Here is a 72089-nt window from a genome sequence, read left to right on the forward strand (position 1 = left end):
ATGTGTGTTTAACTTGTGTGTTTAACTTTTTCAGGAAGTGTCAAGCTGTTTTCCAAAGTGGTTGTACCATTTTATATTCTGATCAAGAATGTATGTGTGTTTCAGTTGCTCTACATCCTTCCCAACACTTGGTGAATTGCTGGGTTGTATTTGCTAAAATTTATTTAGAATATTTGTATCCACGCTTAAAGGAGGCTGGGCTTTAATTTCCTGTACTTGTATCGTTGTCTGCTTTTTGTATAAGGATAATTTTTGCTTCATAGAATCAGTAGAGATATATTACATCCCTTTTAGTTTTCTAAGGGCTTGTATAGAATCGATAATTCTTCCTTAAATGTTTGGTAGAATCAGCAGTAAAGCCACATGGGCCTGGAATTCTCTGTGTGAAGTTTTTAAAATACAAATTCATTTTTTTTAATAGACATATAGATATTCAGATAATTTCTTCTTGCATGAACATTGGTAGTTTTAGTCTTTCAAGGAATTTGTCCATTTCATCTATGTCTTGGAAATTATGGCATGGAGTTGTTTAAATTATTTTCGTTTAACGTGTGTAGTTATCTCCAATGGTGTCACCTCTTTCATCACCAATATTGGTGATTCATGTCTTCTCTTTTTATTTCTTGATTAGTTTGGCTAGAGGCTTTTTGACTTGTTGATAACTCTCAAACAGCCAGTGATTGAGTTCATTTATTTCTTTAGTTGTTTTTCTGTTATCTACTTCATTGATTTTTCATTTGTATGTTTAGTATTGCCTCCTTTTGGTTACTTTGGATTTAATTTTCTCTTCTTTTTGAAGATTCTTATCTTGTAAGTTGTGGTAATTGATTTCAGACCTTTATTCTTTTCTAATGTAAGCACTTATTACTACATATTTTGATGTAAGGATTTCTTTAGCTGAATCCCATAGATTTTGATATGTTGTGTTTCAATTTTATTTTCATAAAGTTAACAATACTTTTAAATTTCCCTTTTTATTTTTTCTTTGACCAAGAGGTTATTTTAAATTGTGCTATTTAGTTGCCAAATATTTTGGGTATTTCTAGAGATTTTTCTATTACTGATTTCTAGTTTAACTTCTTGTATAATTTTATGATCCATAATATGATCAATCTTGGAAAATGTTCTGTATGAACTTGAAAAGAATGTGCATTCTCTTGTTGGGTGGGATGCTGACTGTAACAGAAGATTCAATTGATTTGATTAAAAATGTTGCTTGAGTCTTCTATATAATAACTGATATTCTTTGTATGTGTAGACTCAGTTATTGAAAAGGAGATGTTGAGATCTTAAACTATAATTGTTTATTTCTCTATTTTCCCTTGTAGTTCTACCAGATTTGCTTAATGTATTTTTTTTTATTTTTAATGCAATTTTATTGAGATATATTCACATACCATATAACCCATCTGCAGTGTACAATCACTGGCTCACCATATCATCACGTGTGCATACAATAATTGATTTTTATATATGGCATGAAGTCAGAGTCAAATTACATATTTTTTCCATTTGGGATATCCAGTTGACCCAGATGATTTATTGAAAAGATCATTGTTTCCCCACCATACTGAAGTGTCTGTCACATTTATAATAAATCATGTGACCATTTATTTGTGAGTCTATTTCTAGACTCTCTATTCTGTTCCATTGATCAGTTTGTCTGTCCTTGCCCAGATGCCATACTGCTTTTTTTGTCATTGTTAACATTATGTAATTTATTCTAAGATTTTGTCATTTGTATCATCTTTTAAAATGCCAAAAGTAGAACAAAATTTTTCCAAATTTTTAACTGAAGTTTTAACAGCAGCTTGAAAAGAAAAAAAAAAAAAAAATAGAACATACACAGGATATAGTAAAAAATGCTGTGTAAAGCAACTCAAAATCTGTCACTTTTCAACTCATTAAAGCCCAAATCTCTTAGAACACACTTTTAATTCACGTGAATTTTAAATCTTTCATAGAGTATATTTAAAAATTACTGGGCTGGGAATAGAAAGTAGGAACATTACTGTTAACAAGCAGATAAGAAAGGCAGGAAGAAAGCTATTTACCCCAATATTTGAAATACTACAGCAATCTGTCTAATAGAAATATTTTATGAGCCACGATGCAATTTTAAATTTTCTAGTAGCCATAAAAAATAAAAAGTAAAACAAAACAGGTGAAATGATTTTTTTTGTCATTTTGTTATTTTATTTATATGTCATAAATTTTCATCCATTATCTCCATTTCTCCATCCTTTGTATTTAATTCAGTTTACTTTTTTTAAATTTAATTTTATTGAGATATATTCACACACCATACAATCCATCCAAAGTATACAATCATTGTTTCACAGTATCATCATGTGCTTGTGCATTGATCACCGTGATCATTTTTAGAACATTTGCATTACTCCAAAAAAAAAGAAACAAAAAGAAATCAGAAAACCATAGACATCCCATACCCCTTATTGCACCCCCCTTATTGACCACTAGTGGTAGGTTAACTAAGACAATGTAGTCTTGTCAGAGACAGATATATAGATCAGTGGAACAGAACAAAACATTCAGAAGTAGATCCATACAAACACAGGCAATTGAATTTTTCATTTTTTAATGCTATATAGGTATACAATCATTATCAAAGATCAGGGCTATTGGATTATAGTTAAACAACTTCAGGTATTTCCTTCTGGCTATTCTAGAACACTACACACTTAAAAAAGAAATATATAATTCGTTAGTAGTCACAGTCATTTGTCAAATCCTGATTTCTGAGTTACACCTCCTTCCTCTCATTTGATCATTCTCTAAATCTTTGGGGATATCTGGGCAGTGGCTGTTTTAACTTCTTCATCATGGAAAGGAGTGTTGACCTTGTGGGGTAGAGGAGTGAAACTGGGTGATGTTCTTGGATTGACTGGTACCTTTGTGTTTCAGAGCTTGTCTGGCATGTGATCAATCTGGAGGCCTTAAGTTTCTGAAAAAAATTAAACTTACTCAGTAAAACTTTTATAGAGACTTAGATAGAGCCCAGGGTACTGTCTAGGGTTTTCAGGAATACTGTTGGTCTGGGCTTGGCATACTGTGGTAGTTTGCAATATCTGGCTAAAACTTGCATGAGAGTAACCTCCAAAATGACCACTCTATTTCAAATCTCTTAGCACTGAAACTTTATTTTGTTCCATTTTTTACCCCTTTTGGTCAAGACGGCATTCTCAATCCCATGATGTTGAGGCCAGGTTCATTCCTGGGAATCATGTCCCACCTTTCCAGGGAGACTTACTTTCTTGGGAGTCATGTCCCATGTAGGGGGGAGGCTAGTGAGTTTATTTGCAGAGTTGGTTTAAAGAGAGAGGCCACATTTGGGCAACAAAAAAGGCTCTCTGGGGTGATTCTTAGGCATGATTAAGCAAGCCTAGCTTCACTGCAGAAATGTTTCATAGGGCAAGCCTTAAGATTGAGGGCTTGGCCCATCAAACGGGGAGTCCCTAATGCTTAGGAGAATATCAGGAATATCAGGAATTCCCCAGGTAGGGAAGTTCAATAGTTTCACTATTTTTCCCCAGTCCACCAAGAGGACTTTGCAAATACGTTTTTATTTTCTGCCAAAATACTCTGAAATGTGTCTGGATATTACATCAACCTGTACAGAATAATAAAATCTAATTCCCTGTTTTAGGTTCTGTGTAAATAGATTGTTTCAATAAACTGACCAGACAGGTTAAATTAGATAGTGTGCTACAGAAAATTTAAATTTTGGGCCAAATACACAGCTCTTCCTTTGGTCTCACACAGAAGTTGAAGTTTGAAAATACACATCCTTTACCCAGTATTCTGATTTGCCTTAGTCCTAATGAGGTCCATTTCATTCATCTATCTATGAAGTCTGATTTCTTTTTCAGCTTCTTTAACAGTTGCTATACAGAAGAATGCTTTAAGAGCTGCAGAAATCTAATTCTGAGTCTCAGGTGTCACACAGATACCCAAAGTTCTGGGGAACTACTAGGTTATATACAAAGAGCACAGCGTCTCAGAATTTAGAAATAAGAGTTAAAAACTCAGGAATAGATATGACTGCTGTAAGAGCTTACTGTCTAGGAACCTTTACAATGAGCCTTATTTGAACATTCTGTACTCTTTAATCATTGATTGCCCAATCTCTACACACTTTCTATCCCCTGGTAACTTATGCCCTCAAATTGAGTTCTCAGAGTTTGCTCATTATAGTTCATTTATATTAGTGAGACCATACATTAATTATCCTTTTGTTTCTGGCTTATATCACTCAACATAATGTCCTCAAGGTTCATTCACCTAGTTGCAAGACAGAAAATTTCATTCTTCCCTACAGCCACTCAGTATTCCATCATATGTTCGCCCTTCTGTTCATCAGTCAGTGTACTCTTAGGCCCCTTCCATCCATTGCAAATTGTGAATAATGGTGCCATAAGCACCAGTGTGCAAATGCCTATTCGAGTCCCCACTTTCAGTTCTTCCAAGTCTGTGTTTAATAATGCAGTTGAAGGATAATGTGGCAACCCTTATCTTAGCCTCCTGTAGAACCACCACACTGCCTTCCAGAGGGGCTGTACTGTTCTACTTCTCTACCAACAGTTAATAGGTGTATCTCTCTCCACTTCTTCTCCAACACTTGTATCCTTCTGTTTATTTTTTAAGCAGTTTTATTCATACACCATACAGTCGAACCTAAATGTCCAATCAGTGATTCCCAGTGTAGTCGCATAGATGTGCATTTACCACCACAATCTACATGAGAACATTTCCATTTCTTCCACAAGGAAACAAAAAGAGGAGAAAAAGAAAAAACAACAAAAAGAATTCCATATGCCTTACCTGTATACCCCTCTTCTTGGCATTTAACTTTGGTATATTGTCTTCATTACAATTAATGAAAGAACACTGCAATATCACTGTTAACCATAGATCCTAGTTAGCATTAACTGTATTATTTCCATATACCATCCCATTTTTAACACCTTGCAATGGTGACACACAATTGTTCTCCCTCAAGTAAAAACTTATTTTATATTTTTACATTTAATCACCATCATTATCCACTGTAGGTTTCACTGTGTTATGCAGTGCCAGTTTTTGTCCTCTCTTTCCTTCTGTTGTCATACATGCCCCTAGTCTTCCTCTTTCAACCATACTCACACTAAGCTTTGTACGTTATGCTTACAATATTGTGCTACCACCACATAGTCTTGTACTATCCATTTCTGGATCTTTATAGTCATTCCTGTTGAATGTTCTATACTCCTTCAGCATTGAGTTCCCAATCTCTACTGTCTTTCTAGCTCCTGATAACATATGTTCTCAACTTTAGCTCTCAGAGTTTGCTCATTATGGTTGGTTCATATTAGTGGTATCATACACTATTTGTCCTTTTCTTTCTGGCTTACTTGACTCAACATAATGTCCTCAAGTTTCATCCATGTTGTTGTATGCTTCATGACCTCATTTTGTCTTTCAGCTGCATAATATTCCATTGTATGTTTATCCCACAGTTTGTTTATCCACTCCTCCATTGATGGGCATTTGGGCTGTTCACATCTCTTGGCAATTGTGAATAATGCCGCTATTAACATTGGTGTGCAAATGTCCATTTGTATCCCTGCTTTCAGTTCTTCTGAGTATCTACCTAGCAATGAGATTGCTGGATCATACAGCAATTCTATATTTAGCTTCCTGAGGAACTGCCAAACTGCCTTCCAGAGCGGCTGTACCATTCTACATTCCCACCAACAGTGCACAAGTGTATCTATTTCTCCACATCCTCCCCAGCACTTGTAATTTTTTTTTTTTTTTAAATAGTAGCCATTCTGGTAGGTGTGAGATGATATCCCATTGTGGTTTTAATTTTCATTTCCCTAAGAGCTAGTGAAGTTGAGCATCTTTTCATATGTTTTTGGGCCATTTGTATTTCCTCTTTGGAAAAGTGTCTGTCAGTATCTTTTGCCTACTTTTTAATTGTGTTGTTTGTCTTTTTGTTGTTGAGTTGTAGGATCTCTTTATACATTCTGGATGTTAAACCCTTAACTGGTATGTAGTTTCCAAATATTTTCTCCCATTGTGTAGGCTGTATTTTTACTTTCCTGACAAAGTCCCTTGGTGCACAAAAGTATTCAGTTTTGAGGAGATCCCATTTATCTCTTTCTTCTTTCATGGCTCTTGCTTTAAGTGTATGGTCTAGGAAACCACCTCCTATCACAAGATCTTTAAGATATTTACCTACATTTTCTTTTAAAAATGTTATGGTCTTAGCTTTAAAAATTTTGCTTCAGTGTTTTCTGGCTTGCATTATATCCAAGAAGTATGTTGTCATATTTACCTTTGTACTTCTCTATGTAATGTCTTTTTTAATCTGGTAGCTTTTAAGCTTTTTTTGTTTTGTTTTGTTTTGTTTTTCAGTGATGATTATTGCTTAGTGTGGATCTTGGTGTCATTATTTTTCATGTATTTTGTGCTTGGGGTTTGTTGAAATTCTTGAATCTGAGGGTTTTGTTTTCACCAGATTTGGTAAATATTCAGCCATTATTTCTTCAAATATTGATTTCTCTTCTATGCTCTCTCTCCTTTCCTTCAAGGCTCAATTATATGTCTCTTAGACCACTTGAATTTGTCCCACAGTTCACTGTTGCTCTATTCATTTCATTTTAATTCTTTTTCCTCCCTTCATTTCATTTTGAATAGTTTCTTTGCGATATATTGAAGTTTATTGATATATTCTTCAGCAATGCCTAATCTGCTATTAATTCCATCCAGTGCAATTTTCATCTCATGCATTGTTGCTTTCATCTTGACAAGTTTCATAGCAGTCATTTTAAAAATAAATTCTATTAATATACATTGCATGCTCAGTCTTTCCTCTAGCTTCTTTGATGTGGAATTATTAGAATAACACTTTTAATGTTCTTGTCTGCTAATGCTATCATCTATGCAATTTCTGATTGATTTTTTTCCTGTTTCTGGGACATATTGTTCTGCTTCTTTACATAGATGGTAATTTTCAATCAGATTCCAGGCAATGTAAATTTTTATCTTTCTGTGGTCCTGAATATTTGTGTAATCCTTTAAATATTCCAGAGCCATTTTTTAGGATACAATTAATTTGCTTGGAAACAGTTTGATCTTTTTAAGTTTCTTATGGTGGACCAGAGCACTGTTTATTCTAGGGCTTCTTTCAGTTCTTCACTACTGCAAGAAAACCCTTTTGAGTACTCTACCAATTGACCAGTGGATTTTAAAGCTTTCTTCTCTGGCTTAAGGAAAAGGAAATTATCCCTTGTCCTCAGTGAGCTCTGGATGCATTTCTCTGATATGTTTTGGTATTTCTTTCCTTGCTTTTGCTAGTTTTCTAGCATATATATTCTGATTAGAATTCAATGGATGATTCAATGGGATTCTCTACAGATATTTGGAGCACTCCCCCCTCCCCCAGTGCAGATTTGTTCTCTCTGATGCTGCCCTGCAAACTCTAGCCTGACCTCCTCAGACTCCCATATATAACATGTCAACTCAGGGAGACCATCAGGCAGCATCTGGGTTTCCTTCTCAGCACCAAAGCCTAGCAACTCGCTCTAGGCACTAAGCAGAAATAATCCTAGGGTTTACTTAATTTGTATCCTATTCTCTTAGGAATCACTGTCATTTGTTTCCTGATGTCCAATGTCTTGAAAATATTTTTTTTCATATATTTTGTTCAGTTTTTAGTTTCATTTGGGAACACCTATCTGGTCTTTGTTACTTCATCTTGGTCAGAAGTAGAAGTCACCTGATCTAAAATTTTTAAACAAATATTTTATTCTAAAAAATAAAGTTTACTTGGTTTAATACTACACAATCTATTTAGAAAATATTTGAACTATTTCAATTTGAGTCCACAAGGAATTTCCAGTAAATTAAAGAGATACAGTGTTTTTAGAACTAATTTGATTGTATTATTTTTATTGGCTTTATTAAGATATAATTCACATAATATAGAGTTCATATATTTAAAATGTATAATTCAGTGGTATCTTTCACTTGGCCTAATGAATTCAAGCTTTGTTCATGTTATAACATATGTAGGTATTTCATTCCCACTGTATGGATATGATGCATTTTATTTATCTGTTCATTAGGTGGACATTTGGGTTGTTTCCACTTTTTAGCTATTATAAAAAAAGCGGTTGCAAATACTCAAGTACAGGTTTCTGTATGTACATATGTTGTTCTCATTCCTCTTGAGTATATACCTGGAAGTGCAAGTGCTGGTTTATATTGTAACTCTATTTTTAACCTTTTGAGGAACTTCCATATTATTTCCCAAGGCAGCTGCACCATTTTACATTCCCACAAGCAGTGTATGAGGGTTCTAATTTCTCTATATCTTCACCAACACTTGTGTTTTTTATTATACCCATACTAGTGAATGTGAAGTGTATCTAGTTGTTTTGATTTGTATTTCCCTTATGGCAAAAGTTAGATTTTATGGTTCCTTTAGCCCTTCTCAGAATATCTGTCATTCATGTATCTTTTAGTGTTTCAGCCCTTCAAATGGCCAAAAGTCCATTATTCTTCCCTGTCTCCATACTTCTGAGCATATGAATAACCAAAATGTCATAAAAATAATCAACATTTTTAAGCACTTACTTGGGTCAAGGTATTTTGCATATCTCATGCAATCCTCACATACTCTCACAGATGAAATAAGTGATAATAAATGAGCTTAAATAACTTAGAAGTGGAGGTGGAAAATATTGTGCATAGGCCAAATCCATCCTTCTGTCTACTTTCATAATGTCTGCATACTAAGAATTGTTGTTACATTTGTCCTGGGAAGCTTAAAACACTTACATCTGGTCCTTTATAGAAAAAATTTCCCAACTCTTACTTAGATTGTCACACACATTGTTCAAATTGCATTTATCCAATTCTGGTCTGTGTGAGTCAGTTCATTGGCTTTTACAAATGATGATATACTTATATACTTATGCAGACTCCATTATCTCTGGCCTAGTAAAAGAGCATGGGAAATCAAATAAACATACCCACCTATATTTATTACAAAGTTAAGTCATGTTGGGTAATCTATGCTTAACATAAAACTTTGACTTTCTGTGAAGGCTAGAGGAAAGTTGAACAGGGATCCCTTGAACATCCAATGGGGGAAGAGAAAACTAACTATAGCTGGGTAAGGCCCAAAAAGAATGAGAACTGTGGAAGTATTCAGGAGGGTTTGTGCATGATCTTACTCCTCCATAGTCTAAGTTGACTTAATTACTACAGACTGGATCACTTGCCCAGAGGATAAGAGAAGTCATCCAATTGTTTGCACACCATCTGGGGAGATTGGCTGGCTAAGAGTAAGAATTTATTTTAGAAAATAAAATCACTGATCTTGCTGAATGGATTATTCAAAAGGAAAATGGCAGAGCTGGATAAACTGTACTAGAGTAACAACTACTCTGGTTTTGTAGGCCAAGGATTGGCTCTCAATATTGACAGAATAGCAATTACAAATAAAGGTACTCAATGGGCTTCTGTTTGAGTCACTACATACATCCTCTATGCTGTTCAAGTTAATCATCATTGGGTGCTTGAGAAATTCTAGACTTTCTCCTCTATGATCAGCACTGGACCCTGCTTTGTACTCCCCACCCTACTTATCCTTCCTATCTATCTCCTCCCCACTTCTTTACTGAAACAAATAACAATGTAGACATTTCCACAATAGAGCCCTCAATGATTTTATATATCTACACACACATATGCATACACATGCATAGGTTTGTACACATTGTATCTTACAATTTCTCTCCCTTGTTACTCATTGCCAAATTTTTCTAAATAACATTTGGCTATTGGAATTCACATCTAAAAATACAAATTTTGAATCCCCAGAGCAATAGTATTTAGTCTGTCTTCTAAAGCAATATTTGAAAGAATTTGCATTTGAAACTGAAATCACTACCCATCTTTAAAGAAGGTGTTAGTTGATGGTAAATTCTTTGTCCTGCAGCTTGCAATTTTATCATTAGTAGCTATATTTTTTATGCTTAAAAGAAATTAAATCCATTACTTTTTCATCAGAATGCAACACCCACAAATAAAAACAATTTAAAAACTCAAGCAGTAGTTTTGATCAGGCCACACTATAAACGTTTGCTTGAGAATCACAGTTTTCTGTATTGTCTGTCATTGACGACTATGATAACACAATTATAATATTATATATTTTAGAATGGCAATATAACTGATCCCAAAGGACACATGAAACCTTTTAACTACAACCTTTGGTTCGCTGCTAGGTCATATCGGTTCCTTACTAGCATATCTTCTAATTTAATTTTCCTCTGAATAATTGTTTGCTAGATCAAATCTAACTTTTTTGTGTGTGCTAGAAATCCTTTTGACCTTTACCAAAGATGACTTATAGCTGAACATTATGCCAATGAAAATGGTAAGCTTTGTTCTCTCTAAGACTTTAGACGTAAGACTTTAGACAATTGCTTGAAGATAGGTTGTATTGCTAAATATTCAAAAGCTCTTTTGTTACCCAAGAATGTTTTCAGCAAAATGACTAATATAATATAACGTTCCTTAGGAATTGTTTCTGAGGTAAAACTGTGATTAGATTATTTTTTTAACCATTAATGCAATTTCTTCTTGTTTACTTTAATTACTGGCTATCAAATACACAGTAGCATACTTTAATCTTCTTTTTTTGGTATTTATTAGGATTCCTGAATTTATATATAGGATAAAATACTGTTTAATATAAAAATGTAAAATTAGTCCTGCTCTTTGAGTAGGGACAAAAGCGTATGTACACGTGAATCAGGTATGTTGTCACAACTATGTTTTAAATCACCCATTTCATCTTTGTGTTTTAAAATTTTAAACATCCCTTTGGTAGTGTTGAAACTATAATAAAAATAAAGCTATTTTGGTTTTCTGTGCTTTATTCATTCTCCTTCATTCCCTTTATAATGTGCTGTATTCTTTCTTCTCCAAATTATCTTATTTTTTTATTTCCTTTTTATTAGTTACCCTGTTCCTTCAGAGGTGGTCTACATAGTTCGTCTGAAAGCAATAGCCATAAGAGATCACTTCCTTACTGAGGTGCATACATTTACTTCTTGATTAAAATGCTCTCCCAATTCTTCACTCATCTAAGTCTCATCTTCCCCCCATAAACTTCTGTAGGAAGTCTATACTAATTATCTGATTTATGTCTTTTCCAAACTACTCTAACACAAACACTGTTAAAAATTATTGGCACTTTTATTGCTATATGCATTCTCATTGTATTTATTATTTATTATTAACAATAATTAATCTTTATGCATGTAAGAATTAAACCATAGAAAGCTGAACAGAGGGGCAAAAAGTGAAAAGAACAGCTGGCCTATGAAAGATGAAGGACCAAAGCAAAAATAGAAAGTAAACTGGTGAAAAGAATCTTGTTACAAAGATTTGATAGATGATTCACTTGAACTCTGTTTTGGTTAAAGACAGAAGCCCAGAAGCCAGGTTGTTTTCCTTGGATTACTTATATTTCTTCACATATCCAACTGTGGTTCTATATGTTAAAGAAGTATAACTTAATTCTGGGGAGTTGATCTAAACAAATTTTTGTTATTGAATTGAGGGAATACTGGGTTTATAGGTGCACATGCCACCCTTCAACTAATAATGAAGTTACATGGGCTTCTATGACAATACTTAGAAAGGCTTCATTTCCCCTTTGGATGTCCAAAACCATGAAAGGATGGTATTTCTTCCAATTTTTCCATGAATTAACCATAATGGTTGTTCATTGGTATTTTTTTCCACCTGGAGCAAACAGTTCATTTTTTAGTCCTTGTCTCAATTTTGTTAAAAGAAAATGAAGTAAAATGTCAACTCTAGCATCTAATTCTCCGTTTTTCTCCTGATGGCAGTGCTACAAAGTTGAGTTGTTTTAACTTTAGTCTTATCTTTCTTCAAACATTAAAATATTCATGATCCTGGTGGTGAAGAATAGCCCATTTTTTTTCAGTCCAGCTCATGAATTCATTCAATAGCTAGGATCAGTAACCTGGATGGTGTTGACTTCCATTTCAGATAAATTATTGTGAGCAAAGAATACAAAAGATTTATTACAAATCATATGAATGATACAGCACCTTTATGATATACAGCTTGTACAGTTTAAAAAAAATCTCCACCTCAGTTAATCCAATGTATATGCTACTCAGTGATTCTAAGGTTGCAAAATGTCTGCAGAATTGTCCCCAAAAAGATTTATTATTGGCATACCTTTCTAGAATAAATGAGGAGAGGGTAATTCTGGTTCCTTATTATTTATGAACTAGCCTTGGTTTATCATTCAAGTTCTGCTAACTTTGCCAAAGTGCCCCAAATGCCCCACACTTTGTGTCTCAAATGCACACCTCATAAAATTATACATTACCCACACCATGCTCTATCACAACAAATCAAAACTTTTTTATGTGCTTGTTTTATTTAAACTATTCTCTTTCTTGGATTACCATTTTCTCCTCCTAATGCTATTCTAAAAATATATACAGCACAGTCTACTTTACCAGAAGTAACCTATTCTGATTGGTGCTGATCCCGTCAATTCTGCCTTCTTTCTTTAGGCAGTGTGACTTCTTTTGTATCAGAGAGCTTTCCAAACCTTGGGAAGGCACAAAATTGTATGAAGGAATAGCTGAAATTCTCATTGTATGTAAACAGGGGCTTTCTTGCTTTGAGATCTCCACTACGTTTCTTCAGTTACCTCTAATTAACACAACAAAATGTGGGTTTTAATGTTCCAGTACACCTCCAGTTGAAATTTCCTTGTAAGAGGTTTTATGTTAGATTACTTGCTGTGTTCCTTACCATGTGCTCCAACGTATACTTCAGTAAGTATACATGAAATATAGGGAAACTTCAAATCAGTAAAAGAAATTATTTATCCTATTATTTTCCTTGACTTTTAGTTTTAGAAAACATAGTCACTATGTTTATAATAGATAGGATCAGTAGTTTTTGCTACAGACAAGGTCATGTTAAAAAACTAGACTTGGGGGACTGGGTCTTTCATTCTTGGCCAGTTCCTTCCTGATTCTTTAGCCTTGGCTAAAAAAATCTGAATTTTTTTACTTAGGCTTCAAACCAAAGTTAAATAAAATAGTTTGACACTAATTTCTAAAGTTTTAAATATACATATAAGCTTATTTTTATTTTTACTTTTTTTAACATTGCATATTTTATTTAAAGAAATCGAGTTTACTTTTGAAACAAAACATATTTTTAATGTATCCAAGTGAATATTAAATATTAATAGTTTAAAATGGAAATGAACTTTTGTTTTTCATATTTGTTTTTCATACAAAGACACCATATTCAGAGAAAAAAATAAATGAAAAATAGCGAATTATAAAGGAAGCCCCAGAATTCCTTTCAAATGTTACCTTTGATTGTGAACAAAATGGCAATAAAATTATGTTCTACATTGTGCTATGTGCTAGAATTTTTACTTAATTTTTCCTTATCCAAAACAAATATAGTCTTGAAATTTTCTTTTTTTGGGAGATTTTTGATGACTAATTCAATCTCTTTACTTGTGATTGGTTTGTTGAGGTCTTCTGTTTCTTCTCAAGTCAATGTTGGTTGTTCATGCTTTTCTAGGAAGTGTCCGTTTTGTCTAAGTTGTCTAGTTTGTTAGCATATAGTTGCTCATAGTATCCTCTCATTATCTCCTTTATTTTTACAGGGGCAGTATTTATGCCCCCCTCCCATTTTTTGTTTGATTTGCATCCTCTCTCTTTTTTCTTTGTCAGCCTAGCTAAGAGTCCATCAGTTTTACTGATTTTCTCAAAGGACTGGACTTCTGGTTTTGTTGATTCTCTCTATTGTTTTCATGTTCTCAATTTTATTTATTTCTGCTCTAATCTTTATTTCTTCCTTTCTGTTTGCTTTGGAGTTAGTTTGCTGTTCATTCTCTAGTTCTTCCAGGTGAGCAGTTAAGTCCTTGATTTTTGCTCTCTCTTCTTTTTTACTAGAGGCATTTAGGGCAATAAATTTCCCTCTCAGGACTACCTTTGCAGTATCCTATAAGTATTGATATGTTGTGTTCTGATTTTCATTTGCCTCTAGATGTTTACAGATTTCTCTTGTGATTTATTCCTTGACCCACTGTTTGTTTAAAAGTGTGTTGTTTAGCCTCCATGTATTTGAGAATTTTCCATTTGCAATGGATGAAGGTGGCTCATGGGCACATTGACTGGTGAACAGAAGGGTGAACTGTGGTGTATTCACATGATAGAATATTGAGGGGCTGCAGGAAGGAATGAAGTTGTACAACACTCAACTAGGTGAATGAACCCCAAGGACACTATGATGAGTGAGATAAGGCAGAAACAAAGGGACAAATATTGTATAGTCTCACTGATATGAACTAACCATAATGAACAAACTCTGAGAATTCAGTCTGAGAGCACAGGTTATCAGGGGATAGAAAGTGGGCAGAGATTTGGCAATTAACAATTAAAGAGCACAGAATATTCAAATAAAGATCATTGTAAATGTTCCTAGATTATAAGCTCCCACAGCAGTCACATCCATTTCTGAGTTTTAACTGTTATTTGTAAATTCTGAGACTGTGCTTTTTTGTATAACCTGGTAGTTCCCTGGAACATTGGGTATCAGTGTGACACCTGAGACTCAGAGCTAAAGTTCAGCAGCAACGAAAGTCAGCATTACTCCATACAGTAATATTAAAGAAGGTGCATACTGTCCAAGTAGTCCCCGAACCATGGGTGTCTCCTCCTTGGGTTCAAAGGGTATGAAGTGCTTGTCCTTCCTGTGGAGGTAGTGCCCAGTTGGTGAATGAACAGGGAGGCGTTTCTGGTGAGATTTAGTCAGAGAAGGTGGTTTCATGTGCCGTCTGTTGGCAGGTGGTCCACAGCACAGGAAGCTTCAGGCTCTGCTACATGGTGAAAATGTACCTCCACCCCCAAAGGCTGATCACTGAGATTGTGTTCAGACTGTTCAATGCCAGTAGACTGAGCCTGGGTGAAGTGGACTCCTCAGCACCATCAGTATTGCAAGTTCAGAAGAAGGACCTGGCAGGGAAGACACCATGATCATGAAGGTGGCCTTCATGACTCCTGCAACCTCCCCAAATGCAGGAAACTCAACTGTGCAATCTGTGGTAGGGGGGGCTATGTTCACGCTCTCCCCTGTAAAAACAAAACAAAACAAAACAGAGAGAAAGAGAGAGAGATCCACAGTTTGTTACAGTTTGTTGGTGAATTTGGGGCCAGAAGGTGACCTGTCCAGGATCTCATTGCCACCTGGATGCATGGCAGGCCCAAACCAGTGTTCTTTATATTTAATTTTGATTTCTTAACTGCTTCCTAGTTCTCAATATATATGGGTCAGGGAATAAGTTAATAATTGACTCAGGAATGTGGAAAATAATTATTCTTAAGTATTGTTTTTGTGTTTTTAAAAAACTCCCAGAAATATTTCTGGTTCTTTTCAGTGCTTTAATGTCTAATAGTCTAGAATTTATTTATAAGAGTTAAGCAAGCTAATAAATATGCAGCACTTAAAACAATGTCTGACGCTTTCTAGTACTCAAAATTGACTACTATTATTATTATAATTTTTTGTTATTGCTATTATCCTTATTACTTGGAGAATTAAATTTAATGGGCAGCAAGTCTGATTTTTATCAAAGTCAGAATATTTGGCAAACCTTGGAGGTAGTTCTTCCCAGGCACCTACCTGCTTTATAAAATATTTTTTCCCCAAACCTGTCTTATAGAGAGTAATACCACAGATGCACGAGTTTCTTTAATTCTTCATATGCAAGGTACTTTAAAATCTAGAATATATTCCCCGTATAATTCTGAATCTCTGGGCCTTCATGGAAAAAGCAGGAACCAATCCACAAACCTTTCAAATTTAAAAGCTCTTTTTCACTTTTTTACATCTCCTAAAATAAATTACTATTTATGCAGCTAAAAGTAAGAGCATGCTACCTTTAGACATTATTGTCTATGTGCATAGCTCAAGTAGATATACTTGTTTATTTTTTTTAGCAAATAAGGGAGGAAACATTGTTTTCTTGTTACTACAAAAATGCATTTCAAAATACTTTATTATGGGTTGAGCTGTTATTTCTTTCAAGGTTCTTTAGAATTTATTTTATAGTAGATATAAAGTTTTTTCCACAAACTCTTGTGTGAAATAAATACTATATAACTTTATTCAATTCAAATTGAATCCCACTGCATTTAATTTCATTTAATTTCTGTCATTCAGAGACAGCCCCTCCCCATGGTGCTTATGCCATATGGCCTTTACTTTTGGAGTGATCCCTCAGGAGACTAGTTATCACTGCCAAGCAGTTTTGTTTCTAAGTCTAGTAGTTCTTCTACTTCTCTGATACACTGGGTAGTCTTTCCAGATCCTGGGAAGAAAAGTTAAACTTGCCATAAACATGCACCACAAAGAAATTCTCCACTCTCCTTTGGTAAAGGATTCATGGGTTCCACCAGCTAGCAGAACCTCAGACCTTCAAGTGTTTCCTGGTTTCAAAAAGATTTCTATTCCACAAAAGAATGCAGGCTTTGGATATCAAAAGCTAGGAAGGCTGTTTGTTTACAGACAACTCCTCTTTGATCTGGCACACAATGAAACCTTCCCCTAAATCAGTGTTTCACAAACTTAAGCATGCAACAAAATCAACTGAGAGCTTGATAAAACAGACTGCTGAGCTCTACTGCTGGAGTTTCTAGTTCAGTAGGTCTAAGGACATTGAGAATTTGCATTTCTAGCAAGTTCCAGGTATAGCTATATACAGTTGGTCTAGTATCCTTATTTTGACACATCCACTGCACCCCTCCAAGGCAAGAGAAGAAAAAGGATTTCCCTGGTAAGGCAAATGCCATACAACAAGGACAAAAGAAAAATTAGTATCTCAATACATTATCCTACCACATACTTTTGTAAGAAAATGGGGAAATATGCACAGGATTTAAAGCCAGACAAAGTATTATTAAAACCCTGGTGGGGAGGCTGGTCAAGATGGCGGATTGGTGAGGTGTATGTTTTAGTTACTCCTCCAGGAAAGTAGGTAGAAATCCGGGAACTGCGTGGACTGGACACCACAGAGCAATTTGACTTTGGGCATACTTCATACAACACTCATGAACACGTTGAACTGCTGAGATCAGCGAAATCTAAGCCCAATACAGAAAGCCTCAAAGACTTGCAATTTGGTCAGGTCAAGACAAGAGCAGAACTAAGAGAGTCCTGAGACAAAAGGCAATAATCCAGTGGCTGAGAAAATTCATTAAACACCACAACTTCCAAAGAAAAGTGGGGTGTCGGCTCAGCAGACTGGGAGCCTCCCTACACAGCCCTGCAGCCCAGAACCACCCTGGGGGGACGACACTCACCTGTGACATAGCACAGTCATCCCTCAACAGAGGACCAGGGGGTGCACGGCCTGGAAGAGGGACCAACTCGCAAGTTTCAGGGGCCATACCAAGGACTTGTGGGTCAGTGCAGAGACAAACTGTGGCAGGACTGAACTGAAAGATTGAACTATTGCAGCAGTTTTAAAACTCCAGGAACACCAGGGAGATTTGATTGTTAGAGCTGCCCCACCTCCCTGACTGCCCAGACACACACCCCATATACAGGGTGGGCAACACCAACTATACACGCAAACTTGGTACACCAATTGGACCCTACAAGACTCACTCCCCCACTCACCAAAAAGGCAAAGCAGGGGAGAACTGACTTGAGGGGAACAGGTGGCTCGTAGACACCACCTGCTGGGTAGTACGCAAAAGTGTACTCCACGAAGCTGTAGATCAGACAAATTAGAGATAAGGATTTCAATTGGTCTACAAATCCTAAAAGAACCCTATCAAGTTAAGCAAATGCCAAGAGGCCAAAAACAACAGAAAATTTTAAAGCATATGAAAAAAACAGACAATATGGATAACCCAAGCCCAAGCACCCAAATCAAAACATCAGAGGAGACACAGTACCTAGAGCAACTAATCAAAGAACTAAAGATGAATGATGAGACTATGGCACAGGATATAAAGGACATGAAGAACAGCATGGCACAGGATATAAAGGACATCAAGAAGACCCTAGAAGAGCATAAAGAAGACATTGCAAGACTAAATAAAAAAATAGATGATCTTATGGAAATTAAAGAAACTGTTGACCAAATTAAAAAGATTCTGGATACTCATAGTCCAAGACTAGAGGAAGTTGAACAATGAATCAGTGACCTGGAAGATGACAGAATGGAAAATGAAAGCATGAAAGAAAGAATGGGGAAAAAAATAAAAAAAATCGAAATGGACCTCAGGGATATGATAGATTATATAAAATGTCCAAATGTAAGACTCATTGGTGTTCCAGAAGGGGAAGAAAGGGTAGAGGTCTAGGAAGAGTATTCAAAGAAATTGTTGGGGAAAACTTCCCAAATCTTCTAAACACCATAAATACACAAATCATAAATGCCCAGCAAACTCCAAATAGAATAAATCCAAATAAACCCACTCCAAGACATATTCTGATCACACTATCAAATACGGAAGAGAAGGAGCAAGTTCTGCAAGCAGCAAGAGAAAAGCAATTCACCACATACAAAGGAAACAGCATAAGACTAAGTAGTGACTACTCAGCAGCCACCATGGAGGCGAGAAGGCAGTGGCATGACATATTTAAAATTCTGAGTGAGAAAAGTTTCCAAACAAGAATACTTTGTCCAGCAAAGCTCTCCTTCAAATTTGAGGGAGAGCTTAAATTTTTCATGGACAAACAAATGCTAAGAGAACTGGCTAACAAGAGACCTGCCCTACTTCAGATACTAAAGGGAGCCCTACAGATGGAGAAGCAAAGAAAAGAGAGAGAGACATGGAGAAAGGTTTAGTACTAAAGAGGTTCGGTATGGGTACATTAAAGGATATTAATAGAGAGAGAGAAAGATATATATGACAAACATAAAACAAAGGATAAGATGGCTGAAACAAGAAATGCCTTCACGGTTATAATGTTGACTGTAAATGGATTAAACTCCCCAATGAAAAGATATAGATTCACAGAATGGATTAAAAAAAAAAATGAACCATCAATATGTTGCATACAAGAGACTCATCTTAGACAAAGGGACACAAAGAAATTGAAAGTGAAAGGATGCAAAAAAAATTTCATGCCAGCTACAGCCAAAAGAAAGCAGGTGTAGCAATATTAATCTCAGATAAAATAGACTTTAAATGCAGGGATGTTTTGAGAGACAAAGAAGGCCACTACATACTAATAAAAGGGGCAAATGAACAAGAAGAAATAACAATCATAAATGTTTATGCACCCAATCAAGGTGCCACTAAATACATGAGAGAAACACTGGCAAAACTAAAGGAAGCAATTGATGTTTCCACAATAATTGTGGGAGATTTCAACACATCACTCTCTCCTATACATGGATCAGCCAGACCGAAGAACAATAAGGAAACTGAAAACCTAAACAATCTGATAAATGAATTGGATTTAAGAGACATATATAGAACATTACATCCCAAATCACCAGGATACACATTCTTCTCTAGTACTCACGGAACTTTCTCCAGAATAGATCATATGCTGGGACATAAAACAAGCCTCAATAAATTTAAAAAGATTTAAATTATTCAAAGCACATTCTCTGACCACAATGGAATACAATTAGAAGTCAATAACCATCAGAGACTTAGAAAAGTCAGAAATACCTGGAGGTTAAACAACACACTTCTAAACAATCAGTGGGTTAAAGAAGAAATAGCAAGAGAAATTGCTAAATATATAGAGATGAATGAAAATGAGAACACAACATACCAAAACCTAGGGGATGCAGCAAAAGCGGTACTGAGGGGGAAATTTATAGCACTAAATGCATATATTAAAAAGGAAGAAAGAGCCAAAATCAAAGAACTAATGGATCAACTGAAAAAGCTAGAAAGTGAACAGCAAACCAATCCTAAACCAAGTAGAAGAAAAGAAATAACAAGGATTAAAGCAGAAATAAATGACATGGAGAGCAAAAAAACAATAGAGAGGATAAATAACACCAAAAGTTGGTTCTTTGAGAAGATCAACAAGATTGACAAGCCCTTAGCTGGACTGACAAAATCAAAAAGAAAGAAGAACCATATAAACAAAATAATGAATGAAAAAGGTGACATTACCACAGATCCTGAAGAAATTAAAAAAAATTATGAGAGGATACTATAAACAACTGTATGCCAACAAACCGGATAATGTAGAGGAAATGGACAATTTCCTGGAAACATATGAACAACCTAGACTGACCAGAGAAGAAACAGAAGATCTCAACCAACCAATCACAAGCAAAGAGATCCAATTAGATATCAAAAAGCTTCCCACAAATAAATGCCCAGGGCCAGATGGCTTCACAGGGGAATTCTACCAAACTTTCGAAAAAGAACTGACACCAATCTTACTTAAACTCTTTCAAAACATCAAGGAAAATGGAACACTACCTAACTCATTTTATGAAGCTAACATCAATTGAATACCAAAACCAGGCAAAGATGCTACAAAAAAGGAAAACTACCAGCCAATCTCCCTAATGAATATAGATCCAAAAATCCTCAACAAAATATTTGCAAACCGAATCCAAAGACACATTAAAAAAATCATACACCATGACCAAGTGGGGTTCATTCCAGGCATGCAAGGATGGTTCAACATAAGAAAATCAATCAATGTATTACAACACATTAACAAATGAAAAGAGAAAAATCAAATGATCATCTCAATAGGTGCTGAAAAAGCATGCGAGAAAATCCAACATCCCTTTTTGATAAAAACACTTCAAAAAGTAGGAATTGAAGGAAACTTCCTTAATATGATAAAGAGCAGATATGAAAAACCCACAGCCAGCATAGTACTCAATGGTGAGAGACCGAAAGCCTTCCCTCTAAGATAAGGAACAAGACAAGGATGCCTGCTATCACCACTGTTATTCAGCATTGTGCTGGAAGTGCTAGCCAGGGCAATCCAGCAAGACAAAGAAATAAAAGGCATCCAAATTGGAAAGGAAGAATTAAAACTGTCATTGTTTGCAGATGATATGATCTTATATCTGGAAAACCCTGAGAAATCAATGATACAGCTACTAGAGCTAATAAAGAAATTTAGCAAAGTAGCAGGATACAAGATTAATGCACATAAGTCAGTAATGTTTCTATATGCTAGAAATGAACAAACTGAAGAGACACTCAAGAAAAAGGTACCATTTTCAATAGCAACTAAAAAAATCAAGTACCTAGGAATAAACTTAACCAAAGATATAAAAGACCTATACAAAGAAAAGTACATAACTCTACTAAAAGAAATAGAAGGGGGCCTTAAAAGATGGAAAAATATTCCGTGTTCATGGATAGGAAGGCTAAATGTCATTAAGATGTCAATTCTACCCAAACTCATCTACGGATTCAATGCAATCCCAATCAAAATTCGAACAACCTACTTTGCAGACTTGGAAAAGCTAGTTATCAAATTTATTTGGAAAGGGAAGATGCCTCGAATTGCGAAAGACACTCTAAAAAAGAAAAACCAAGTGGGAGGACTTACACTCCCTGACTTTGAAGCTTATTATAAAGCCAAAGTTGTCAAAACAGCATGGTACTGGCACAAAGATAGCCATATAGATCAATGCAATCGAATTGAGAATTCGGAGATAGGTCCCAGATCTGTGGCCGACTGATCTTTGATAAGGCCCCCAAAGTCACTGAACTGGGTCATAATGGTCTTTTCAACAAATGGAGCTGGGAGAGTTGGATATCCATATCCAAAAGAATGAAAGAGGACCCCTACCTCACACCCTACACAAAAATTAACTCAAAATGGACCAAAGATCTCAATATAAAAGAAAGTACCGTAAAACTCCTTGAAGATAATATAGGAAAACATCTTCAAGACCTTGTATTAGGCAGCCACTTTCTAGACTTTACACCCAAAGCACAAACAACAAAAGGAAAAATAGATAAATGGGAACTCCTCAAGCTTAGAAGTTTCTGTACCTCAAAGGAATTTCTCAAAAAGGTAAAGAGGCAGCCAACTCAATGAGAAAAAAGTTTTGGAAACCATGTATCTGACAAAAGACTGATATCTTGCATATATAAAGAAATCCTACAACTCAATAACGCTAGTTCAGACAGCCCAATTATAACATGGGTAAAAGATATAAAAAGACAGTTCTCTGAAGACGAAATACAAATGGCCAAGAAACACATGAAAAAATGTTCAGCTTCACTAGCTATTAGAGAGATGCAAATTAAGACCACAATGTGATACCATCTAACACCGATTAGAATGGCTGCCATTAAACAAACAGGAAACTACAAATGCTGGAGGGGATGTGAAGAAATTGGAACTCTTATTCATTGTTGGTGGGACCGTATAATGGTTCAGCCACTCTGGAAGTCAGTCTGGCAGTTCCTTAGAAAACTAGATATAGAGATACCCTTTGATCCAGCGATTGCACTTCTCGGTATATACCCGGAAGATCGGAAAGCAGTGACACGAACAGATATCTGCACGCCAATGTTCATAGCAGCATTATTCACAATTGCCAAGAGATGGAAACAACCCAAATGTCCTTCAACAGATGAGTGGATAAATAAAATGTGGTATATACACATGATGGAATACTACACAGCAGTAAGAAGGAACGATGTCGTGAAACATATGACAACATGGATGAACCTTGAAGACATAATGCTGAGCAAAATAAGCCAGGCACAAAAAGACAAATATATGCTACCACTAATGTGAACTTTGAAAAATGTAAAACAAATGGTTTATAATGTAGAATGTAGGGGAACTAACGATAGAGAGCAATTAAGGAAGGGAGAACAATAATCCAATACGAACAGAAAAGCTATCGTGGGTAAATTTAACGTTCTGGGAATGCCCAGGAATGACTATGGTCTGTTAATTTCTGATGGCTATAGTAGGAACAAGTTCACAGAAATGTTTCTATATTAGGTTACTTTCTTGGTGTAGAGTAGGAACATGTTGGAAGTAAAGTACTTAGGTTAGTTGTCTTTTTTTTACTCCCTTGTTATGGTCTCTTTGAAATGTTCTTTTATTGTATGTTTTTTTAAATTTTTTTTTTATTTTTTTAATTTTTCATAACAGTTAATTTAAAAAAAAAGTTAAAAAAAAAAAAAACAAGGAAAAAAATATGCAGAACACCCTTGAGGAGCTGGTGGAGAATGCAGGGGTATTGGCCTTCCCCACTGCGATGGTTGCTAATATGCCCACAGACATAGGGGACTGGTGGTTTGATGGGTTGAGACCTCTACCACAGGATTTGCCCTTGGGAAGACTGTTGCTCCAAAGGAGAGGCTATGCCTCCCTATAATTGTGCCTAAGAGCCTCCTCCCGAATGCCTCTTTGTTGCTCAGATGTGGCCCTCTCTCTCTGCGGGATACTGATTACGTGCTTTGACTTGGCGGGCCTGGGCTGGGGGACCTGATCAGCCCCTGGGGAGGGTGGTGGGCACGGGCGACAGCGCCCTCCACAGCCCCCCAGGCCTGAGAAAGTGAGGCCGGAGGCAGGCCCCATTTCCTCACCCAAAATACCACCGTTAGGGGAGGCTTGCCGGAGGGAACCGCCTTTTCCCCACACACCCCCCCCCGCCACCCCCCGTTGCCAGAGCAACTCCCGCCACCACCAGTGCGCATACACTGTTGCCAGACACCGTTGCCAGAGCTACTCCCGCCCCTTTTCAAACAGCTTCCGCGTCCTCTCAGAACCAATCCTAGCCTTTCTCCCCTCAGCATTACCATTTAAGGCCCTTACACCCCTACTCCAACCCCGCCCTTCATGCCAGCCTATATAACCTGTGCTCACCCCTGAATAAAGTTCCTTTTGTTCTACCCCCACTGGAGGAAGAGTGTCTTTCCTTTCCCTTCTCGCCGCCCTCCACGCCTTGCACGCCTCCGCCGGGGACCCGGCCAAGTCCCCCGCCTCGCCCTCGCCTCCGGGAAAGAGCCCCCCCCGCCGGTACCCTCAGAGCAGCGCTGAGAGCTGAGGGTTCAGCAACCGGCCGCCATCCCCCCAGAAGATTTAACTGCGACCGCATCTCTCTAGCCAAGCCAACTTGGCAGGTTAAATCACTGCCTTCCCCCCTACGTGGGATCAGACACCCAGGGGAGTGAATCTCCCTGGCAACGTGGAATATGACTCCCGGGGAGGAATGTAGACCCGGCATCATGGGATGGAGAACATCTTCTTGACCAAAAGGGGGATGTAAAATGAAATGAAATAAGCTTCAGTGGCAGAAAGATTCCAAAAGTAACTGAGAGGTCACTCTGGTGGGCACTCTTATGCACAATATAGACAATGCTTTTTAGGTTCTAATGAATTGGGGTAGCTGAAACTATCAGAATTACAACCCAGAACCCATGAATCTTGAAGACAATTGTATAAAAATGTAGTTTATGAGGGGTGACAATGGGATTGGGAAAGCCATAAGGACCACACTCCCCTTTGTCTAGTTTATGGATGGATGAGTAGAAAAAAGATGGGAAGGAAACAAAGAAACAAACAGACAAAGGCACCCAGTGTTCTTTTTTACTTTAATTGCTCTTTTGCACTTTAATTATTATTATTGTTATTTTTGTGTGTGTGGTAATGAAGGTGTCAGGGATTGATTTTGGTGATGAATGCGCAACTATGTAATGGTACTGTGAACAATCGAATGTATGATTTGTTTTGTATGACTGCTTGGTATGTGAATATATCTCAATAAAATGAATATTAAAAAAAAAAATTGAAAAACCCTGGCATTGACATACACTTGGACAATTAACTTCTATCTCAATTTTCTCATCTCTTTAATGTGAATAATGCCTTCTTTTTAGCAGAGTGGTTGTGAGTATTTAATGAGATAATATCAGTGACGCACTTGGCATAGAGTAGACATTCAACAAATGTCAATTACCAACCTCACTTTTACAGATCTTTCTGAGATTTCAGTGTGGGAACGGAAAACAGCACAGGCTTTGGAGTACAGAAAGCTTGAGCTCAAATTTCTGCTTTATTACTGGCTGAACAATTGATATTTAAGAAATTATTTAACCTCTTAGTCTTAAATTCCTCATCTACAAAACAGTCTTTACCAGGATTAAATTATGAGAGGATTGGAAAGAACCGAGGGACGTGCCTTGCCCATTCTGGACACACCGCCAACAATGAGCTCTTCTTTTACCTTCGTCAGTAATAGACAATGAATTTGCCAAACCTATGTATTGTTTGGGCTGAATGGAAACAAAATCTGCTCTCGACTTGTAGTCATGATACTTGTAGAACAATTTGATGTTGGAAAATGTTCTTCCCCACTCTGGAGTAATTTTATGAGAAATTGAGAGGAAAATACAGATTTTCATTTAAACCAACTTCCACCTGCCCCACTAATACCCAGATTAGCAACGTTGACTGAAATGAATGTCTATCTCCAAAGAAGAGAAATAGGTAAAAAAAAAAAAAAAAAAAGTCAACTTCAGAAATTAATATTAATTTTATTTGTTTGGAAAAATTGAACTAGGATGTTAGAAAAGCAATGAAGGGTTCTGGATAAACTTGAGCATGGACTGATCTATAGGATTTTATAGAATTTGTAGGATTTTAATATGTATAGTATTTTAAGAATTACCTTCTTGTGGGCAAACATAGCCTGATCAGTTTTACCTCATTTTAGGTACAAGGAACATATACCAATTAATCTAAAAAAGGTTTTCCTTGATTTTCATGGTCATTTGGGTAAACTTAGAATATACAGAACACCTTTTTAAAAAGAGAGTACCAACCATAAATTTACTAGAAACTTTTTTCTCTTCATATTATAGTACAGAATTGACATCTAACTATGTTTATAATTTTGTGATCAAAATTATATAGAAATCTAAACCTCCTTTGAATGTCTGCTGAATATTTGTCTTTTAAGTAATGAAGTTTTGTTTATCTACGTATAGTGACCCGTTTTCCCACTACCTTATAATAATCACCTTTTTCATTGATAGATGGTGCCACCTTTCTTTTGAAGTAATTTTCCATATTTATGTGTGTTGTCTGTGTTTGGATTTTCTATGTACTACATTGGTCTATCTCTCTATTGTTGAGCCAATTCACAGTATTTTTTCTGTGATCTTGTGATAATTTGTTAAAAGTATCGATCTGGTTGAGCTAGTACTTTTTGCCTTAATCTTTTTCTTTTAAGGTACATATAAAAACTGTGAACTTCATGCCTCTATTTAAATTTTAGATTAAGTTTATCCACATTCTCGGCAATTGTAACATTGATTACAGGTGCACTGGATTTGTAGATTAAATTGAGGGATAATTGATATCTTTATAATGTTTCTTCATCTGTTCAGGTACTTCTCTTTCTCTTTTGTTCTCTTTCTCTCTTTCTCTGGAGCAGTTTTAGGTTTACAGAAAAATCATGCAGAAAGTACAGAGTTCCTCCCCTTTTCACATACAGTTTTTCCGAGTTATTAACATTTTGCATTAGTGTGGTACCTTTGTTACAATTGATGAAGCAATACTATTATAATTATACCATTAACCTAGAGTCCGTAGTTTACATTAGGGTTTACTCATTGTGATGCAGATGCTCTTCTACATATTAGAGTTTAAGTATTCTTCATAGAGTTTTTCCTGTAATCTTGATTAATGTAATAAGTAAATATCCTATAGTTTTTGTGCTGTTGTCAATAGTATCACATTTTTCTAAATTATGTATTAGTTGGTTTAAATTTATTATTATATTTAGTTGGTATTACATTTAGTTGTTTTACATTTCTTTTGCTGATTTACAAATATGCTATTGAATTTCTAGGTAAACCTTTTTTAAAAAAATTATTGTGGTAACGTAAAATGCAAAAATATCTCATTTTAGAAGAATGGTAGAAAGTTTGGGCTGTTTAACACATGATAGTATAAAATTACTGTTTTCACTTATATCAGCTGAAATAAAGATAGGCTTCTTGTGGTTTGGTATATTGAAACCCTAAAATCCTTTGAACCAAGAAAAAAAAAATCCCATTTTATTCACTTTTATATGTACAATTCAGTGATACTAATTACATTCTCAATTTGGTATATCATCAACACTATCCATAACCAAAAATTTTCTATAATCCCACACAGAAACTTTATCCATTAAGCAATAACTCCCCATTTCCTCACCACTTCTAGCTCCTGGTAACCTGCAATCTACTTTCCCTCTCTGTTCATTTGTTCATTCTATGTATTTAATGTAAATGAAATCATACAGTAATTGTCTTTTTGTGTCTGGCTTATTTCACTCAATACAATGTCTTCAAGGTTCATCCATGTTGTAACATGCATCAGAACTTCATTTATTTTTATGACTGAATAATATTTTATTGTATGTATATGCCACATTTTGTTTATCCATTCATCATTGATGGACACTTGGTGCTTCCAAACTTTTGGATATTGTGAATAATGCTGCTATGAATATTGGTGTACAAATATTGATTCAAATCCCTGCTTTCAATCCTTTTGGGTATGCTCCTAGAAGTGGGGTTGCCGGATCATATGGTGATTCTGTGTTTAACTTTCTGAGGAATCACCAAACTCTTTTCCACAGCAGCTATACCATTTTACGTTCCCACCAAAACTATACAAGGGTTCCTGTTTCTCTACATCCTTGCCAACACTTATTCTTTTTTTTTTTTTTTTTGAGTGGTGTCTTATTATGGTTTTGTGTAGGTTGATCTTTTATCCAAAAAATCTTTCTGAATCCTCTTAATAATCCTTAAATTTTGTCTCTTGACTTTGTTTTTTTTTTTTTCTAGGAAATAATTATTTCATATGTGAATTAGGAGAGTTTTATCTCATGACTTCTAATTCTTTCACTTTTTTTTTCCTTTTCTTATGCCATTGGCCAGGACCTCTAACTGTTTACCCAAAGCTTTTGTTGTATAACACTTTTTAACATAAGAAAATACCCCACTGTGAATAGCTGCCAAACCTTACCTTTAAAAAAAAAGTGGTTTGTATAATAATACAATTAATACTGAAGTACATTAATATATTTTCTAAAGCTGAATCAATCACCCTGGCAACCCTGTGAAACTTCTCACTGTATATCAGTATACTGCTGAATAATAGGCTACCTAAAATTAGTTTGGAAATTTTGCTCATTTATGAACTTGACACATATTTATTTATTCTTAAATTATCATCTGGTTTTGAAAGCAAGGTTACATTTAATCTATTATGATTTGAAGAGTCATTTTTAATCTTTTTCTGTTACCTGGAACTAATAAAATGGGAATTAACTTTTCTTTGAAAGTTTGTTGGCCTCAACTTATAAAATTATTTACATCTGAAATTTCTTTTAGGGGAAGATGTTTTTAATTAAAATTTCAGTGTTTCTAAAGAAACTCATTTTTCCTTTCAAAATATCTACTTCTCTTTGCATTTATTTTCCCATTTTGTACTTTTCTGGGAAACTATACCCTGTATTTGTTTTGTCAAGTTTATTTGTGTAGCCATAAAGTTTAAAGAAAACAGTAAATTCAAAAAATACCTACAGTTTTATTCAAATTATACAAATTAAAAAAAAATGAATGACATTTATGCATTTACACATAGTTGACAGTTAATATAAAGAAATTCGAGTACATGATTAAATCAGGATTCAAGATAGTGGTTACCTCCTGATAGGTGCAAGAGGGATTATCAACAGGGATGGGAACCCAGGGGGCTACTAAGATTTCTTAAGTTGTTCTTTAGGTACATGGTCAGGTTGTTTTATTATATTCTTTAAACTTTGCATATACTTTAAGTGTCCTTAATACTTTTTGAATATTTCATTAAAAGATTTAAAAGAAAAGTATAGAAAAGGGTTTAAAATATGTATATGCCAATGATCTTGAGCTTTATTACACTAAATTAATTTTACATTGTGTTTTTAACATCTAAACAATACTTTTTGGGGGGAATAGAATAAGAAAGATGGTTAAATGATTACATCTAGGTTTCCTCACTCACCTTCCAATATCCTGTCAACCTGATGGGTTATCTGCAGACCTCCCTTCTTATGGAAACTGGAATAATCAGTTTATTTCCTTTGGATAAGCAGTTCATCATTTTTATTGATTTTCTTACTACAGTAAAATATTCTTTGATTTCTTATATCACTTTACTTTTCTCTTCAGGCTATCCATCTCATCTCATGTCTCATAAAACCTAGAGACTCCTGCTCTCCCATTGCTTTTCTTAGTGTGGGTAGATTTCCTTCTAAAACTGCTGAGGCATTTTTTTCTTCATCACCCCAACCCTGTCTGCATATTCTACTCTATCAGTATCTGCCATAATTTGATGTAGTTGAAACCGCCTTTCTTTTTTGTTCCCATCTGTCATGACAGGCAACATGCACAGAGAATGTATGCAATAAGCAATTTCCTTGCTGGATTGCTGTGGGCAGTGACTGGGGCTTTTATAGTAAGTACTCACGTTGTTAGTGCCAGGAAGATTTAAGAGAGCATTACTCTGAGAACTCCAGGCCTTGCAATGCACTTCTATTTCAGAGAGAATTATTGGACAGTAACATGGAAAAGTTACAGATGAAAAGACCACCCTATTTTCAACCAACCAGATTGAATATTGCCCATTGATTATTCAATTAGTGAATAATCATTGGCTAATAATCCTCATTTTTTTGGTTGCTAATTAGTAATAGTCCTCATAATTAAGATATTACAATTTGAGAAAGGCAGGGCAAGATGGTGGCATAGAGAGGTATGGAATTTAGTCCTCTAGAACAACTAGTAAATAGCCAGGAACAACTAGTAAACAGTCTGGAACAACTGTTGGGTGACATCTGTGACCAGACACATATCATACACCTGCCTGGATGTTTGAATTGGCTGAAATTGCAGCATAGAACAGTAAGTAAAGCTTCCCAAACTGCAGAGCTGATACTCCTTCCCCAATGGCATGGCAGGCTGAGTTGTAACACTTCCCTGTGGAAAAAAGAAGCAGGCTACCTGGAGTGAGGGAAAGTAACTCCACTAAGCTCCAATTGCAGTCTTAATTAACAAATTTAGACTACCAAATACAAGCTACAAACACAGATAAACCCAGAGCAAGTAGGAAAAGAACACTGAGGTCTCTCCGGCAGAGAGGAGGTGGGGCTGATGGAAAAAATAATAAATAAATAAAAACAAAGGCCTTTGGAGATGGTTGAGCTCAGAATACTGGAAAACAGCTGTATCCCAAGGAAAGGGGCACAGAGAACTAGGTCCCAACACCAGTCAACCAGTGAAACTGGGGGCTGGGAACTGGCTCTGAAAAGGGGTTTTCTTTTCTTTTTCCTTTTTTTTCCTACCTTTCTAAGTAGCTCATTAGAGAAAGCCTCTGGCATTTTCAATTGTCAGTGCTGACCCAGGCAAGGGTGGATAAGAGAGTCAGAGAAACAAAGGAGGAATTCAAGTGTAGGAGATAATTCCCTAAAGGGTGTATCTTCCCTAAGAAAAGCGGGGCTTGGTCCAGCTCAAGTGGCTGCCCACCTTCGGAGAATTCAGACCCTAGGGCCGGTGGAGGGGGAACCAGAAACAACTTAAATGTGGCTTCTGAGACCCTCGGCCCCTGGCCAGGACAGGTTCCACTGAGAACTAAAGAGACTGCTGTGCTTTGTACCAGTGGGGAACTATGGGCTGACAAGTGCCACCTGCAGGACAGGATGGGAAAAGCATAGTCTAGAGGCCTCACAGGAAAGTTTGACAAACTGTCGGGTCCCTGTCATCAGGGAAATTTGATATGGGTTACACCTTCGTCCTGTCTAGTCTGGGAATATCTGGTTGGGGTAATCAAGGAAATCAGATGTCTAAACAACAAAAAATTACAAGTCACATTAGAAGAAACAAAGATATGGCCCAAAGGAACAAGCTCACACTTCAAATGAGATACAGGATTTGAACCAACTAATTAAAGATCTAACAAATATGCTACATCAATTCAAAAATCAAATCAATGAGTTGAGGTATGATATGGCAAAAGAGATGAAGGATATAAAGTAAACATTGGGTGAACATAAGGAAAAAAACAACTGGCAGAATTTATGGAAATGAAAGGCACAACAAAAGAGATGAAAAACACAATGGAGCCATACAACAGCAGATTTGAAGAGGCAGAAGAAAGGATGCATACACAGTAGGACAGGACATCTGAAATCATACACACAAAGGAAGAGATAGGGAAAAAAATGGAAAAATATGAGCAGTGTCTCAGGGAATTGAATGACAACATGAAGTGCATGAATATATGTGTCATGGGTTTCCCAGAAGGCAAAGAGAAGGGAAAAGGAGCAGAAACAATAATGGAGGGAATAATGACTGAAAACTTTCCATCTCTTAAGAAAGACATAAAATTACAGATCCAAGAAGTGCAGTGTACCCCAAACAGAATAGATCTGAATAGACCTATGCAAAGACACTTAATAATCAGATTATCACATGTCAAAGACAGAGAATTCTGAAAGCAGCAAGAGAAAAGCAATCTATCACATACAAGGGAAGCTTGATAAGACTATGTGCAGATTTCTCAATAGAAACCATGGAGGTGAGAAGGCAGTGGTGTGATGTATTTAAGATACTGAAAGAGAAAAACCATCAACCAAGAATCCTATGTCCAGCAAAACTGTCCTTCAAATATGAGGGAGAGTTTAAAATATTTTCTGACAAACAGACAATGAGAGAGTCTGTGTACAAGATACCTGCCCTACAGGAAATACTAAAGAGTGCACTTACAGGCAGGTAGGAAGAGACAGGAGAGCACGATTTGGAGCACAATATTGGGTGATGGTAACGCAATATTTTAAGTACACTGAACAAAGAAGACTGTGAGTATAGTTGAAAGAGGAGGTTATGGGCATGTGCAACACCAGAAGGAAAGATAGAAGATAAAGACTGGGACTGTATAACTTAGTGGAAACCAGGGTGGTCAATTATTGTGATTAAATGTACAAATATAAGAATGTTTTTACATGAGGAAGAACAAATGAATATTAACTTTGCAAGGTGTTAGAAATAGGTTGATACTGGGAAAAATACAATCAATGCAAACTAGAGTCTATAGTTAGCAGTAACATTGTAGTATTCTTCCATTAATTATAGCAAAAGCCATATACCAAAGCTAAATGTCTCTAGGAGGGGGATATAAAGTAGAGGCATGGGATTCTTGGCATTGGTGTTGGCGTCTGATTTTTATATTGTATTTTATTTTAATTTTCTTTTTTGTTTTGTTGCTATTTAGTTGTCATTTTTTTCTTTCTTTTTGTTTCTTTTTTCACTTCTTCCTCTTTCTTTGTGGAAGAAATGGAAATGTCCTCATATAGATAGTGGTGGTGAATGCATAACTATTTTATTATACAGGGAGCCATTGATTGTTTACTTAGGATGGAATGTATGGTGTGTGAATAAAACTGTCTAAAAAATAAACAGAGGGATACAAGTGCTGGAGAAAATGTGGAGAAACAGATGTACCTAATCACCATTGGTGGGGAAGGCAGAGTATAACCAGTATTTTAATTTTATCATTCTCTCTCAGCGTAACCTGCTTATACATGTCTTATTTTCCGTATTTGCTCCATTAATGTAGGGAAATTATAGTACATAAGAAAATTTGAGGACTAACTTTTAAATTGGCCACCAGATCAAGAAGCCTAGAAGCAAGTAGTGACACAAAAGTTGTCATTGTTTTCCTTTTTAAGTAAAATATCTTTATTCTTAATTTTCACTAAAAATCAGGAAATTAGTGAAATGTGAAGAAGAACATGTAAATCCTCTTATATCAAGGCATGAGTAACATTATAATATGCATAAAATATGACTGCTTTCTGTGGGTTTATTATATATATATGTCAGTTAATGACATTTATGCTTTCTAAACAAGTATTACACATATATATACATTCACATCATGTAGCTGTGTAACACTTGCTGTATAATATAAGCATATGGGTATAACAAAGCTTTAATTCTTATCCTATAGAGTTCTAATTCGTTGTTATGAACATTGCTGAAAAGAAACACGTAGCCATGTGCACGCACTCTTATTCAGAATTTTCTGTACATGTTCCTAAAAGGAATATTGCCACTATCAATTTGCACACAATTTGGATTGACACATTTTCTAAGTGGTCCATTAGAAATTTAGTATCAGTTTAAACTTCCATTGGCATTTTCTGAATAGCTGTGTGTTTCACACTCTTGGTAAGTCAAGGTCTTATTAATATATTAACTTTGCCAATCTGATAAAGAAAAATTATATCTATTTTGTATTTCAGTGAATTTATTCACATAGTAGAGAAGTTTAACGTTTGTCTTAGTTGGGGTTCTTGGGGAAGTTTTCAAGTGGGAGGTTTATTGGGGAATGCCTTTAGAAGCAAAAGCTGAGGGACTAGAGAGGTCTGCACAGAGAAAATGGAGTGCAATGCAGGTGAAAAATGAAGTTCTAACTTGATTCCCTGGAAGCTTAGGAGCTGGGATGGCCTTTGTGAGTTGTCTTGACTTGAGACGTGAACACTGACTCAAAATGTCTGTGTATTCCCTTTACTTGTTTTATGTTTTAACCAAGGAAATGGCCACAGGTCTTTTTGAAAAGGAATGAGGATCCATTATCATGTTCACTTGAGAGATGTTACAGGGTTGTTTCTCCTATGGACTGTTCTCTCCTTCAGTCAAGGGGTTCTAGCTCAGATTCAGAAACTGGGCAAGGATTGTGTGTTAATTGGGATTGGTGAATTACCTTCCTGATTGTCTATCCTTGATTTCTTTTGATTCTTTATATAGAGCATTACCCATATTGGCTACCCACCTGTCTTGGCCCTAAAGACACCGTGTTCTCCTAACCATCGCTGTAGGTCACTGTGGGCAGGCTTCCCTGGATGCCACTCAGAAGTTGCTGTTCATTATGATATCTTGGGCCCACCTTGCTTCTAAGAGACAATAACACCACCTGGTCTCTATATTTTCTGGATTTTATCTTCACCATTCTTATCAGGGAGACAAAATTAGTTTATTTTCTTCATTTATGAATTTTGCTAGATGTGGTAGGTTGAATTATGTACCCCAGGAAAAAAAATGTTTTTAATCTTCGTCCCATTGCTGAGGATATGAACCCTATTGTAAGTAGGACCTTTTGGAGATGTTATTTTTATTAAGGTCTGGTCCAGCTGAATGAGGACTGGTCTCAATCCTGTTGCTGGAGGCCTTATAAAAGGGAAAGCTACAGGGAGCAGTAAGAAGCTGGAAGTCAGCTGGGACCCTGAGAGGAAACAAATGACATAGCCATGTGACTGAAGAGCCAAGGAACCCCATTGATTGTCAGCCCACCAGAACACTACCCACTCTGGGCAGAAACAAGCCTCTAGCCTCTGAAATCCTGAGACAGTAAATTGCCATTGTTTACACCAACCCATGTGTGTGATATTTGTCATAGGAACTGGGAAACTGACACTGAGCTAAGACAAATTCTTTAACTTCTAAGTTATAGGTTTCTCTCTTCTGGACATGAAGAATAAAATGAATCATTTTTCTTTCAACTTCATACTATTGTTTCCAGGATGAAATGAATAAATTAAAATGTGGGAATGTATTTCATAAAACTACAATTCTAAACATATGATATTTTTATTCCTCAGTACAATAACTTACAATCTTTATGTCTTGGTGATAATGCTTCGAAATTTCCTTAAAATGTTAGAAATTCACTACATTTTCTACCATAAATGAATTTTTGCAAGAGTTAACTGTTATAAACTTTTTTTGTTCATAAAAATGAGGTTTTACCATTAGCCATATATTATAGGATACAGTCCCCCAAATACTGTGTTGAGATAGCAAAAATCTGAGATGGAATCAAAAAACAAGATAGGATCCAAACGTGTGGCAGAAAGAATAGTTTGATTGTAGGAGCATTTCTCAGACCCAAGGCTGGATGGCTGCTTTCACTGGCTATGGAATCATACTGAGAGATGAGCACACTCCATGTGTAGGTGTAAGGTAGAATGTACTTTTGCATTTTTTGACTTAGAAATCCAATTGAGGAAGCATCACTTCTCTTCTATAACTATTACACATGTTCTCCCAGGGAGGACTTAATTTATCAATGATATTACTGCTATTGACCCTTTGATTTTTTTCTTTAACGTGGTACCTTTATTACCATAAGAATAGAGAATTAATATCTCCTTCACTGTAACATAAGAATAGTTTCCCTGAAGTAAAGTAAAAGTTTCAAAAACAAAAACTTCAATTTTATTTTGGGTCTTTAAGAGGACAGAGAGCTTTATAAAGAGAATAAATTTTTTTAGGATTCTCAACAATTTTTTTTTTATATTTTAAATGATTAAATAATTCTTACATAGAGAAAATTTCAGAAAATTAGATCACTTATATCTATGTTCCTCACATTACTGAGATTTAACAGATTCTAAAATTTTGCCTCAATTGCTGTAGTACTTTCTTTCTTGGCTTTTGTTATTTTTTTGTCTTTTTTCTTATGTTAGGTAATAATACTATACATTAAAAATATACAATTTATGATGTTCTGATTTTTTTTTTACATTTTCTAATGGAGTATTGGCCTCTAACCAAAGAAATTGTTTGACCATCTTAATCTATCAAAATCATCAGATAAATCTTTACATTGTCTTAGGAGGTTTCTTTCCTATAAAATTGGAGGCTTTTGCAATCTCTTCAAAGCAATAACTGTATCTTTCATTGAGTTTTGACTTTTTGAATGCTAAAATTCTTGTTCTAGAGTTTTCAAAATGAAATTTATATATGGAAAATTGACAACAAATCTATGTTATAGTGTTTGGAAAATAAGTGGTTTATCCCATATTATGTTCCTGATACAGATGTGTTAATTATTTATTTCAGTTATTGAGAATCTGGCAGGAAATGTCAAAATAAGTGAATGGAAAAGCTTTAGTAACCAAACCATTAAAACAATTATAATTATAGCATATGGATTTCTCTGTTTGTATTCTTGTCAACTTTAGAAAAGCCATTTGATAAAAGTGAATATTAAATCTAGAGGTGTGAACCATTTAACAACTTGAAAATAAAAGCATAAAGTTTGGGATCAAGCTACTAAATTAGAAACAATGAAAATATGATTTTTATTACTAAAATAATAATATACAAGGGATTCTTATGTCACAAAACACCAAAAGACTAAGAGCTATATTTTGATAATTAGAATTTGGGCATGTTTCTTCAGTAGATTTACTAAATGGGCAAACATGCTATAACTGTAGATGGCTAGGTTTGCTTTTCCTCTCGATGTTTGTGTGTTGCAAAACCACATTAGAGCAAACTTTGAAGACAAGAATCTACAAATAGGTTTTAAGGTTTGAATTTGCCCCAACCCATACCAGTCGTTGAATTTGTGTGTATGTTAAATAGTGAATATTGTGGTAGAGTTTATCAAATGTGTCAAAAACAGTATGTTAAACAAAGGACAATTTTTGTATGCAAATGGGAACAAATATCCATATAGAAAGCAGGGTTCAGAAATAAATCTAGGTAGATAGACAGCTAGCTAGATTGGGGAATATAAAAGTGTTTCCAGACAAATAAAAAAGGGAAAATATTTTAAAAATATTTTGGGAAAATTGAATACTGAGTGGGAAAAGTAGGCATCTACATAATCTGTGCGTAGTTTGTAATTATATTATATATCCCTATTGTAGTGGAGAAAATGGGAAAGAGCAATTATCTGATCTGTACAAGAATGACAGTATTCTCAAATTTTCCACAAAAAAAGACTGTGAGTTGTCAATATATAAATATTGAAGTATCTTTAAACTAAAAAGTTACAATAAGAGCAAAAGAATACCAAATTAGAAATATGTTATGGAAATACGTCTCTTATACTAGGTGTGAAGTGGCATATTATCACCTAAATATAGGTTATGATAGTAAAAGATGTATACCATAAACCTGACAACAATCAATAACTAAAAAACAAGTGGCAAAAAACAGAGTTATAGCTAATTAGGTAGCTTGATGATATAAGGGAATCATAAAAATATAGTCAATAAAAAATGAAGACAGAGTAAGAGAAAAACAGTAAGAAAGTATAGATGGGATAAATATAAAACATACAGGAAGATGACAGAAATAACCATGGCCATATCAATAATCAAGTTAAATGCAAAAGTTAATTAAATTAAAAGTAAGATTGTGAGAGTGGATAAAAAGCAAGAGTCAACCATATGCTACCTACAAGAAACAGTCTTTAAGTAAAAACTTGAATGGATTAAAAATAAAATGACAGAAAAAGATATACAATGCTATTACTATTAAAATAAAATCTGAAATGCTCTCCAGAGTAGATTTTGGAATAAAGAATACTACCAAGGATAAAGAAGCTTATTTAATAAAGGCGATTGGGTTAATTCATTAAAAGGATGTGAAAATCATAAACATTTATGCACCTAATGACAATTTCAGAATACATGATTCAAAAACTGATAGAATGTCAAGGATAAGTAGACATATTTACAATTTAATTGAAAATTTCAATAACCTATTCTCAACAATTGAGAGAACAAACAGAAAGTCTGTAGGAATATAGATTATTTGAAGAACACTATCAACTAATTTGACCAAATTGACACTTGTAGAATACTCCAGCCAACTATAGCAGAATACACATTCTTTTTAAGAGCACAAGGGGCATTAGCCAAAATGGAACCTATTTGGGGATATAAAACAAGTCTCAATGAATTCAGATTCTTCAAGTCATAAACTTTGACCACAATGACATTGAAATAGAAATCAATAACAGGAACATCATAGGAAAAGCTCCCAGATATCCGGAAACAAAATAGCACAATTATAAATAACACGGGTTAATGAAGGAAGCGCCAAGGTGCCTGCATTTTATAAATACAAAACAAGTTTATCAAAGAACACCTGGTATCTCTGTCACTCAGCATCCTCCACTCAGGCCTGACAGAACTCCATCCATTACCCCAAATTTTCTACTATTGTGGCTGACAGTGCTTTAGGCACATTCGGAATGATGCTCCACTGCTTTTGCTCCATGTCCTAGAGGCAAACAGCATCAGTTTGTGGTACACCATTCTCTCAGATTGCATAACAAAATATCATTTCCCAGTATTGCTATATATCCATTATCATGTTTCTTTTCATATTCCTATTCCTGGTTCTGGAGGTACTCATGAATTAACACAATATTTGCAATAGTTGTACTCGAGGGCTAAGGAACATTTTACAACATTAAAAAGTTATATTCCTCTTTAAGTTTTACATTTGTGGTTGTGGAAGTAATGTACAAAACATAATGCTAATTCTCTACATTGGATATTGAAAGCTGGAATTTTGAACATTTTTATTTTCATGAAAATAGTTTGTTTATTTACATTTTAAATTAAAAATAAAATAGCTTTATTTACATAATCTTCAAAATTTCAATATCAGTAATTATAACTTGCATTTTGCCTTTTAATTTTAGTACTGATTATTGTAGACTATTTTTAACTTTAATTTCTATTTTGATTAACTGTTTAAAATGTGTGCAATTTGAGTATAAGTGCATATTTTTAAAATTATTGAGATCATTTGAATGAGTAGAATTTGAGCTTATGATAGCAGTAGAATGCATGAAAGTGAAGCTCAGAAAATAAAAAGATTGAAAAATCTTAGAAAATATTCAGAGGTAGTCTGCATATTAAAAAAAACTACAAAAAATGAAAGTATACACATTTGCATAGAAAAAGAACACAATTACTGGACTTGAAAAAACAGGTTGAGTAAATAGAAAACAATATATAATCCAGCAAAGCCAGGTAAATACGGATATAGGACATTGGTATGGCATTCTTGAAAGAATAATATTGTGTGTCCAATATTTCACCAAACATGTTTAATACATTCGTGACACTAACAGTAAGGCATTTCAGAAAACAGTGGGAAATTTCTAAATATAATAGAAATGATTTAGAATTTGACATGTAAGATGAATAAAAATAATCATTATCAAGAATGGCAAATTCAAATGCACTTGTTAATTTGATGGGTATAAAGATGAGAAAACAAATCATATGTAAAATAACATACATAATCCCTACTTCAACTAGAATGTACTAAAGTCAAATGTCTTTTAACTATCATGTATATACAATGTACCAGAAACAGAAATTGTGTTGGAAAAATAGTGTTTCTTATAATTTAATTCATAAAAAACAAAGTTAAATTAACAAATGTTCCATGGTTTTACAACTGTTTTTAAAAATCCGGGTTTTGGCTGAGTGGAACTGAAAAACTTTTTTTCATTTTGAAACATCGCTGAAAATAAGTCTTTGAAAATGGAGCTAAAAAGGTTGGAAAATGAAAAAGTTTATGCTGGGGAAGTCACGAACACACTCAGCCTTCACCCACCCCTGCCTCATTTTCTGTTGCGTGCAGCTGTTTTAATATGTTTCCATTCTGAAGTTGGGAGAGACATTAGATCCAATGAAAAAAGCCTGACATTACCTTAAACAAGAAAATCAGGAACTGGCAGCCCAGCTGCTTATCAGGGTGGGAACTCTCAGTGGCAGCGTGCCTCCCCCCGGGTCAAACAGCACAGATTTGTGTCTGTTGCTTGCATTTAATACTATTAATAACACCTACAACAATGACAAAAATATCCAGTTTTACTATTTCAATTTGTAAAGAATTAAACACATACATATAAAATTTAGAGAAAACTTTTTAATTCAAAAGGAATTGCATATGAAATATAAAATATATTAAAATCATATAAAGAAATTTTGACAAGGAAGCAATATGTTTGTATAATTATGATGCAGATCATCCAGGTAAAATATTAAAAACAAATTTTGTAGTAAACTTCTATTTTCTGTCCATTATGGATCAAAGATATAGTTTTGATTGAGATGAAATTTAAATAAATTAAGCAATATACTCATAATTTCAGTTTTCTTTATAATATCTCAAAATTGAAAAATGGGAAAGAGAAAAAATTAAGAAACACTATGCATATGCCAATGCTTTTTCAAGTGGCAGTAAAATCGTGATATAATTGATAGTTATTTTTTATTGCAAAAATTAAAGTATTTTGTAATATTTTTATGTGATACTAATCATTTATCATATGTGGCCCTGCAATAATGTTTTAACATTGTATGTAAAAAATTCTTGATTTATTCTGAATCTAAGTATTGCTTTAAAATTTTTAATAATTCCAATTGCCACTGCTTCACCTGGGCAGTTTCTTCCAATTGAAATTAACTAAAAAATAAATTAAAATTAACGATTACTCAAAAAAGTTTCTCTAATTATGTAAACATGCACCAACTTCTGTGAAACTCTTTATTATAATGACAAGGTTACTTTGCTAAAATGTAAGCAAGACCTGTTTTATGTAATGAGTATATGCAACTTCATTGTATTTTTATTTTTATCATATTGTTCATACAAACATCACATTGGAAATCCCCTAGATAAGAACAATCATAAATTAATTTTATCTTAGTTATTTTGCTAAATTTCAGTCATGTAAAACCATAGCCTTATACATAGGTTTTCAATTTTTTCCTGATTTATTTTCAAGGTAGGAGGTAAGAATGTTCAACTGTTTCTTATCTTTATTTACAGCTTTTAATATTTAAACATAAGGTATGTGAGCCTCCATTTTATACTCTTGCCCTGGGTCCTGTAAATGCTAGGAATGGACTGAAACTGGGCCTGTGCCATGCGTGAGAAATCACTAACATTAATTCAGCATCAACAACAAAAAGAGTTTTATTTTCATCATGACTGCAAGATTTGGGGGATGTTTTTAGAGTCCATCCTGATTAAAACATGGACAAGTAGTTGTTTTGTATTTGAATTCATTTATTTCATTGACATTGTTATTAAATGAGCATTAATGTTCCTGACAGGCACATAATATATTACTTTAGAATTTCCTGGAAGGCCTTGTTCAAATTTAAAAACTTTAGATTCTACACTAATACTACCAGTCACTGTATTAGAAAGTGGAGATAAAGAACTAAAATACACATTTCCAGATGTCAAAAAAACTCACATTTTAGTGTGGTTATTGTTTGGAATTGTTTGCATGGCTCCTATGAAATCTTCTCTGCACTAATAAGAAGTAACCATTGGAAATGAAATTATGAAAATGAAAGCATTTTAATAGAAAGATAGTTATATAAATACAAAGGATTATATATTGTTGTTTTAGACCATTGCTTTGTATCATTAATTGTTATCTTTGAAATCATTCCCTGAAAGAGAATTTCAGAAAAAAATGTGTTAAAAGAGTACAAAGTTTTTGGGCAAATAACTTTTTACTTATGAATGTAAGCTGCCCAGTGGAGTTTAGAGCAGAGAATTTCTTAGATTAAGGTACCTCTTGGAGTAGAAAGAAATTATAAATTATCTGTATCTGCATTTAAAATGTAAATTTAATTTGAAAGAATTGCTTCCTGCAGAATGGAAGATCTCAGCTTTTTCTAAGTAAATCCTGGATGTTCAAAGACCACTGTCCTTTTTCTGCTTTGTTAGCCCTCTGCCACTCTTTCACACTTATCTTTGTACCACCTCATCCTCATCTCACCCAGTTTAGTTTTCCATATACAGCTAATCACATAGGGTCATAAGTCTGCTAACTTGCATTGAGATGTTCCTTTAGAGAGATGCATTTGCTTGGATACAGACTCATTCTTGTATTTAAGATTTTGAGGTATTAAGTTTTAGGAAAATCTAACCAAGATATCCATTCCACTCTATGTGATATCTTATTTTATTCTAGGCATATCTATAAAAATCTATACTCCCACATGACCAGAGAGTGCTAAATTTTTAATAACTTCCCCAGAATTTTTATTTTTACTATGATACTTTCAAAAATTATAGTGTAATTTAGGAATGAGAAAATGTTATAGCTTTTACCACTCAGTGTGCAACTATCATCCTATTCTTTTGTCAGTCTTCTAACTTTGATTACCATATTTAAATACAGGTAAGCTTTTAAAGCTACACAGAAGGCAAGATATCTAAATGTTGTTTTCCTCACTTATGTAATAAAGGGTAATGGTAGTCCTTACATTATAGTTTTGTGGTGAGAATTAAATGAAATTCCAGTCCCTGTCATGTAGGACAGTCCCTGTCTCAGAAAAAGTACTCAGTACATTTTAGTTGTTGTTATTGTTATTAGACAGTGAGCCTGAGTATAGGTAATGATCTATGTTGTTGATCAGGTTGACTCTTTGGAGGATGATCACTATTAGTGTGTCAGATCACTTTACAGCCAAATCAATTTGGTCATTACACTGAATTATGCCGATAAAGCAGCTGGTTGAAATTAAAATTAAACAAATAGCACTGCTAATAGATTGCCAGTTATTAGCTCTTATCATGAATGAAAAATAGAATCTAGCCATTTTCTGTCAATGCACTTGGTTTCTATGACCCATATAGAAAGCAATTTTATAAGGTAAGTGAATGCGGATACACCAATGAAACATTTGATATTAAAATATTGCAATAACTCAAATATTACACATATTAGTGTTTGTTTTTTTTTGTTCACCCAAGTTTTTTTTGATATTGACTTTCTTGTCTTTTAAAACAATCTTATTTTTACTTTATCTTATTCTGGTGGATGATTTCCCATCTGTCCCATTTCTGAGCCAACTCTCTCATGCTGTCTGTGAGTTTCTTAATTTCACTTTTGTTTCTATGGGGTCATAATTATTTCTTAGGTAACATTATATTCACGTACTTACACAAGGATATTAAAACTTTAAAATATCTAATCATATGTATAGAATGGCTTTATAAGGATCATGGGATTTCATGATAATTAGTATATTTTTAATTTATATAGAAAATTATCAAATATGCACAACAGTAAAGATAATAGAATACTTTATGTACTCAACATGAAGCTTTGACAATTAATGGGCATTTTATCATTCTTGTTTCAATAAATGTATAGTTTAAAAATATATGTATATAAATATTTAAATATATCTATGTATATACACACACACATGTAACTCCTGTACATAGATATGATATATCTGTGATTCAGGAAAAATGTAAAAATATCTCATGAGCTTATCTGTCATTTCTTTTTAAGGGCTCTGTAAAATTTCATTGGTCAGTGATGAGCAACACAATTTAATACCCAATGGCCTTGTCCAACTATGAATTATATAGTAATCTGAATAAATTGAGCATATGATTTGTAGGAGTTTTGAGTTAGTGTCTAATTTTCAACCCACTTACTTCCTTGACTTGGTTAAAAAAAATTAAGTGTACAACTAAATGAAAAGAAAAACCAACTCTCTTCCATCTGTGTGGAAGTTATACTTCTTTTTTTCTTGAAATATAAAGTCTTTAATAGGGGAAAACTGTTTTACTTGAGCAAGCTCATGAATGGTATATACCCAATCTATGTATTCTTACCAAAAAAAGCATGCTTCTCGTTCTCCTTCAATCCCTACCTCTGATCAAATATCAAAATATATATCTCTCAGATGTAGCTTTTCTTATCTATTTCAATATATTCTTAAAATATAGAGAGATTAGTCAAATCTAGCATAGTGCTTCCTGGTGTCTTTCAAGTAGTTTTCTTGTTTGGATCACTGGAATCAAACAGTCAATGTTCATGTATGTCAATCAACTTAGACAATTGGAGATGAACATTGCTAATTTTGATCTGCAGTATCAATGAATGGTGGTATAATTTCTGCAGGAAAGCCTACTTTTTGAAACTTCCCTTTGTCTGGATGTAAAACCGTGGGTCCACATGATCTTTGGCAGAAATCTTGTTCCTTAATTATAACAGAGAAATTCTTTCAGTTGTATAAAGAAATGGGATTCATGTGAAAGCTAAAAAACAATCATTATCCTATAAACATCTTCAAAAGAAACATAGCTACCAAAAAATTGTGAAAAAATAACACTGTCAAAAATATATGTATGATGTTTGTTTCAGTTTGCTGAAGCTGCCAGAATGCAAAATACCAGAAATGGATTGACTTTTACAATGGGGATTTATTCATTCATAAGTTTACAGTTCTAAGGTCAATTAAGGCATCAACAGGAAAATAGCTACTTTATCTGAACAAAGGCTGATGGTATCTGGGGTTCCTCTGTCACATGGGAAGGCACATGGTTGAAGTCTGCTTGGCCTCTCCCGGGGTTATCTTCTGGTTTCCATTGCTTTCTTCATAATGTCTCTGGGCTTCTGTCTTAGCTTCTCTCTCAGCTCCTGTGCATCCTTGCTTGTTTCTCCCAGGGTGTTTCTCTCTAAACATCTGAGGATCCTCTCATAGCTTCTCCAGGGCAAACTTTGTATTGCATCTCTTAGTGCCTTTCCTGGTTCTGGTTTCAATAACTGTCTTCAAAGTGTCTCTGGGGATTTTTTCTCTAAGCATCTCAGTCCATGTCAGCTCTGAGCTCTTTTCTCTGTGAGCTCTCTTAAGGACTCCAGTAAACTAATTAAGACCCACCTTGAATGGGCTGGGGTCACACCTCCATGGAAATAATCTAATGTAAAGTCCCACCCACAATTGGGTGGGTCACATCTCCACTGGGGGAAAAAAAAAATCAAAAGATCCTACCCCCAATAGGTCTGCCCCCACAAGATTGGATTTAAAAAACATGGCTTTGCTGGGGTACATAATAGATTGAAACCAGCACAGTGTTTTCCCCCTAAGACTGGAAATGAGGGAAAGATGTCTACTTTCACCACTTTGATTCATCATCAAATTGGTAGTCTTAGCCAGTGAAATAAGAGGAAAAAGGATTTTGAAAAGCATACAGATTAGAAGGGAAGAAATAAATGGTCCCCATTTACAGACGACATAATTGTCTATGTACAAAATTTCTTCAGCAAATGAATGGGTAAACTGTGGCACATGCATACAATAAAAAGGAACAGACTATTTTGTGCCTTGATCAGCTGTGGCAACATGAATCTCTACACATATCAAAGTCCACATAACCGTACACCAAAAGCCACAAAGGAGAAAAGAGAATCAATTTCCTTATATGGTAATTTAAAACGTATCACACACAGACATGCACACACACGCACACATATACTTATTTTGTGGTCTTCATAATATTTTAAAGGGTGTTGAGCCCAAGTAAAGGGAATGTAATGCAACCTATAAACTTTACTTTCAATTAAAATAACAGGATGGTTGAAATTTTAAAATGAAGCAGAGTGGCAAAACAATTGTTATGATACCATAGAAAACCAAATCATTGGTTTTTTAAAAAAATTGCACAGGAAATTCAAAACTCAAAAGAAAATGATAAATAGATGTTTACAATAAAAAAGATTAGAAAGGGGGATAACTGTACATAAGATGACAACAGAGCAGATGGAGGAGGTAAAATAAACTACAATTCTCTAACTGAAAAAAGATTAGACTTGTCAGATCAAAATGTCAAGCAAAAAGAATGAAAATAGATGCACACATAGACATATCCTATGACATTTTTGGATTTCAAGAGTAATGAACAAATCCTTATCACTGAGCAGGTAGGTGCGAAGACAATCCTATAAAAATAAAAAAGAATCCATGTTATTGCCTTTTATTTCTGGTTTTTGTTATGTGGCAAAAAAACAAATCCCATTATTTTTATTGATCCTAAGATTTAATTTTATTGTTTTGGAAACATCCATTTTCTTTTCCTAAAGTCATTCAGAGCATAATTCCTGGGTGCAATGGTTGTTTCAGGCTTGTTAGCTAAACAACTCTAAACAGGATGAACTCGTGATTTTGCTTTGAATGTGTTTAGCTCTGTGATGATGTGAGACTCAAAATTGCTACTGCCATCTTACCATTTTGCCATCGTGAAGTGAATCAGCTTGAGGATGAAGGAGACACATAGAATAAACAAAGTCATGAAATGGACTCTAGTAATGATGCTTAACCCAGAATTAAGGCATCTCTAAATATAGACTGCCCCTTTTTTCTTCAGTTCCATAAACCAATTAATTTCTTCTTGTGTTTAAAATAGTCCAGGCTGAATATTCTCTTATGTGGGATAAAATGGATCCTGAATTATCAAACATTTTAGTTTTCATATTTGTATTTTCTCTATTCCTTACAATTAAAGATAAGTAAATAACGAATTTTTATATGTTTCTTTAATTTTCAGTATACATAATTAAGATTGAATTTGCTCAAGCACTCATGATTTATATTCTGTAACTAGAGTGGGTATTATTTCCTTATGCTTAACATTAATACATCATAATCATTTCTGCTTTCTTTACTTTGTGTAGCAAACACATACTCTAAACCTACATCAGGTTATTTTTTATTCCTTTATGATACTTTGAAAATAAATTGGGGAACCTTGGCTGAAAATATTCATGTAAATGTCAGTCTTATGTATACAGGCATTGAATTATCTGATGATTTATTGACTCTGTCTATTGTATGCCTTAAAAAATGAGGAAGTCTAATGTGAATCTTTCAAAGATTTATATAATGTCTAAAAGTTTTCCACATTTTAACTTTTTCCTTGTTTTATGATCCCATGTCTAAGAATCTATATAACTACTTATGAGAATGTGTGATAAACCATCCAGCAATTTAAAACTTATATGTGAGAAGACAATCTTGTATTATTTATAACCAAATAACTGCTTAAGATAAGTTCATATATCTACTGTTTGATAGACCACTATATTCATTACTTGACAGATAAACTATACTTTTAAAGCATCAATAGTAATTTTAGTTTTACCAATGTTTGAAATAAACTACTGTAATACAATATAGAGAAGACAGAAAATATAAAGCAATTATAAATCATTAGACTGAGTGTCTTTTCTCACTAAGTTACTGCTATATTGTTCACCAAAGCACTCTGATCAATGGTAGGATCTCCAACAAAAAGTTGCTGTTTAGAAAATAACATCAGGATTCTGAAAACAAGAACAGAAGCTTTAGATTCTATAACCATAAATTTATTTGAAACCAAGGTGAAATTATAAAATCAGATTATATTATTATATATAGAATTGAATTTGTATATTTGAATTTGTCCCTAAATTTAAATTTTCACAAGAAGCCATCTGGATGTATTATTTGATATCTATAAACTAAATGATTACTATAGTGTTTTTCACACGATAAACCATGATCCCTCAGTAGTCATACAGTACACAGGGAAAAAAAATTCAATCAGTTCCCTTGAATGGTTAATGTAGTATTGCAAAAGTCTTGATTACTGGACAAATGATAAAATCAGATTCTAGAGTTAGATAAAAATTTCACTAAATTTGTGTTTGATCCAACTCTCTTCTTTTGGTTATATGTTTATGCTCTGTTCTGTAAATGTTACAAAGTAAGTTATGAAACGAAATAAAAAATAAGATTCATGGTTGTAAATATGACTAGAAATGACTTAAATCTATTTTTTAGACCTATTTCATAACTTATTCTCATTACCTAGTGATTAAAATTGACATTTGAAACAAAATAAATTACTGTGTAGATATCACTAAAATTTACCTTAGAATTAATTTAAATACATTATTTCCATAAATATTTTGAACCCTTTTGGGGCCTATTTGTATTGATAGAAACAGAAGTCCATGAAAATAAATTGCAAATAAAATTATGTATATTTATATATATAATATATTTGTATACACACATACAATATCTTCTTTGTGACTGGGGACAAATTTTTTTTTTTTTTGCCAAAATTCCTGCCAAGATATTCAGTATTTTAGGAAGTAAAATTGGTTTGTTTTCTTTAAAGACTAACATTTATATTTTTTGATGAAAGAGTAATACATAGTTATTGCAGACAATTTGGAAAACAAAGCAAAGCAAAATAAAGAAAAAAATTAAAAATTAATCATTTGTCCAATTACTTTATAGAAAACATCAGTCCATATTTTAACTTTTACATTAATTTCTTAGTTGATATGCCTAAAGGAATGAAAGTATAATCATTGACTAAAAGAGTGGAATCATCAGTTATTTAGCTCAATTCAAAACTATTTGATTTACTTTAGTGAGAGTGATTGAAATGGTATTAGTAAAGATCTAGAGAAAGCAGGAGCCATTTCTTTTAAAACTTGCTAGTTAATAGAAAGACCTTTCTAAGAGTACATGCTTTATGTATACATAACTTGTTTCTGGGATGTCAGTTTCTATTAACCTTAAGTAATTGTTCAATGGCAATGGTGACTATATTGACAAACATGCAAATTCACTTGGCTGAGCCATTTTCTTTGTGATGTTGTCTAGAAACCTTCCTTGCATATTAGGAAAGTCAATCGCTGAGATTTGCCAGGAATATTGGAGATTATAAAGGCAAATTCAAAACAAGTCCATTTGATTGAGTAACTGTACTCATGACAGAAAATAACTTTTTTTTTTTGTTTGGTATTTGTGTATATTTCCAAACATGAAACTGCTATTAACTTCAAAGGGGTTCAGCTTGCTGGGAGGAAAGCTTTTGGAATAATGTAGTTTATTCTTAACTTTTTGTGTGTTTGGGTATTTTTATTGCAATAGCTATTTTTCAGCATATTGGCTTTACAAAGCTAGTCCCTTAGGAAGTTCATTTGACTATTTGGAATGAGGTATGAAGGTGATTTCTAAAGAGAATGTGTATTTAGGAAAATTAAGGTGTTTTATTTTTCCTAAATAATAAATAGCCTAAAAATGTAGTGGAACAATTCCACCACGGTAGAGGGCTTATAAACACCACACGGGATAGGATGATTTGAAGAATGGAGGAAAATCACTGGAGTCTCTTGGGATGAAATGTAATGAACATTGAAAATTATGCATTTGGGACAGTGAACGAAGTGATAGATACAATATAACAATATAAAAAATGTATAGATGTGGGAAATAGTAAATTGCAAATATAAGGGACATCGTTACAGGAAGGAAAGAAAATCAGATGAGACCAGTCAAAGCTGCTTTTCTTAGCAAGTTTCTTTTTTTAAAGGTGGGATAATGGTTTATATTTTCCACAGTAGGTATCATTCTGAAAAGGTGAGGACTGCTTAGTTCTAGGATCTACATATTTTAAATATCATTGAGAAACTATTAAATTAAGTTTTGAAGAAACAATTAAAAGACCCCAGAAGTATTCTGTAAAAGTCATTCGTTCTCAAACTTAGCTGCTGATTAGAATCACTTGGACAGATTTTGGAACTCTCCATTCTCAAGCCACACTCTAGGCCATTTAAATAAAAAAAAAAAATCTAGGGGTGGACCCAGGCTTCTGATTTTAAAGTTCTCCAAGTTAATCCTATATCCAATGAAATCAAGTTTGAGAACCAAGGAATTAAAGCAGTATTTCTTAAGGTGGGGTCTTCAAGCCTCCTACATCATAGTCATCCGAGGTGTTTGTTAACAAATTCTTAGACTGAACCCCAGACCTCCTGAGTCATTATGTTTGGTGGTGGGAAAGTTGGGTCTGTATTTTTAAAAGCAGATGGTTCAAGTTAGAAGATGATAAACCTCCTTTTCTTTTATTTGAGCAAATAAAATAGCAATAACATGAGCCGGATGAATTGGATTAATTAAGTCTTCTTCTGAAAGAAGTTGATTATTATTTTCTGAAGAAATTATTCCAAACGTTTTTGTAACATTACAATTTAAAATAAACAAGATTCTGCTTAATTAGAACTCTGTTTCTCCAGGAGGCAGAAATTGAAGTAAGATTAAATTTCATTTAATTTTCACAAATGCTCTATAAGGTAGCTTCAATTTTTGTATCATAAAATTAGGTTAAGATAAATAATTATCAGGCACAAAATTACAGCACTAGATTGTAGTAATGGGAAAAGGTCTAAATTTCCATTTCTCTCTATCTGAATCCTGTGTCCTATCCCATCAAGTGATTATCCCTCCCTTCTCTCTGGTGACCGTATCTTCACATCTGGTTTGTCCTTTCCCTATAATCTCTCTTTATTGTTCTTGGAGCAAAACCATTCACCACTTCATCACCCCGACTCTTCCTCTCAGTCTTATAACTTGCATTTTTGGTACTCTTAACCATCCATTTAGATGTTCTATCTAACCACCCAAGTTCAGAAAGGAGGTTGGAAAAGTAAAGAACCAAAAAGATCTCACATATTCTGTTTTCTCAGCCGTTCACTTTGCAGAAATTCAATTTCAAGGACTTTAATCATTATTTAACTTACATGCAACCATGGCTAGTCTTGAAATTTGTCATTATTTAAAATTCAATATTCATAATAACTTCTTTGAATTTAAAGTTATTGTCTTTCTCTTTCAACTTTATTTTTCTAATAGCTAGAATAATGTGTGCTTTATATTACATGAAAGAAATTTTGGGAGATTCTCACATTTAAAAAAAAAAAATCCTTCCCCAAACCTTTCTCATTCAGTTCTTTAAATCTTAAACATTATCTCCATGGCATTTCCTTAGTATTTGAGAATCATTCCCCATTCTTCGAATTCATGACTCTGGTTCTGGCTTCTTTAAATTCTCTAAGTTGCCTGGATGTCTATCCAACAGTTTCCGCCAGCACTGTTTTATTTATCCCATGACTTGTCATCATTCTCTTACCAGAAATCACTGGTCTATGTAAGCCCAACTGACAGATTTCAACAACTGTGGTCTGAAGCTGTCAAGCATGTTTGAAGTCTGATGACCATGTCAACTGACTTGACACAATTTTTCTCAATGTGGCTGCCCAAAAACCTTCTAAATTCATTTTTTATAGACATTGTAAAATTATTTTCCTTTGAAATCAGCCCAATCTTGTAATTACCACAGTCCCATAGTCTCTTTTCAAATTCTTTCAATTCTTCCATGTTCAGAAAATTTTCTAGAATGATCCCAACAAATTCTAAGCTCGTTCTCCTTGTACACTTACATTTTTTTAAAAAAAATCTGAAGCTATTTCATTTTTTATTTTCTTGTATTCTTATCTCTTATGGTAAAGTGTAAGTTTTCCCAAAGCAATGATCTTTTATATTCATTTTTAGTTCTCCTAGAGTGCAAATCCCATTGCTATTTTGAATGGATAATGTTTCAAAACAAATGGACAAATTAATGAGTGAGTTAAAGCCAGGGGTTGAACATCTGAGAATTCCAACAGAGTGCTGGTATTCTGTGGGGAAAGCAAAGATTTTTTTTTCATTGCCTCTGATGTATCACATTATAACTTACTTGGCAAGATTAATTAGTATCATTATTATGGATCAATTAGTTCAAGGTATTTGTATTGACACAACTTCTGGAATTGCAACCTAGTTCACCCTCTTCCTGGTGAATCAATCATAACTGGTGATAACTATTTGAAAACACAATCAACCCCTCCCTCCCACACACACACAAACACACACATTTAAAGTTTCTGGATATTGTCCAAAGGACATACAGCAAATGAAGAAATAGTTATTTAAGAAAATCTAACTAATATAGACAGGTAGGGGCAGCATTTAAGCCAGGAACTACTCTAACCCCCAAGCTGATCCTACTCCCAACCAGTTCAGCATGTTGGAAGCTCAACTCCAGGCAGGTGCATCCAAGAACCCAAGGTTCCTTCTCTTCTTCCCAACTCCAGTCCAAGAGCTATGATATCTTCCAGGAAGAGACAGGTCACTAACATTGCTCATATTCCCAGCTCCATATTGCACAAACCTTTGCTGCTTAGCATTGCTGCTGAGAGGTCTGGGGATCTCTTCTTCCATCAAGCTCCTGCTTGTAGGGTAGAAGCTCTTCCTCACATATAGCAGGTAAAAAAATACTGGGACCCAATAACTTCGTCCCCAGCATACTTGTGTGGAGGAGAGTTGTGTGGAGCATATCTGGAGAGTTAAGCTGAGAAGACTAAAAGCTACTGACTTGCCCATTGCCAAGCTCATAAAGCAGGGCTGTCATTCCAAAAGAAGCAGGCCACTCTCCCTGCCCCTAGGTCAGTAGTGGCAGAGGTTTTGCCTAGGGAGAGAGGCAATTCTTAAAATCAGAGAGCTCTGAAACTTCTCCCAAGGGAAATGACTTCATTTGAAACAGAGTATTGGGAAGTTCAAGGAAAGGAGATTTGGTGGTAAGCATAAAGAGGAAAATTGTAGCTCTGTGAGCACACAAGCTAAACCTCAGTTTTGCTAGAAATTTAACAAAGGGACCAGAGAAGGAGGGGAGGCTAAGAATCACACACAGACCCTTAGGATTTTGGAGTAAAGGTTTACCATCCTCTGCAGATAAATACTTTCCTTTTGAGAAACAACTTTTAACCTGCTATTGGGCCTTAGAAGAGACAGAATACTTAACCATGGGCCACCAAGTTACCATGAGACCTGAGTTGCCTATCACAGGTTGGGTGTCGTCTGTCTCACCAAACCATAAAGCTGGGTGTGCACAGCAGCACTCCATCGTAAAATGGAAATGGGATATAGGAGCTAGGGCTCTAGCATGTCCTGAAGGCACAAGTAAGTTACATGAGGAAGTGGAATGTAAATTCCATAGGGCAGGATGCATGAATCTAAATTCTGTACAGCAGGCAGCGAGCTGGCAACTCTGATAAAAGTCTTTGATGAATTTCCCAGGAGACACTGGCTGGCTGGCTGAAAAAGTGAAAGTTCTCTCTTTTCTCCCTTAAAAGTCTTCCACTGATTGGATTAAATCCAGCTGATTGAATTTTCATTGTGGAAGACATACCTTCATTGATGTAATCAGCCACAGGTGCAGTCATTTGATGATTTAATAAACCAGTCTTCTGGTTTATTAACCAGCCACAAATGTCCTTGCAATAACAGTTAAACCAGTGCTTGCTTGACCAGACTACTGGGCACCATCACCTGGCCAAGTTCACACATGAACCTAACCATCACAGTGCACCCCTTGTCAACTTGGCAGCTATACACATCTCCATAAACAATACTTAATCTCTAAATAGAACACAATAACAGACATAGTTTTGCCTAACAATACTCAGCTGTTCAGCTTACAACTGGAAATGCATTAACTCTCCAGAATAGAATGCAAGTCCTTGGGTAACATTTGCTCTTAAATTTGGCATCCTATAACTTAAATACTATGAAATGAACACTACAAGTTATGTCATATGATAAGGGAATAAGATAGAAAAGAAACAAACATACTCATAGCAAAACAAGGAGGGAACATGCCATCATAGTCCTCATTTCTGTAACTGGTCACATGGTCATAGTTCATATTTATCACTACCTTCCTCCACTACCCATTCCATGTTTCCTTTACCCTCAGCAAGCACTTCAGCTGGCTGTGGTTCTTTGCCTGGTGGGGTGACACTAACCTTAATTCCTGAAGTTTCTGGGCCATTAGTAGTCATCCTGGATTGGTTTGTTGCAGTTTTCCATTGACTTTAATCACAGGGCATGGTAGTACTAGGAGACACCCTAGGGGATCTCCTGTATTCCAGGAAAAGTCTTCTTTACATCCATTGTGTAATTGCAGTCCTATCTGTTTCCCCTTGGGAATCAGGATCAGTCACCCCAGCCAGTATAGTAATCTTCTTCCCTGCCTGTTGATTCAGAGGCATTAAAAGCCCAAAGAGGCCAGTTGGCAGTCCTAACTTCTAGTTCAATGGATTATTATTGTGTCTCCTGGTGGAAGCACTCTTCCTCTTGGAACTTAGACCTACAGGGATAGGAAGCAAAAATTTTCCTAGTGGATCATTAGGAGTGATAGTGAGTGGTGCCACTCCCATTTCCACCCCTTTATTCCTATACCCGTGAATCCTGGCTATGGGAGAAACAGGTAGAGTGGAGGCTGATTCAGAGCATACACAGCCTCCTGGAGAATAGTGCCTCAGCTCTGCAAGGTACTGCCATGTAGGTGGCACTGTAATTGAGTCTTCAAAAGGCTATTCCACCGTTCTATCAACCCAGCCACCTCTGCATGATGGGGAACATGGTAAGACCAGAGAATTCCATGAGCATGTGCCCATTCCCTCACTTCATTTGCTGTAAAGTGGGTTGCTTGATCAAAAGCAGTGCTGTGTGGAACACCATGATGATGGATAAGGCATTCATTCCATAAGTCCATGGATAGCAGTTTTGGCAGAAGCATTGCATGCAGGGAAGACAAACCTGTATCTGGAGTATGTGTCTATTTCAGGTAGAACAAATCTTGACCCGCTCCATGATGGAAGTGGTCCAATGTAATCAACCTGCACCAGGTAGCAGGCTGATCACCCTGAGGAATGGTGCCATATCGGGGACTGAGTGTGGGTCTCTGCTGCTGGCAAATTGGGCAATCGGCATTGGCTGTCGCCAGGTCAGCCTTGGTGAATGGAAGTCCATTTTGCTGAGCCCATGCATAACCTCCATCCCTACCACCATGACCACTTTGTTAATGAGCCCATCGGGCAATGACAGGAGAGGCTGGCGAAAGAGGCTAACTGGTATCCACAGAATGGGTCATCTTATCCACTTGATTATTAAAATCTTCATCTGTTGAAGTCACCCTCTTGTGAGCATTCACATGGGATACAATTATCTTCATGTTTTTTGACCACTCAGGTCAATCCACATACCTTTTTCCCCAAACTTCTTTGTCACCAGTTTTGCAATCATGTTCCTTCCAAGTCCCTTACCATCCAGCCAAACTATTAGCAACAGCCCATGAATCAGTATACAAATGCACTTCTGGTCAGTTCTACTTCCAAGAAAAGTCAACGACCATGTGCACTGCTTGAAGTTCTGCCCACTGGGAGGATTTTCCCTCATCACTGACCTTCAGGAACATCCCAGAAAGGGGTTGCAGTGCTGCAGCTGTCCACTTTCAGATGGTACCTGTATATCATGCAGAACCATCTGTAAACCATGCCCAAGTTTTCTCTTCTCAGTCAACTGACTGGAAGGAGCTTCCCAAGAGGCGATAGGTCTGGACTAGGAAAGAGAACATAATGTGGCAGAAGTGGGGGCCATGGGCATTTGGGTCACTTCCTCATATAACTTACTTGTGCCTTCAGGACCTGCTTGAGCCCTATCTCCTATATACCATTTCCATTTTATGATGGAATGCTGCTGTGCACACCCAGCTTTATGACTTGGTGAGATAGACAACACCCAGCTTGTGATAGGCAAATCAAGCCTCATGGTAACTTGGTGGCCCATGGTTAAGCATTCTGTCTCTTCTAAGACCCAGTAGCAGGCCAATAGCTGTTTCTCAAAAGGAGAGTAGTTATCTATAGAGGATGATAAGCCTGTACTCCAAAATCCTAAGGGCCTGTGTTGTGATTCTCCTATAGGAGCTGCCAAAGGCTCCAGACAGCAACTCTATTTGCCACTATCACTTCCAACACCATTGGATCAGTTGAATCATATGGTCCAAGTGGCAGAGCAGCTTGCACAGCAGCCTGGACCTGTCACACAGCCTTATCTTGTTCCAGTCCCCCCTCAAAATTAGAAGCTTTTCTGGTCACTAGGTAAATGGGCTGGAGTAGCACACCCAAATGAGGAATATGTTGTCTTCAAAATCCAAAGAAGCCAACTAGGTGGTCTTTTTTGGTCATAGGACAGACCACATGCAACAACTTATCCTTCACCTTAGAAGGGATATCTTGACATGCCTTATACCACTGGACACCTAGAAATTTTTCTGAGGTGGAAGGCCCCTGTATTTTTGTTTGGTTTATCTCCCATCTTCTGACACACAAATGTCTTACCAATAAGTCTAGAGTAGTTGCTACTTTTTGCTCAGTAGGTACAATCAAAATAATATCATCAATATAAAGGAACAGTGTGTTGCCTTGTGGAAGGGAGAAACAATGCACAGTTACCCTGGTAAGAGGCCAGAGGTCCCCTTGGGGAAGGCTGGGGGAAGAGTAACAATATGAATTTTTGGCAGTGTAACAGAGTCCCTCTGGAAGGGTACCTGGCATTCCCTTCATTCAAGGGGTTCTTGGTCTATCAACTGTCTGAAGTCTGGGAATTGATTAAGGGGCCGTGACTCTGTTTTGTAATTCAAGTTAGACTTTTGTTCACTTGACCTAGAATTCTTCTGCTTATACAGATCAAACAAGAATTTAGTAGGCTGCCCATCTATTTTGCTGCTAGGTACTCCATAATCTACTAGCCAGTGTCATAAGTCTCTGCAAGTCGTATTATTTTGACTGCTGCTTTGAGACTGTTGTCCACTCTGGTAGCCATGCCCACCTTGTCTTTGGCATATATAAAAACAACCAGCGTACATCATTGTACCTCTTAACTCCACAAAACTCTGTTAAGGTATCAAAAAACACTGTCACCTAGAGCCTTGCCTCATACAAGAGTATGATTAGGAGAATCAAATGGTGATATTTTTTGTATCTCCATTGCCAACTCATGCCATGGACTGTCAGTGCCATCTTGGTTATTGGAAATGGAGTTATTGGTGTCTTGAATCTAATCAGAATAGAAAACCAATTGTAAAAGCCCATTTTGAAATTCTGTTTTTCAAATAACACTCTTAGTACCCAGCTCTATTAGTTAGGATTCTTAAGAGAAACAGAACCACCCAGAGATATCTATAAATATGAGATTTTATAAAGGTGCCTCACATAACTGTGGGGATGCACAAGTCCAAATTCCGTAGGGCAGGATGCATGCATACAAATTCCATAGGGCAAGCAGTGAGCTGGCAGCTCTGATGAAGGTCTTCAATGCCCCAGGAGAGGCTGGCTGCCTCAAGTAGTGAAAGTTCTCTCTCTTCTCCTTTAAAAGTCTCTAACTGATTGGATTAAATTCAGCTGACTGAATTCTCTCATTTCAGAAGGCATGTGTTGGTTGATGTAATCAGCGACAGATGCAGTCAATTGACTGATGATTTAATAAAGTAGTATTCTGTTTTATTAACCACTCACAAATGTCCTTGCAGTAATGGTTAGGCCAGTGCTTGCCTGACCAGACATCTGGGCACCATCATGTGGCCAAGTTGATGCATGAATCTAAGCATCACAGGATGGGTACAAACTTCAAAGACTGGCCTCAAGCACTAGCTCTGCAAAAGGACTAGAATTTAACATGATCAGACTGCAGCAATTTGTGTCTTAGGGCATTGTCAAATACAATAGAGCAGTTAGCCAGAATTTAGTGGCAGTTAACAGCCAGATGTGATACCCACAGAGGCAGACAGCTTAACAGAGAGATAAGGAAAGCGACAAAGAGAGCCCTGCTTACACCATTGTCATCACAAGATGATGGTGCATTTGCCCAAGACTGTATCTTCTGAGGGGTGACCTCAAAGTTTGCATACTACAGGGGAAATAAACTTCACTAAAAGTTCCAGTCAATTCACTAAACAAATTAACGGGCAAGCAACTGCAACAATGACTGGTAGTGGAGGGAAGGTTAGTATCCACAGTTACTACAAACATGTTATCTAAAACATCTGGTCTTTTATGAAATGTGAGATATAGAAAGAAACTGGAATGTGTAACTGATACAGTGCTAAGGGGGGCATGTGGGAGAGCGCATGTAATAGAAACTGCCTATGAGAGGAACTTGATGCCAGAGATAGCATTTAAAATTTCAAAATGACTATTATACTTATAAAGAACTAAAGGAAGGCATTATTATAGAAATGAAGGAAGATATGATGATGTCTCATGAAATAAAATATCAATAAAGAGATAGGAACCCGTAAAAAATAACCAAACAGAAAAGTTCAAGGTGAAATGGTAAATTCACTAGAGAGGCTCAAGAATTTTAAATTGTCAGGAGAAAGAATCCACGAGCTTGAATATAGGTCAATTAAAGTTATTTAGTCTGAGGAATAGAAAGAAACAATAAAGGAGGAAAATGAACAGTCTTGGAGGAATGCAGGGTGTGCCAGTTTGTAAATATTATGTCTCCCAGAAAAAGCGATTTCTTTGATGCAATCTTGTGGGGGCAGACGTATTAGTGATTTAGATGTATTAGTGTTGATTTGGTTCAGTGTTTCCATGGAGATGTGACTCAATCAACTATGGGTGAGATCTTTCATTGGATTATTTCTATGGAGGTGTTGCCCCACCTATTCAGGGTGGGTCTTTATTGAATCACTGGAGTACTTTAAAAAGAGCCACATGGGCCCAGAGGCAGAGCAGCTGTGAGTGACATTTTGGAGAGCAACTGAGAATGACATTTTGAAGAGAGGAAAAACTGTCCAAAGAGCAACATTTTGGAGAATGCCATTTTGAAATGCAACCTGGGAGCAAGCAGACACCAGCCATGTACCTTCCAAGCTAACAGAGGTTTTCCAGATGCCATTGGCCTTCCTTTGGTGAGGGTATACTTGTGTTGATGCCTTAATTTGGACATTTTCATGGCCTTCAGACTCTAAATTTGTAACCAAATAAACCCCCTTTATAAAAGCCAATCCATTTCTGGTATTTTGCATAATGGCAGCAATAGCAAACCGGAACACAGGGCAACATTAAGCTCACCAGCATACATGACTTGACTACCAAAGGCAGAGGAGAAAAAGGAAAATGAATAAAATGTTCAAATAAATGATGACAGAAAACTTACTAAATATCATGAAAAATATTAAACTACCTCCAAGAACATTAACAAATTCTAAGTAGGATAAATACAAGGGGTTCACACCTGACAGCTCAGACTAAAAATGTTGAAAGGCAAGTAAAAGAGAAAATAATGAAAACAGCAAGAAAAAAATATATAACTCCTCAATTACAAGAGAGCTCCAATATGATTAACAGCTAAATTCTTATCAGAAATAAAATGGAGGTCAAAGGCTAGAGGATGGCATACTCAATGTGCTGAAATTAAAATTCTCAAACAAGGATTAAATCCAGCAACACTATCTTTCAACAATTAAATAAAAACATTCCCAGATAAACAAAAACAGAATTTGTTGCTAGCAGACCTGCCTTTTATGAAATATTAAAGTTCTTTAAGTTGAAAGCAAATGTTCATACACAATAATTTGAATCCACATGAAAAATCAAAAGGTACTGGTAAAGGTAATTGTGTAATTATAAAAGATAGTATAAAGTGCATATTTATTTGCCCTTATTAACTTAATTTGTTTTAAAAGCAGTAGTATAAAACAGTATTTATAAAATTTTATTGTTGGGTCTATAACAATGTAATATATTTGACAAAATGTAATATATTTGACAAAAACAGCACAAAGAAAGCAAGTGGAAGCAAAGCTGTATTGGAGTAAGGAAATGATAACAAATGGCAACTCAAATCCACAGGAACAAAGGTCTGTTGAGACTAGGTAGCATATAATGTTGTTCAAGTCCTCTATTTCTTGTTTATCTTCTGTATAGTTCTTCTATTAATGAAAATATACCATGATAGTCTTCAACTATTATTATAGAAGTGCCTATTTATCCCTTCAATTTTGTTAGCTTTTGAGTCATGTATTTTGGTGATTTGTTGTTAATGCTGTGATGGTTAAGTTCATGTGTCAACTTGGCCAGGTTATGGTGTCCAGTGTTTGGTCAAGCAAGCACTGGCCTGATTATTACTGTGAGGATATTTTTTGAATTTAAATCATCAGTTAGTTGATTGCATCTATGGCTGATTATGTCTGCAATCAACTGAGGAGATTGCCTCACCAATGAGAGGATGCCACAGGAAACAAGAAGATACATTAATGGAACCCAGAAGAAAAGGGAGAAACCAGGAGACTCTGCCATGTACCTTGCCATGTTACAGAGGAGCCAAGGATTGCTGGCAGCCAGCCCAGAACACCATAGTTTTCAGGGAGAAAGCACTGCTTTGATGATTCCTTGATTTGGACTTCCTTTTAGCCTCAAAATTTTAAGCTAATAAATCTCCGTTGTTCAAGCCCAAACCATTTCATGGTATTTGCTTGAGCAGCCTAGGAAACCAAAACAAATGCATATATTTTTATAGTTGTTCTGTCTTCCTGATGGGTCTTCTTTTTTTATACAATATCCTTCTTTCTCTCCTGAAACAACTTTTGAACTGGGGGTCTATATTGTGTGGCATTAGGATAGCCAGTCTGGCTCTCTTTTGGTTACTGTTTGCATGGAATATCTATTTCCATCCTTTCACTTTCAGTCTATCTGCATCTTTGTATCTAAAGTGACTCTTTGCAGACAGCATATAGTTGGATCATAAATTTTGTATCCATTTTTCCAATCTCTGCCTTTTAATTAGAGAATTTAATCCATTTATACTAAATGTAACCGCTGGCTTACTTCTAAATTTTGCTATTTCTTTTCTGTGTCTTTTATCTTTTTTTGTTCCTTGATTCTTCTGTTACTGTCTTCTTTTGTGTTTCACTGATTGTTTTCCTAGTGAACAGTTTTGATTCCTTTTTGGTCTCTTTTACTTAATATATTTTAATTTTCTTGTTGGTTACCCTGGAGACTACTATTAATGTTTTATTTATAATGACCTAGTGTGAATTAATAACAAGTTAGTTTCAACAGTGTGCAAAAGTTTTTGCCTCTATGAAACTTGCCCTTTATGTTCTTATCACCATAAATTAAATCTTCCTACATTGTGTGTTCCTTAACATAAATTTGTAATTATTGTTTCTGTATTTGTCTTTTAAATCATGTAGGAAAAAATGTGTTACAAACCAAAAATACAATATTATTGACTTTTTGATGTATCTAGATAATTACTATCATTGGTATTTTTTATATATTCATATAGCTTCAAGTTACTGTCTAGTGTCCTTGCATTTCAACCTGAAGAGTTTCCTTTAGCATTTCTTGTCAGGTATGTCAACTAGCAACAAACTCCCTTAGCTTTTGTTTATCTGGGAATGTCTCAATTTCTCCTTCATTTTTGAAGAATAGCTTTGCCTAATATATAATTCTTGTTTGACAGTGTTTTTCTTTCAGTAGTCTAAATATGTCATCCCACTGCTTTCTGGCCTCATTGTTTTCTGATAAAAAATTGGCTGTTAATATAATTGAGGGTCCTTATACATGATGAGTTGCTTCTCTCTTTCTCTTTCAAGATTCTTTACCTTGGGCTTTCAAAATTTTTATGAAATGTACCTTGGTGCACATCTCTTTGCATTTATCCTTCTTGGATGTGTAGATTCACATCTTTTGTCCAACTTGAGAAGTTTGGGGAATTATTTTTTAAAATATTCCATATACGCCTTTCTGTATCTTCTTGTCTTCTGCAATTCCCATTGTATGTATGTTGGTACATTTGATGATGTCCCACAGGCTTCTTGTGCTCAGTTCACTTCTCTTCTCTCTTTTATCTTTTCACTATTCAGATTGGATAAATTCATTTATTCTATCTTCAAGTTTGCTGCCTAATCAAATCTGCTATTGAAATCCTTTAGTAATGTTTCATTTCATTTATGGCACTTTTCAGCTACAGAATTTCTGTCGGATTCCTTCTTACAATTTCTGTCATTTTATTGATAATTTCTATTTGTTGCAACATTGTTCTCCTGGTTCCCTTTAGTGCTTAAAGCATATTTAAGGCAGTTGATTTAAAGTCTTTTTCTATTAGGTCCAATGTCGGGCTTTATCAGGGACAGTTTCTATCAATTTCCTTTATTCCTGTGAATGGGCCATACTTTCTTTGTAAGCTTTTCAATTTTTGTTAAAAACTGGATATTTTAAGTACTATAATATGGCAACTCTGAAAATTAGATTTTCCTGCCTCCCCAGGGTTTCATGATTGCTGCTTGCTGTGGTTTTTGTTGTTTGTTTGTTCAGTGGCACTTCTGAATTAATTTTGTAAAGTCTGTAATCTTTGTCATGTGTGGCTACTGAAGTCTCTATTCTCATGACTTATTGAACAGCTAGTGATATGATAGAGATTACCTTAAATTCTTGGAACCAAAAATAAAATAATAAAATAAAATAAAGTAAAATGAGATGAGATAAGATAAAACACTCTGTTTTGGGGTACCACTTCAAGGTAGTTTATTCTTCTGCCTAGCCTTCACTTTTGGCATGTGTGGAGCCTGAAGGTCAGCCAGCACTGAATGCATAGGGTCTTCTCAGGTCTTTTCTGAGCATGCATCAAGTCCCAGACATGCATGTGGTTGGATTCTAGATTATCTGGAATATATGGAAGCTTTTCAAATCTCTTATATTTTCCTTTATCTCTTTCCCCAGCCTCTGCCTTCCTGAGCCTTTTGGTTTGTCTTCTGCTTGCCCTGACTGCCAATCCTTGTCCAAGGTGGCAGCATTTAATATACTTGCCTTTTAAATATATTTGTTAGAAATATTTTCTAATATATTTGTATAATATATTTATAATATATTTATTTTTGAAAACGTCACCAAGAAACTGCCTCAGTCCTGGGAAACTCCAATGTGGGCAAAACTATGGCAAACACATGAATCATCTGTTTCACTGAGGACCACAGCTCTTTCTGCTCTCAAAAAAAGGAGGTCTTCCCTCTAGCACTTTCTATTATTCTAGACATTCATGGCTCTAAATGAGTACATGCTTTTATTTTATTTTATTATTTTTTTTTTTTTAATCATCATTTTATTGAGATATATTCACATACCACGCAGTCATACAAAACAAATTGTACTTTCGATTGTTTACAGTACCATTACATAGTTGTACATTCATCACCTAAATCAATCCCTGACACCTTCATTAGCACACACAGAAAAATAACAAGAATAATAAATAGAGTGAAAAAGAGCAATTGAAGTAAAAAAGAACACTAGGTACCTTTGTCTGTTTGTTTGCTTCCCCTACTTTTCTACACATCCATCCATAAACTAGACAAAGTGGAGTTTGGTCCTTATGGCATTCCCAATCCCACTGTCACCCCTCATAAGCTACATTTTTATACAACTGTCTTCGAGATTCATGGGTTCTGGGTTGTAGTTTAATAGTTTCAGGTATCCACCACCAGCTACCCCAATTCTTTAGAACCTAAAAAAGGTTGTCTAAAGTGTGCGTAAGAGTGCCCACCAGAGTGATCTCTCGGCTCGTTTTGGAATCTCTCTGCCACTGAAGCTTATTCCATTTCCTTTCACATCCCCCTTTTGGTCAAGAAGATGTTCTCCATCCCACGATGCCGGGTCTACATTCCTCCCCGGGAGTCATATTCCACGTTGTCAGGGAGATTCACTTCCCTGGGTGTCTGATCCCACGTAGGGGGGAGGGCAGTGATTTCACCTTTCAAGTTGGCTTAGCCAGAGAGAGAGGGCCACATCTGAGCAACAAAGAGGCATTCAGGAGGAGACTCTTAGGCACAAATACAGGGAGGCCTAGCCTCTCCTTTGCAGCAACTGTCTTCCCAAGGGTAAAACTTATGGTAGAGGGCTCAACCCATCAAACCACCAGTCCCCTATGTCTGTGGTCATGTTAGCAACCATGGAGGTGGGGTAGGCGAATACCCCTGCATTCTCCACAGGCTCCTCAAGGGGGCACTACATCTTTTTTTTTTTTTTTTTTTTTTCCTTGTTTGTCTTTTTTCTTTTTTTTTTTTTTTAACTTTCCCTTCTTTTTTCAAATCAACTGTATGAAAAAAAAGTTAAAAAGAAAACAAACATACAATAAAAGAACATTTCAAAGAGACCATAGCAAGGGAGTAAGAGAAAGACAACTAACCTAAGATAACTGCTTAACTTCCAACATGTTCCTACTTTACCCCAAGAAAGTTACATAATATAGCAACATTTCAGTGAACTTGTTCCTACTACATCCATCAGAAATTAACAGACCATAGTCATTTCTGGGCATCCCCAGAACGTTAAATAGCTTATCTGTTCTTCTTGGATTATTGTTCCCCCTTCCTTAATTGCTCTCTACTGCTAGTTCCCCTACATTCTACATTATAAACCATTTGTTTTACATTTTTCAAAGTTCACATTAGTGGTAGCATATAATATTTCTCTTTTTGTGCCTGGCTTATTTCGCTCAGCATTATGTCTTCAAGGTTCATCCATGTTGTCATATGTTTCACCAGATCGTTCCTTCTTACTGCCGCGTAGTATTCCATCGTGTGTATATACCACATTTTATTTATCCACTCATCTGTTGAAGGACATTTGGGTTGTTTCCATCTCTTGGCAATTGTGAATAATGCTGCTATGAACATTGGCGTGCAGACATCTGTTCGTGTCACTGCTTTCAGATCTTCCGGGTATATACCGAGAAGTGCAATCGCTGGATCGAATGGTAGCTCTATATCTAGTTTTCTAAGGAACTGCCAGACTGACTTCCAGAGTGGCTGAACCATTATACAGTCCCACCAACAATGAATAAGAGTTCCAATTTCTCCACATCCCCTCCAGCATTTGTAGTTTCCTGTTTGTTTAATGGCAGCCGTTCTAACCGGTGTTAGATGGTATCTCATTGTGGTCTTAATTTGCATCTCTCTAATAGCTAGTGAAGCTGAACATTTTTTCATGTGTTTCTTGGCCATTTGTATTTCCTCTTCAGAGAACTGTCTTTTCATATCTTTTGCCCATTTTATAATTGGGCTGTCTGTACTATTGTCATTGAGTTGTAGGATTTCTTTGTATATGCAAGATATCAGTCTTTTGTCAGATACATGGTTTCCAAAAATTTTTTCCCATTGAGTTGGCTGCCTCTTTACCTTTTTGAGAAATTCCTTTGAGGTGCAGAAACTTCTAAGCTTGAGGAGTTCCCATTTATCTATTTTCTCTTTTGTTGCTTGTGCTTTGGGTGTAAAGTCTAGGAAGTGGCCTCCTAATACAAGGTCTTGAAGATGTTTTCCTACATTATCTTCTAGGAGTTTTATGGTACTTTCTTTTATATTGAGATCTTTGGTCCATTTTGAGTTAATTTTTGTGTAGGGGGTGAGGTAGGGGTCCTCTTTCATTCTTTTGGATATGGATATCCAACTCTCCCAGCCCCATTTGTTGAAAAGACCATTATGGCTCAGTTCGGTGACTTTGGGGGCCTTATCAAAGATCAGTCGGCCATAGATCTGAGGGTCTATCTCTGAATTCTCAATTCGATTCCATTGATCTATATGTCTATCTTTGTGCCAGTACCATGCTGTTTTGGCAACTGTGGCTTTATAATAAGCTTCAAAGTCAGGGAGTGTAAGTCCTCCCACTTCGTTTTGCTTTTTTAGAGTGTCTTTAGCAATTCGAGGCATCTTCCCTTTCCAAATAAATTTGATAACTAGCTTTTCCAAGTCTGCAAAGTAGGTTGTTGGAATTTTGATTGGGATTGCATTGAATCTGTAGATGAGTTTGGGTAGAATTGACATCTTAATGACATTTAGCCTTCCTATCCATGAACATGGAATATTTTTCCATCTTTTAAGGTCCCCTTCTATTTCTTTTAGTAGAGTTATGTAGTTTTCTTTGTATAGGTCTTTTACATCTTTGGTTAAGTTGATTCCTAGGTACTTGATTTTTTTAGTTGCTATTGAAAATGGTATCTTTTTCTTGAGTGTCTCTTCAGTTTGTTCATTTCTAGCATATAGAAACATTACTGACTTATGTGCATTAATCTTGTATCCCGCTACTTTGCTAAATTTGTTTATTAGCTCTAGTAGGTGTATCGTTGATTTCTCAGGGTTTTCTAGATGTAAGATCATATCATCTGCAAACAATGACAGTTTTACTTCTTCTTTTCCAATTTGGATGCCTTTTATTTCTTTGTCTTGCCGGATTGCCCTGGCTAGCACTTCCAGCACAATGTTGAATAACAGTGGTGACAGCGGGCATCCTTGTCTTGTTCCTGATCTTAGAGGGAAGGCTTTCAGTCTCTCACCATTGAGTACTATGCTGGCTGTGGGTTTTTCATATATGCTCTTTATCATGTTGAGGAAGTTTCCTTCAATTCCTACCTTTTGAAGTGTTTTTATCAAAAAGGGATGTTGGATTTTGTCAAATGCTTTTTCAGCATCTATTGAGATGATCAATTGATTTTTCCCTTTCGAGTTTTTAATGTGTTGTAATACATTGATTGTTTTTCTTATGTTGAACCATCCTTGCATGCCTGGAATGAACCCCACTTGGTCATGGTGTATGATTTTTTTAATGTGTCTTTGGATTCGATTTGCAAGTATTTTGTTGAGGATTTTTGCATCTATATTCATTAGGGAGATTGGCCGGTAGTTTTCCTTTTTTGTAGCATCTTTGCCTGGTTTTGGTATTAGATTGATGTTAGCTTCATAAAATGAGTTAGGTAGTGTTCCATTTTTTTCAATGTTTTGAAAGAGTTTGAGTAAGATTGGTGTCAGTTCTTTCTGGAAAGTTTGGTAGAATTCCCCTGTGAAGCCATCTGGCCCTGGGCATTTATTTGTGGGAAGATTTTTGATGACTGATTGGATCTCTTTGCTTGTGATGGGTTGGTTGAGGTCTTCTATTTCTTCTCTGGTCAGTCTAGGTTGTTCATATGTTTCCAGGAAATTGTCCATTTCTTCTACATTATCCAGTTTGTTGCCATACAGTTGTTCATAATATCCTCTTATAATTTTTTTAATTTCTTCAGGATCTGCAGTTATGTCACCTTTTTCATTCATTATTTTGTTTATATGGGTCTTCTCTCTTTTTGATTTTGTCAGTCTAGCTAGGGGCTTGTCAATCTTGTTGATCTTCTCAAAGAACCAACTTTTGGTGATATTTATCCTTTCTATTGTTTTTTTGTTCTCTATGTCATTTATTTCTGCTTTAATCCTTGTTATTTCTTTTCTTGTACTTGATTTAGGATTGGTTTGCTGTTCATTTTCTAGCTTCTTCAGTTGATCCATTAGTTCTTTGATTTTGGCTCTTTCTTCCTTTTTAATATATGCATTTAGTGCTATAAATTTCCCCCTTAGCACTGCTTTTGCTGCATCCCATAGGTTTTGGTATGTTGTGTTCTCATTTTCATTCGTCTCTATATATTTAGCAATTTCTCTTGCTATTTCTTCTTTAACCCACTGATTGTTTAGGAGTGTGTTGTTTACCCTCCAGGTATTTGTGAATTTTCTAAGTCTCTGATGGTTATTGACTTCTAATTGTATTCCATTGTGGTCAGAGAATGTGCTTTGAATAATTTCAATCTTTTTAAATTTATTGAGGCTTGTTTTATGTCCCAGCATATGATCTATTCTGGAGAAAGTTCCGTGAGCACTAGAAAAGTATGTGTATCCTGGTGATTTGGGATGTAATGTCCTGTAGATGTCTGTTAAATCTAATTCATTTATCAGATTGTTTAGGTTTTCAATTTCCTTATTGGTCTTCTGTCTGGTTGATCTATCTATAGGAGAGAGTGATGTGTTGAAGTCTCCCACAATTATTGTGGAAACATCGATTGCTTCCTTTAGTTTTGCCAATGTTTCTCTCATGTATTTTGTGGCACCTTGATTGGGTGCATAGACATTTACGATTGTTATTTCTTCTTGCTGAATTGCCCCTTTTATTAGTATGTAGTGGCCTTCTTTGTCTCTCAAAACATCCCTGCATTTGAAGTCTATTTTATCTGAGATTAATATTGCTACACCTGCTTTCTTTTGGCTGTAGCTTGCATGAAATATTTTTTTCCATCCTTTCACTTTCAGTTTCTTTGTGTCCCTGTGTCTAAGATGAGTCTCTTGTATGCAACATATTGATGGTTCATTTTTTTTGATCCATTCTGCGAATCTATATCTTTTAATTGGGGAGTTTAATCCATTTACATTCAACGTTATAACCGTGAAGGCATTTCTTGAATCGGCCATCTTATCCTTTGGATTATGTTTGCCATATTTTTCCCTCTCTCTATTAATATCCTTTATTGTACCCATACCGAATCTCTTTAGTACTGAACCTTTCTCCAAGTCTCTCTGTCCTGTCTTTGTTTCTCTGTCTGTAGGGTTCCCTTTAGTATCTCCAGTAGGGCAGGTCTCTTGTTAGCAAATTCTCTCAGCATTTCTTTGTCTGTGAAAAATTTAAGCTCTCCCTCAAATTTGAAGGAGAGCTTTGCTGGATAAAGTATTCTTGGCTGGAAATTCCTCTCACTCAGAATTTTAAATATATCGTGCCACTGCCTTCTCGCCTCCATGGTGGCTGCTGAGTAGTCACTACTTAGTCTTATGCTGTTTCCTTTGTATGTGGTGAATTGCTTTTCTCTTGCTGCTTTCAGAACTTGCTCCTTCTCTTCTATGTTTGACAGTGTGATCAGTATATGTCTCGGAGTGGGTTTTTTTGGATTTATTCTATTTGGAGTTCGCTGAGCATTTATGATTTGTGTATTTATGTTGTTTAGAAGATTTGGGAAGTTTTCCCCAACAATTTCTTTGAATACTCTTCCTAGACCTTTACCCTTTTCTTCCCCTTCTGGGACACCAATGAGTCTTATATTCAGATGTTTCATATTATCTATCATATCCCTGAGGTCCATTTCGAGTTTTTCAATTTTTTTCCCCATTCTTTCTTTTATGCTTTCATTTTCCATTCTGTCATCTTCCAGGTCACTGATTCGTTGTTCAACTTCCTCTAGTCTTGTACTATGAGTGTCCAGAATCTTTTTAATTTGGTCAACAGTTTCTTTAATTTCCATAAGATCATCCATTTTTTTATTTAGTCTTGCAATGTCTTCTTTATGCTCTTCTAGGGTCTTCTTGATTTCCTTCATATCCCGTACTATGGTCTCATTGTTCATCTTTAGTTCTTTGAGTAGCTGCTCTAGGTGTGTCTCTTCTGGTCTTTTGATTTGGGTGCTTGGGCTTGGGTTATCCATATCGTCTGGTTTTTTCATATGCTTTATAATTTTCTGTTGTTTTTGGCCTCGTGGCATTTGCTGACCTTGATAGGGTTCTTTTAGGGTTTGTAGACCAGTTGAAGTCCTTATCTCTAATTTATCAGATCTACAGCTTCGTGGAGTACACTTTCTCTAACTAACCAGCAGGTGGCGTCCACGAGCCACCTGTTCTCCACAAGCCAGATCTCCCCTGCTTAGCCTTTTTGGTGAGTGGGGGAGTGAGTCTTGTGGGGCCCAATTGGTGTCCCAAGCTTGCGTGTGTAGTTGGTGTTGCCTGCCCTGTATGTGGGGCGTGTTTCTGGGCAGTCGGGGAGGGGGGGTGGCCCTAACGATCAAATCTCCCTGATGATCCTAGAGTTTTAAAGCTACTGCAATAGTCTAATCCTTCAGTTCAGTCCTGCCACAGTTTGTCTCTGCCACTGACCCACAAGTCTTTGGTATTGGCGTATGGCTCCTGAGACTTGCAAGTGGGCCCCTCTTCCAGGCTGTGCACCCCGGGTCCTCTGTTGAGGGATGACTGTGCTATGTCACAGGTGAGTGCCGTCCCCCCAGGGCAGTTCTGGGCTGCTGGGCTGTGTTGGGAGGCTCCCAGTCTGCTCAAATGATGGCTGAATGGGGCTCTGTTAATTCACACTGCTCCCCCTTCCCAGCTCTGGGACATTTAGCTGAGGTTGCAGGGAAGGCTAATGTCCACGCCCAGTTTTGTGGTGTGTGCCTGTTATTTGAAGCACTTCCGTCACACTGGGTTGTCTGGGGCAGCTCTGGGCTATGGGGCTGGCGATGGGCAGGAGTGTTTCCTGTCCACCAGGATGGTGGCTGTGAGCGGACACCCCCCTTTTCTTGGGAAGTTGTGTTGTTTAGTGAATTTTCTCAGCCACTGGATTATTGCCTTTTGTCTCAGAGCTCTCTTAGTTCTGCTCTTGACTTGACGTGCCCAAATTTCAATTCTTTGAAGCTTTCTGTATTGAGCTTCTTAGAGTAATTGTTTTAGAAAAAGCAAAAAGGATTTAAAAAAAAAAAAAAAAACAAAACAAAACAAAAAAAAAAAACGGCCCTCCTCAGAGATCTAATGGGTTATTGAAATGTTAATAGACAAAGCAACCAGGGCCATTAAGGAAACGTGCACAGGGCAGAGAGATCAGCCTTGCTTCGGGATTTGCATATGCGCCTCAAGGCCTGATCTCCGCCCTTCTCCTTTCTGTGTTCACCAGAACTCCAAAAATCCTCTGCTTTTATTTTGGAGTTTTTCGTGTTGTTTTTTTTCTATGCCTGTCTCCTCTCTGCTGGGCTGGCTGCTCTCAGAGTCTCTGGTGTCTGGTCTCAGTCTATCTATGGTTGGAGTTTGAATCAGTAGAATGAGTTTCCAATAAGAGCAGCCACTGCAATTCTCCCTTCTCCTTCCTGGAGCTGACAGCCCCTCCTCCCCCGGGACTGAGTCTGGCAGGGAGGGGCGCGGGTCCCCTGGCCGCAAAAACTTACAGATTTCGCTGATCTCAGCAGTTCCACGTTTTCATGAGTGTTGTATGAAGTATGCCCAAAGACAGATTGCTCTGTGGTGTCCAGTCCACGCAGTTCCTGGCTTTTTACCTACTTTCCTGGAGGAGTAACTAAAACATACAGCTCACCAGTCTGCCATCTTGCCCCGCCTCTCCGAGTACATGCTTTTAACCACTTCTCTTATTAGCCTTCCAATCTAAAGTATTTCTTGCTTTCCTATTTTTCATTCCACAAATGTTTATTTGATATCTACTGTATGCCAGCCACTGTAGCAGGCATTTAGTGTCAGCAAACAACACAAGTATTTTTAAAAAAAAAACAATCTGTGCTTTATTCTAGCTCCTTATGGAAGATTTCTCCACATTCCACAGGTACTTATTTAAACCAGACCCTATGTAGAAAGGGAAGAAAGTGGAACACAGAAACTTAGAGACACAGACTGGTGACAAATCAGCAGATGATCTATGGAAAATGAAGCTCAAATACTTTTGTAGGAGAGAAATTTTGGCTCTAATATAAAGTAAGTTTTTTTCTTATCTGACATAATTTTTAATGTTACTCATAAATCCATCAGAAATAATACTTGAGGTTGTCAAGAAAAATTGTCAAGCGCCTAGAAATGGGCAAAGGAAAATTTGGAGGATTATCTGATTTTAAGGATATGCATCTTTGAATGACTTTCTTTTATCTAGGCTATTTTAAGCTGTAGGGAAGAAGGCAAATTGTGGAAAACTGAGAGCCATGCAAATAATTCCTGACTATGGCAATGCAAGTGATTGCTGTCCATAGCAACAAAGATTAACTTTGTCTAGTAGAGAATATTAATCTCTGCAAGTCAAATTCTCATTTGAACCACTCTTAACAGCTTCCCAGTTCTCTTATTAATTACTAAGTTCATGAAAGTCTTTGACTTGGTTCATTTTGTATTTGCATAAGAGTCAGGATTTTACCTTTTATAGAATCATAATTTAGCAAGGCCTTCAAATGAAGTTTGATTCTATATATTGTGTCTCTTTGACTTCTTTGAAATCACTATGTACCTCATATAAGAAAACTACCTTTACAATGATGAACAACCATATGGAAAATAAAGATAAAAAATCACTAAATCAATTACTGGAAAAATTCAATTTTAAAGTCTAAATATGTTGTCTTTGAAGTATTAAACTTTAAACATTAACTCTTTATAAATCCTTCTTTTAAACCTAGCATAGGTAGCTGAAAATAAATCCAAAGTGAAGGAGATTTTAAGTAGGTCTGCAAAATTGCCTATGTTTTTCACACCATTTTACTAAAGTTATGGCTTTCACAATATACATTATTAATCAGTTTTCAGGAAGTCTTTGAATATTTTAATAAAATATTTTGATTTTATGAAATACCACCAGTAAGGTGTTATTGTCCATCTAATCAACTCAAATAATGATTATCTTAACTATATTATTTTTCTGATTGCAAAGGAGACACATTTTCATCATAACAATAAAATACAACTTTAGAGAAAGAATAAAATGTCTCAGCCAGGGTTAATCAAAGTGATTATTTTCAAAAGATGGCTTTACATAATGATCCCGTAAGATATATCAGGCTTTCTCATTTATAATATGTTTTTTTTTCTCCATTCAATTAAAATTCTGAAAATAACATTCTGTCCTGTGTATTCTATCTTATGAATGTATCGTAATTTAATCTTTTCTCTTTTGTTCAACATTTTGATTACTTCACGATTATTCTAATTACAAATTATGCTGTAATGAGCAGTTTAGTTTATAGATCTTTGATGACTTTTTAGGATATTTACTTGGCCTACCAGAATGGAAGTGTCAGTTAAAAG

General features: G+C 35.7%; 1 pseudogene; it reads left to right on the forward strand.

The window, feature by feature from the left end:
• The first annotated feature begins 15102 nt into the window (after positions 1–15102).
• LOC119505815 lies at positions 15103–15230 on the forward strand (annotated as a pseudogene).
• Positions 15231–72089: the final 56859 nt, after the last annotated feature.

Source organism: Choloepus didactylus, chromosome 10 (genome assembly GCF_015220235.1).
Source record: "Choloepus didactylus isolate mChoDid1 chromosome 10, mChoDid1.pri, whole genome shotgun sequence".
NCBI lineage: Eukaryota > Metazoa > Chordata > Mammalia > Pilosa > Megalonychidae > Choloepus > Choloepus didactylus.